Source organism: Vanellus vanellus, assembly GCF_965231255.1.
Source record: "Vanellus vanellus genome assembly, chromosome: 2".
Classification (NCBI taxonomy): Eukaryota; Metazoa; Chordata; class Aves; order Charadriiformes; family Charadriidae; genus Vanellus; species Vanellus vanellus.
In genome coordinates, this window is record NC_138906.1 from 6,817,777 (window position 1) to 6,889,865 (window position 72,089).

General features: G+C 38.7%; 1 protein-coding gene across 1 annotated transcript; it reads left to right on the forward strand.

Annotated features, from left to right (window-relative positions):
* Positions 1 to 14,268: 14,268 nt before the first annotated feature.
* On the forward strand, positions 14,269 to 59,440 carry LOC309669157 (sodium channel protein type 5 subunit alpha-like; the record flags this gene model as incomplete). The annotated part of the gene is made up of 25 exons (XM_082479761.1): positions 14,269 to 14,541; positions 15,964 to 16,083; positions 18,082 to 18,170; positions 19,277 to 19,405; positions 20,924 to 21,015; positions 23,085 to 23,291; positions 23,936 to 24,002; positions 24,631 to 24,775; positions 26,113 to 26,307; positions 28,193 to 28,384; positions 34,117 to 34,219; positions 35,397 to 35,635; positions 35,758 to 35,910; positions 36,390 to 36,743; positions 37,508 to 37,960; positions 41,830 to 41,941; positions 42,564 to 42,718; positions 46,011 to 46,184; positions 47,762 to 47,902; positions 50,947 to 51,201; positions 52,116 to 52,169; positions 53,073 to 53,214; positions 55,237 to 55,337; positions 56,123 to 56,387; positions 58,293 to 59,440. 25 exons carry the CDS (start codon positions 14,269 to 14,271, stop codon positions 59,438 to 59,440), a joined length of 5,358 nt encoding a protein of 1,785 aa, XP_082335887.1.
* Between the last annotated feature and the right edge of the window lie 12,649 nt (positions 59,441 to 72,089).

Sequence of the window (72,089 nt, forward strand, 5' to 3'; positions counted from 1 at the left end):
GCATGTCTGAGCATGTATAGCAACGGCGCTGTGTATGAGCCAAAGGCTGTGCAGGTACGGTAGCAAAACAGGGACTACACATACATTTTTAATGACTGTCATTTCATGTAAGTAGGAGATATGGAACCAGTATGATGGCAACTGGAAGCAAAAGAAGAAACTAAATTTTCAAGCTATTTTGATAAATCAGGTACCCCAGCTAGCTAGAGAGGAGGAACAGACAGAGCTGAAATCCAGGAAGCTTTGGAGAAAGGAAATAAATTATTATTTCAGCATTAACTTTGTTTTAAATTTGTTTTCTTGCATCAATCTAACTCCTAAATACTGTATTTAGTTCACTAGCATATATGGTTTGTTTATTTGTTTTTAATTTGTAAAGTTGTTTGGTATTACATAATTTTTATGAGTTCCATTCTTGACAAGTTGAAGTTTAGACTTTACTCTTACAGGGAGCTACAGTAAAAAATAGGTTTGAAACTAAATGGCTCAATCTTTGCTAGAATCATAGAACCGTTTATGTTGGAAGGGACTTCAACAATCACCTAGTTCCAACTCCCTGCCCTGGGCAGGGACACCTCCCACTAGACCAGGTCGCTCAAAGCCCCACCAAGCCTGGCCTTGAACACCTCCAGGGATGGGGCATCCATCACTAAATGCGCTTGTAAAAAGTCCCTCTCCAGCTTTCTTGTAGGTGCCCTTCAGATATCGAAAGGGGCTATAAGGTTTCCCTGGAGCCTTCTCTTCTCCAGGCTGAACAGCCCCAACTCTCTCAGCCTGTCTTCATAGGAGAAGTGCCGCAGCCCTAGAGGTCTTGCATTTGTCATTTTATGGTTGTGTTTGGAGCCATGCAATAAAAGGTGAGACTACAGGAATAAACTGTGTTAGCAAGATTGCATCAGAAATGCTGGAAAACTTTTGGAGATTGTAGTAGCAATATTTTGCATGCTCTTAGTATCTTACTTTTACAAAATACAAGATGCTTCAAAAATACTAATAATGTTTTTCAGAATACTAAGAAGAAACAGATGGAATAAGTTGAACTTCAGACACTGAGCTAATTTTCAAGCTTATTCAGTGTACATTAGGTCATTAGGCAGAAAGCTACTTTGTGTAACAATGCGTTTAATGTGTACTTACCATAAAAGCTATTTCCTGTTATTCTGTAAAGCCAATTAGCTATTTACCAAATACCATATTTCGTGTCCATGTGATTTCGTTTTTCATTGTGCAGCATGACAAAAAAGAAATGGCCATAATATAAATTACTATCTTGATAAATACATCATGCACTTTACATTGCTAGATGCTTTTCTAAGAGGAATTGGGGTATACCTTTAGTTTATCTCAGAGGTACTTATTAGCCAAAGGCCCTCATTTTTTCTGTGACAGACTCATGCCTTTAGATATTTTGTATAATGTAATAGTTTCTCTCTGTGTGTTGGTTTTGCTTTTATTGTATATGTAATATTTAGTTATTCTGCATAAGAATAGCAAAGAAGTATGTGTATAGCAAAGAAGATCTGTTTCCCAATTACTTTTCATTTTGCCTGCTGTCCCATATTACTCTTGTTCCAGGGATACGATCTTTTGTAAAAGGCATTCCTGGAATTTGATTTAGGTCTTGAAATTAAGGAGAGTCCTGAAGCTTCTGGCCAGCAGATGTATTAATTCAGCCAACGAAAGATGCATTTTAGTTTGCATCGTTATAAATGTGCGTGCATTATTTAGAGATAGTGTGATATGTCAGAGGTTCTGGAATTTCCCAAATTGTGGGCATGGCTCTCCCTGTGTGCCAGTTTAGTTTACAAACAGGAGGGAAGATCACAAATTCTCTGAAGTTGCAGCTGTAATAAACAGAAATCTCTGCAAATAATTTTCATTGCAAGTGTACCCGATGCAAGGGCTTGAATTACCAAGAAGTATGAAATGTTATTGCTGAGCAATGAAGTGCCTCCATTACATAAACTTGTGAGAAATATCATTTATGAGCTGTAAGCATCAGGGTTAATAACTGTTATACTGCTCCAAAGATGAGTTATAAAGAAATATTGTCCCATGAAAATCTCCTATCAGTTCTCAAACTGTATATAGAGCTAGGTTGGGATTAGAAAGTGAAGATCTAATGTAATTAAATACTAATGATTTTGAGTATTTGAGGAGGCCACAAGTGTTCACAAGTTGTTTCAGTACTTAATTGTCCATCCTGTTAAATATGTATGCCCTTTTTTTGGTCCACATTTGACAACTTTCAACTTCAGCTTTTGTTTGTTGGATTGACGAGCCATCCACTATTAAAGCTCTCATTCATTTGTAAGTTCTTATGATGTGATCAGGTCAGGTCTCTGCTTCTTATTTGAATGATTGAGTACGATGGAGACCATCGCTGAATTTGCTGTTTTATCACGTACCACGTTTTTCAAAGATATTTACCTGAAAGACATAACCAAGATGGTTTTGATTAGCTTGTCTGCCTTTTAAGCACGCAGGCTTGTTTCCCCAAAAGGCTCTAAAGATCAATATGCAGAATAGAGAGTTTTTTGTTCTATTTGGCATCAGTGCCTTGTCAAACGCAGTTGCCCGGGGGACCTCATTTGTGCAATTGTGTGTTCGGTGGTGCTGTCATGTGGCTGTCCTGCCAAAGGTCGGCTGAGGAGCCATTGTGCCAAAAGCAGAACAACTTTCCCAGGCACCGATCAGTGATAATTCTGTTTTGAGCAGAGGCAAGGAAACCATGTGGTTCACACTCTGAAAATTTCTATCTAGCATTGTAGCTCCAGGGCAATGTGCAGATTTTAGGGCTTAAGAGAAAATCAGATTCTTAACATAGAAAAACTAGGATTTTCTACTGATTTTTCTATACCGTCATGGTATCCCTTATGCAGGTTTACCAAATTTCAGAAAGTTGCATTAATGAAGAGGATCTGTTTATTTTTAACTCTAAAGTTACTTAGAAAACTTTTTTCATTACATGTGGTAGCGAGGCAAAAATACCAGCTGATTTCTGTTAATATCATCTTTTTGCTATGATTATGATTTGTGTTTATTTTTATTATGCCCAAGAGAGACATGCTCTATTCCTGTGGTGTTGCTGTCTTTAAAGAAACTAAAAATACGCCGTACCTGTGCTTTGTCTGACCTCATTTCCATTCCCTGCTCTCCAGAGATTGAAATTTTGCCTTCAGGAGACCATTTTGATGTCTGTGTTCATACCTATTTGCTGTTATGAGCACAGTTGAGTTTTATGTATTTTGTGGAGTTTTCTGTGTGGAAACAGTGATTTGTGTTTGCTGATTCTAATGGAGGATCATCCGAATCACCCTATGCGTCTCAGACTCACTTGTGTCAACTAATGGGCTGCAAACCATAACCAAAAGGTGCAATAAGCACCGTCATTAGCAGTTGGGATTTGTCTGTGAGACAAATTAAACCAGTCAAAAGATACTTTATATCCAGTTGAATAGAGTTCTTCATCAGTGGATGCCATGGTCTAGTTATGTGTTGTATGATTTTGTTTTGCAGGAGCCACTTCTTGAAAATACCAACTGTCTTTCTCCAGCTCGAGCAATTTTCCTTCCAACTATTATGGCTGAAGTTACCACATGTTTTTAGCGTGTAAGGTGATGTTGATTTTTCCATTGAATTTTTGATAAATGTGTTTGTTCTCTTTCTGCAAAACACTTTTTTACTTGAACTGTCTGTGCCTGGGTGTTGTGTGAATAATAAATAGAGAAGCTATTGAATACGTCAGTATATAAATTTCAGCTTTGGATTTACAGATGTATCAGTTGACAATAGTGACTTGTTTGAAATTTAAGTTCCGTTCCATCTTGTATCCTTCTGGTATCTTGTGTCCATCTTGTCATTTTAGCCAATTATAGTATTTTAAAGGTACAGATGTATCTTAAAGGGGGATGTCATTAAAAGGATTAGGTTTTCAATGGTCTGAATTTCAGACTTCTCACGTATAGTAGGGGGTCCCTGGTCAGTGAGCTATTGAGGGTCCCCATCAGATAGGAAAAGGAAGGAAATCGTGCTGAGCTTAAGTTAGGAACTTAAATAGCTGTCTCATTCCAATAAATGGGAAAAATAGGAAGAGAAACCTTGTATGAACCCTTCTCCTTCTAAGACAGAGGCGTGCATTGTATGTCTGTTATCCCACTGAATACAGGAGATGCAGATTTCTAGGATTATACCACAGAGTATTTCTCAGTAGATAGAAGCTAGCAGATGAGGTGGCTGGATAGAAATTGAGGATAAGAGGGTCATGCAATGTGCATGAACTGTCAGATGCCTTGATATGTTTAACGACCATATTTATCAGATCAGTAATTTAAAGCAGCATCTAGTATTTAGAGTTATGGCACAGTTACAAGATGCATTTTATTATGCAAAATCTGTTTTTTCATCTCTTGACATCTGCACACTTTTAGTCATTAGGCTAATGGTGGTGTGCTAATGCTACCAAGAAAAAATATTTTTCTTGTGCTCTGGCCATAAAAAGGAAAAAGCTATACTTCGCAGTTAATGGAAGGGACAGATCCATGTCAAGAACATGGTGACTAAATTAACAGAGTTAATCATTTTTATAATGAACATTATCTTTTTCTTGTTAAACTTCAGCTTCCCCCCCCCTTTTTTCGTTATATGGAGGAATAGTGAATGAAACTGGGAAGAAAACAGTGTTCTTACTATGAAGCTGGTTTTCTGCTCCCCCTCCCCGCCCACCCGTGGCTTTAAGAAACTGCCTTCCTAATAGGAGAAAGTAAATTTTACATAGTAACACAAGGAAAGTTTCTTGTCTAAATGTTTTGCTCACAGCTGCAAGTCCTAAGGCTTTCTTTTAACAGCTACAGATAAAAATCTTGTTGTTTTCCATGCCTTCCCCTTTTCCAATTATAGATATTACAGCGTGCAAAAAGGGCAGGAGGAGTGCAAATCTTTTCGATCCTCTGAGTTCTGTATTTACTCCCTGTGCCCCGTTTTTCACAGGGACAGATTGATGAAGAAGATACAGCAGAAGAAATACATCCAGGTGAGGATTTTTTTTTTTTATTTAGTGATACGAGCTGGTGCAGCATTATAAATGTGGCTGCTTTTGAGTGTAGCAGACTTAGTGCTACAGAGATATTAGATATTATAGAATGATGCTTTACTTTCTTTAAAATCTGCTCTCTTAATTGAATTTGTCTTGAGGACATACTCTTGCTTTCTGGAAAAATAACTCACATTGAAACTTAAAATGGCTTATTGCTGTTTGCATCACAGAACACTTAGTGTCTTTATTTCTTTAAAACCTTTAGTTGTTTCCTTTGCTGATGATACCTATCAAGCAAAGTGTCTGATAACAATTGTTTTCTGTTTGCATGCATTAGGGCTGCCTGGCTTTTAAGGACAGCGTAGTTCCTTCAGTAGAATTCTTCCAACAAAACCCACAGTAACTCTTTTATCGTCAGGAAAGATGATAGGAAAGATTTAGAATCTACCTAATAAAGAGTAAAAAAATTTTTGGACAGTAATGGGTTCTGTTGATGTAACTGTAAGAGAAATAACTGTAAGTAGCAATAGGGCTTACCATTAATTTATTCCTGTTACTATCCGATACCTGTTGCTAGAAGACTTTATACATAACTTTAATTTAAACAATTATATGCGGTTTCAGATACGAGGACAAATGTTGTGGGTTTTATTTTGCTCAAACAAGGTTCGTATTTTTGAACAGAAGTTATGGAATAATGTGATATTGAATGTATTTTAGGGTCTGATCTTGTATATATGAGAAAGTATATTCGACTGAGATTTTTTCTTTATAACATACAATGAACATGCTTCATAACCTGTGAATAATAAAAAAAACAGAAAATAAGAAATGAAAAACAGTAATACGTAACTCAAATTTCTGGCCAAAAGCTTTTAATGAAGGGCAAAATTTGCGCCAATATTTAATGTATGCTGGAAAGTTCATCTGGTTAAAACCTCAGAATGAAATGTGAAGCAGGAGAGCTTTTGCTTTCCTAGGTTTTAAAGTATATATTTCCAATTGAACAAAAAACCTCTTTGCTTTTAAGAAATGTAACTGATTTCAGCATAAAGAAAAGAATTTATTAACATTTAGGTGATTATTCTTCAAAAGTGTCACCCACGCACTTTTTCCTTTTTTAGTGTTTCCAGTGAGATCACAACATTTCATTTATTGGTGTCAGCAGAGCAACCAAGCTCCTCCCTCCCTTCCTCCCTCCCTCCCCCCTCCCAGGCATCCCAATACAAAAGAAAACTTTCTGCATGGGAGCTAGCTAGGTAGATAGGATGTTCTTTGGAACAGAATGGTGAAGGTGAGCAAATGAAGACTATCTGTCTCTTTGAAGATACAAGCTAGCCTAAATTACCTTAAGAAATCAGTGTGAAGGTTTTATGTTTTGAAAGGGATTTTGTAAGTATTTTGGTTTTGCTAAATATTATGAGAAATTTCAATTGCTAATTTTCTTAATTTAAATCTATGTGTGTTTGATCAAAATATTCAGGGATATATGTATACATGTGTATATATGTATGTAAAAAATATGAGCACACATACCTTTAAGTCTTAGATGTGGTTTTATTTTAGGTACAGCTAGCATGTACGTAAGAAAATGTGCTTTTAAAGTAGAACTACTATATTGCTGTAAACATGCAGCTCTTCCTTTAGTTTACATGTGGCAGTATAACATTTTTATAAACATTAATATATTTCTCATACTAATTACTGACTGGTTTTTGTCTTGTTTTGCTATATTGGCTAATGCACAGTAGTGCTCAAATTCGCTTTAGTACGATGTAATCTGATTTATACCTATCTTGAAGTAGTGGAATTTCTTTACCTACGCAAATCTGGAACGTTTTTCTCACAAAAATGCTGGTGAGTGATTTTTTTTCAGAATGTTTAAGTAATGCACAGTCAAGCCGGTTGCATACATTTCTGATTTTGGAGGTAATGAGTGAATAGATTTTATTATATTATATTGATATTGTGAATAAATTTTTATATTACATCTGTTTAAAAAGAAAAAAGAAAAAGACAAAAAAAGCCAAACCCCCACTGGTAGATATTTATCCAAACACAAAGTTTTTGTTGGGGCGGGAGTGGGAAGTTGAGAGTGGGGGACAAAGTGCTAGGCAGAAGAAATGGCCATGTATTTTAGAAACAGCAGTAGTCCCATAAAATGTCCCAATTTGCTTTTACAAAGGACTAAAATCTGTTACATTTGTTGATAATTATTGGTAGTTCAATAGAAGAAAATGGTGATTAGAGGGCATAAGTATTTTCTCTTTATTGAAACTGAGTAGGTGATAGCAGTAGCTTTCTGCAAGGTATTGTGCAACATAGAAAAGAGAGAATTCCTAGCCTACTTCATAAGGTGTTGCTGTGAGTTGCTTTCTCATTTTTTCTCATTCCAGATGAACAATGGTTCATCTGATTGAAAAATATTTGAACTACATATAAAATAGAGTTTTGATTCTTTTTTTAATCACCTTTTTTATGGAATATAAGTTACTGTTTTTAATAATGGGCATTTATTACAGTATACGTCTAGTGCATCTGTGGTGATGATGAACTTGGAGATGCTTATAATATTCAGGGTTTTCAGACCGGTGTTTCCTGTTTTATGTGGTGAACTGATTGAATGTAAAGTTTGAAATCCGAAATAGCTAATGCAGACCATTGGTTCTGCTGACATCCAGTTCTGCTCTTGTGGGTCATACAGGAAGGTGACTCCAGAGTGTTAGAGGTTTCTTAACAGCAAGGAAAGTTTTGGCAGCTATGGATTGATTCAATGCAAGACTGATACCTATGTTTAGGTGTCTAAATGCAGCTGTCTGTCTGTGATCTCGGTGTTTAGTCTCCCATTACCGTCAGTGGAGATTTAGTTAATGTTGTCACTGGAGTTTTATGTTATTTTAAAGTAGCTGTTTCCCTTTGATCGTTTGAATATCTCTACAGCCTTGACTGACTGTACATACCACTAGGTATCCACTGACTGTAATGGGAGTTAGGATGCCATGTTCACATGCAGGACCTCAATTAAGCTGTCTTTATCTGCAAACTGAATCCAACCGTAACATCTTCAAGTCTCTGTACATTTGGCCTGTGTGTTAATATAAATTTGTATATTTTTAAGGTACTAAGAAGGCTACTGATTTTGTTGATATAGTTGAAAAAGCCATCTTGTTCCATGAACCAAATTTGTCTGTGATGCATGCACTTAAGTGTGGTTAAGTACTCCTTCATGAACTACTTGGAAATATCGGATTCTGGATGTTTTGTTATTATTGTCTGAACTATGTATAAGATTTATTAAAATTTGATTTTGCATCTGCCCACTTAAAATGTGTTTTGACAAATACACAGATTGGTCAAAACAAGCTTTTTCTAAATACTGTGGATAAATACTGAAAAAGAAACAGGGCTCTGACTAGAGCATAGATTTTAATAATTCCAGTCCTATGTTAGTGAATCTCACAGTAAGTACTTCTACATGTTTTAGTCTTTTTTTTATTATTATTATTCATTTTAAGATACTTCTTGACCCATGTTAAGCATATAGTTATTTGATTTTTTGCTTTCAAACAAAATCCTACCACAGGGACACATTTTTATTCTTTAGTCCTGTGTGAAAGAATCTACTAAATGCATACTAAACCCAAACTAAACAGATAGTTTACCCTTTATTTTTTCAGATCCAGGTGCACACCGGGAATATTCAATGGGTGGCTATTGACAAGGGAGTGGATAGAAGTAATTTGACACTCGGAATTGGTTATTATACATGCTAGAACTAGAGTGAAACACAAATGAGGACATTTTGCTATTTATGTTCCTACTAATTTTCCTACCATATACTTGGGAAAATCCTCCTCAAAAAGCGCCCCTTCCTGACTTTGATACTGGTTTGCTGAGCAGTTCTATTATTTTAAATTCCTCTCTTATGTTGAATACCTTATGGTCAATAGTTTGATTGCTCTTATCTTGCTGCATATAAAAGGAACTCTATATGCTTTTAGGGAGCTGAAAAGAGTTCCGAAATTCACATAAATGGAACCAAATTAAGGAGTTGCATGTGGGGCTTGAAGTTGTATTTTGTTTTTCATTCTAAAAGTCTAAATTGGTTAGTTGTCATCTCTAGTGATTAGTCATTAACCCAGTGAGTGTTTTGTAATTTGTGCCTGTGAAACACTGTATTAATAGACTCACTTTTTGGCAGTGCTTTGCTATTCTGGAAAAAATTGTCCTGAAGGATAGCTTTTTCTCTTAAGAAACTTTTATAGGTAATTGTATAATAGTAGTGCCCATGTGTCTATTTCATTTCAAGACTTGTGGTTCATCTCTTTCTAATACTTTGCAGATCATTTGTTCAGTAAATTTCATCTGTATATCTGGAATTCCTTGGGTTTTGACATAAAAAGATTGTGTGTCATTTCCACAGTACTCAGTCAGCCTTAGGCCAGTTACTCTAACCTAAAACTGTGGCTAGCTATGTGCATTGAATTCAGTTTGTCTCAAGATGAGAAAAATAAGTAATTTCTATTTTAATTAAAAAAAAAAGGTGAATTTGAAGACTTTTTGTATCCCTAATCCTGTAGAGGGTGGTCCTTTAATAACGGGAGGTCCCACCAGTGCATTTTTATCTGTTACTGATGGGCCGCACTCTACTATAGGACCAGAAATATGAAAACCTGTTGTAGGATTTGCAATTCTTAATTTAATTTAAATGGAAATTTCGTGCATACCCTGTATTGGAAATTAACAGATAAAGACTCTAGCCTTGTGTTTGCCTTCAGCAGCATGCTTTAGGTAGTGTATTGTTAGGATTTCCTCAGACTAACTTGGATTTACACACCCAAGTTTGTTCTCCCAGGTTCTAGAAGAAATGCCATTCAGTAGTACTTTAGCTTACTTCTGAGACTGCTTGCTCTGTAGCTTCCCTCCCAGAAGTGTTTGCCAGGGAGGTTTTTCTATCCAGTGCTAAGAATGAAGTTATTTCTAACGGTAACACTTGACCTCAGTGGCTCGACTTAAAAATTCACCTAGTTCAGCAGCATATGATGGAGTGGCAGAGTTTAGCTGAGCTTCAGGAATTTTGAGTAGTTACTGTCTTTTAAGAATTTTGTAGTCATCTGTATTGCACAGATTTTTTAGTCACATCTTCTTAGCTTCCTTTTTCCTAACCTAAGTCACATTCTGTGAGTGCTTGGCGGTTGATGAAAGGCTAGAAAGTCTGTTGTTCCATGTGAGCCCAAGTACATTGCTGGTAAAGGTCTTCCGAAGAAATTCTCTCATGTTGTACATGGATGGTTGTTCAATTATGACTTCTAGTCACTGCTGCTGCTGAAGGGAATGTGTAGGGGTTTTTTGCTCTTGATCACTGATTTTGACAGATTCAGCCTTCTTTTTTTTTTTTTTTTTTTTTTTTTTGCAAATTCAGCTTCCAGGTCCTTAATAATAAAACAATCTTTATTTTTATTAAAACCATTTTCTTTGCTTCATTTATTACAGTTGATGTGGTTACCTAAAAGCTCAGTTTCTCTGTTGTCCTTAAAACTGCGTTGAAGATAAAATTAATCTTCTCAGAATTATTAAAAATAAAAAAGAGCATATTGATTTTCATTTTATCTTTTGAGCTTTCCATTGGAATTGGGTCTGTGTGGTTTTGCAAAGTAACAGTTCTTTGATTATATACTTTCAATTTGTTACCATGGTAAATTTTGATGTCCAAGTTGTGGTACCTGCTCAGATCTGAACTTGCTTGTAAAGTCTTGGAGGAGGAATTCCCCCCCGCCAAAATCCCCTAAACCAAAATAAAATCATTGCACAATCATTCTGGCTCCAGGCAGTTGCATATTCTTTTTAAAGAAATATAACTATGCATTTAAAGAAGAGAGCTGTATGTACAAGAGTGTATTGATTCTCTATCATGGTCCACATGTGAGCTCACAAAACTGAAGTAGCAAAGCTGGACTTTGGGCAATCAAAAATGCAGTGTTTTAAGGACTCGTTGGTGACCAAAAGCGTTTATTAGATGGGAGCAATTGGTTTTGACATAAGTCACAAAAGTCGTCCTCTAATGGGTCAAAATTTTCTTCATCTTTTGTGGATGAGAACTGCAGTCATGTAAATTGCTGTTGTCTTCAAGTAAAGTGGTAAATTCAGACAAGAAGTCACTAGTAACTGATTACTGAACAGTGATTTGCCTTGAGTCACTTCAGTGCTTCTCTTTACCTTGACGCCTTTCCTCTTTGCCAGTGATTTAAGCTCGTGCAGAATTATCGAAAATAAATTCTTGAAGGTATTCTGCTAATCCTCAGAAGAATTGCAGTAGTTGTGTATATGCGAGAAGGTGAATTTGCTTTTTCCCAGTCTGGTATGGGAGGCAGAATTGACCTATACCTGTCAGCATGAATAAACAAGTCAATGACTTGGATCAAAATCCAAGTAGTTAACAGTAATTAAATTTCTTTCCTCTGGTGTGTGGGAAAGAGTAGTTATTAAAGAAATACACATAACCAAGATCTCCAGAAACAGCAGATGCTCTGGTGCAGAGCCACAAAGCATTAAGGCACCTGCAAAATTCTAGGAGAAACTATCCTCCTATTGACATGCAGTTGTGAGAAGGTCAATACCAGATTTACTTAATTATTTGGTTTGTAGTAGTCCTTTATGGTGTCTTTAGATTGTTTAAATTCTGCATAACAGTCAGTGGGTGCGGAGCTTTATGAGGGTTAACCAGTGATCAAATCACCTCCTAGTGAGGTTTGTGTGGATGAGGTGCAGGTCCCTGGCTCTTCTAAGCCCACAGAACAGGGGTGGTCACATGCAGAATTAAGCACATTATCCCAGTTCTATCCCTGGTGTTACTGTACTTTTTTGAAAACCATGTACTAAATGATTCTTCATTACCGAGTCTTGGTGAGAAAGTACGTGGGACTCATTGTCAGCAGTGAGTGAAATAGTATCAAGCAGCATGGTACACTTTGCAGTGTGATGCACCATACCTTTTGTACGCTTGTGATAACTCATGTCAAGGTAAATTAATTTCAATAGATGTCTTATAAAAATTCAGGAAATCTGGAGGTATATTTGAAACTCAGACGTTTCCCAGACACTGCATCTTGGTTTCTAAAAGTTTGTCATACGTTTTGTTATTTAATGTCAATGCAAATATTCTTCCATCAAACCATATATGGTAAAGTCTTAGTTGCGGCCACGCTCTCGGTTTACTACTCAACAAAATTAGAGAAAGCCCTCATGAGCAGAGCTTTTCAGCCATAACTAAATGGCACGAGGGAAAGAGTTAAGAGTCTGAAGAAGAGGAAGAGCAAAGCACAAACATGACAAATCAGCAGAATCAGAGGAGAGCAAAACTCAAGACCAGTAAGGTAAGGTAAAACCTGCCATTTCTTGTGTTGTTTTCACTACAAGCCATAAATATCTCCTTGGATGTACTCGAAAGTCAACTGGACAAAGCCTTGAGCCGAAGTTATTGTTGGCCTTGCTTTGAGGAGGTGATGGATCTGATGAGGCTCAGGGTCCTTTCCCGTTAGACTGTTTTGTGATCCCATGTAAGCAGCAGGGGTGGTAGATATGGAACTAACTTCTGTTTATAAGAAGTACAGAGATACAGTAATTAATGTCCAAGGCTGCTGATACTGTAAGCTGCTACAGAGAGAAACAATTAGGTGATTGTCAGAGTTCTGATAGAGATTTGATTCTGTCACTTCCTAGCTGGAAAGGCAAAGGAAAAAAGTGTCTCCTGCAACTGGAATTATACAGGGTAGATCCACAATCAGTTGTTGATCTTTATCGATTTTGTTTTACATTACCCTTTACTCTAAATGAATGTGCTTCTATTTGGTTTTTCTTTATATCCCGGGGTGCATCAAACACCTCATGACCAGCCGGTCAAGAGAGGTGATTATCCCGCTGTATTCAGCCTTGGTGTGGCCTCAGCTGAGGTGCTGTGTGCAGTTCTGGGCCTCACAATTTAAGAAGGATGTGAAGGTCCTTGAACATGTCCTGAGGAGGGCAACAAAGCTGGTGACAGGGCTGGGAAGAATGTCTTGTGAGGAGCAGCTGAGGACTTTGGGCTTGTCTCATTTGGAGAAAAGGAGGCCGAGGGGGGACCTGATTGCTCTCTGCAGCTTCCTGAGGAGGGGACGTGGAGAGGAAGGTGCTGGGCTCTTCTCCCAGGGATTCAGTGGTAGGACACCTGGCAATGGTTCAAAGATGCACCAAGGGGGTTTAGAGTGGACATTGGGAAGCATTTCTATACCGAGAGGGTGGTCAAACACTGGAACAGGCTTCCTGGAGAGGTGGTTGACGCCCCCAGCCTGTCAGTGTTTAAGAGACATTTGGACAGTCCCCTTAATAACACGCTTTAACTTTTGGTCCGCCCTGAATTGGTCAGGCAGTTGGACTAGGTGATCATTGTAGGTTCCTTCCAACTGAAGGGAATGTTCCGTTCCATTCCATTCTGTTCCGTTCCATTCCATTTTCATAGAATCATAGAATGGTTTAGGTTGGAAGGGACCTTAAATATCATCCAGTTCCACCCCCCTGCTATAGGCAGGGGCATCTCCCGCTAGATCAGGTTCCTCAAAGCCCCATCCAACCTGGCCTTGAGCACCTCCAGGGATGGGGCATCCGCAGCTTCTCTGGGCAAACTGGGCCAGTGTCTCACCACCCTGCCAGTAAAGAATTTCTTCTTAATATCTAAATCTAAATCTACCCTCTTCCAGTTTAAAACTGTTACGCCTCGTCCTATCATTCCACTCCCTGATGAAGAGTCTCTCCCCAGCTCCCCTTTAGGCACTGGAAGGCCACAAAAAGATCTCCCCAGAGACTTCTCTTCTCCAGGCTGAACAACCTGTCTTCATAGCAGAGGTGCTCCAGCCCTCTGATGATCTTTGTGGGTCTCCTCTGGACTCACTCCAATGTCTTTCCACTGCTGAAGGCTCCAGAGCTGGATGCAGTACTCCAGGTGGGGGTCTCACCAGGGCAGAGTAGAGGGGCAGAATCGCCTCCCATGACCTTCTGGTCACTCTTCTTTTGATGCAGCCCAGGATGCATACAATATTCATATGGGGTTTCACAGAAGGAAGAAATAATTCATCTAATTTATCTTTAAGTTGTGATTATTTCTTTTTTTGTTGTTGTTGTTGTTTTTTTTTCCCCTAATTGTCAATAGCTTTCTCTTTTAAGTTACTTCTAGCACTGGAAACAAACGTATAGAAGGAAAAATGGATCCCTTGTTTTGGCCATCAGAAACTAACAGCTTTCGACGTTTCACCCCTGAGTCCTTGGCAGCAATTGAGGAAAGAATTGCTCAGAAAAAAAAGCAGCAAGCCGAAGTTAACCAGGAGAATAAAGACCAAGCAGTTGGAGAAGATAGACTTGCTCCACAGCTTGATCTGAAAGCCTGCAAAAAGCTGCCATCTCTGTATGGGGATGTTCCTGTGGATCTCATTGGGGAACCCCTGGAAGATATTGATCCATACTACAGTGATCACAAGGTTAAAACCTTAAAAAAATTTTTTTTTTATTTAATTTTGTCTGCTGAACTCTTAAGAGATAGTAAAGCCTCTATTCAGGAGATGCTGGTTTTTTATTGTTCTGTAGACAGATCTTCTAACATTACTAGCGTTTTTTTAGGGCAGGAGTGCTAAAGTCTGCTCCACATTTGTAATGAAAAGGTATTTTAAGTTCCAGTCAGCAATCAGAATTAATTATGAAAAGATGATACATTTGATAGATGCATCTTGGTAGGAAATAAGTTCTGGGATAACTGATGCTTCGTTTTCCAGAGCAGTTTTCCGTGATGTCTGTGGGGCTGAACTCACTCTTGTAGGAACAGTGCCTGTCCAAACAGTAGATCACGCTGGAATTGCTGACTCACAGCTGCCGACTCACTGCAGATGTTTTTGCTGAATTACAAATATACAAATTAGGGGAAACATAATTGAGATATTTCCAGTGCTCTGTGTAGCAAAAACATATATTTTCATTAGAGTAAATTAATTTTCTGTTATTTTATGTCTCATCAGCTTTGTTTATTGTACCATATTTATATTGCATATACTCTGTGCTATTGCAAAGCGTTTTGTGTTGTTGCCTATAGGAGTGTGTAAAGTAGATGCTCTGGGAACCCCTTCTAAATGAAATGCCTATTGTATGATTGCTTACTATTGTGGAAGTGTTGTCTTGACCTGAAGAGCAGAAGGTTCGATCCAGTCCTATGTTGCTGTCTTTTATGTATACCAACAAATCACTGGAATATAATAATTTAATCAGAGAACGTATAGAAAGCTTTGTTCTCCCAGAGATTTTTATTTCTCAGAGTAATTGAGGTGATATCCTTGATGAAGAAAAACTGAGACTGATTCAGTTGAAGAAATTTAGATGAAAGTGAACCGTGTTTTTGATTTAAGAGATTTTGGTTTTAATTCATGTGGCAAAAGTACTGAGCTGCATAGACCTTAAGGTAGCTTAGAGTGAATTTACAATGTTACTTGATTATTTAGAGATATTTCAAAATTCAAATTTTTGCTTTGGCTGGACTGGATTCCTGCAGTCCTACACAATATATGTATTTTGTAAATGAACTTCTGTAGCCCATAAAACTATCCAAGAGAAAGGTACTTTTGAGTACGATTAACACCATTGTTGCAGTTCCAAAATAGTATCCCTTAATTACCTTGTCCAAGTAAATATGATCACTTGCTCTTCAAATTCATTCCCATCACTACTTCTTCCTCACAGGCAATAATGAACATTTATATAGCTGGTTTCTTTCTTTCAAGAATACAGGGAAGCTTTATTCATTATTGCAGTTTGATATAATTCTAAATGCAGATTTGAAAACCTAAACATTTAATTTTTGGAGAAAATTTTGTTTCATTAAAATATTTCATATACGGTGAATCTTTTTTTTATAGACTTTTATGGTGATAAATAAAAGGAGGACTATTTTCCGATTTACCGCCACGCCTGCCTTGTGTATAGTTGGTCCTTTTAATCCAGTCAGAAGAGCAGCGATTAAAATTCTGACTCATTCATATCCTTTTATTGGTTTCCCTTATTTCAGTTTTAAAGTATACTGTACCATTTAACTGTTAAACAGTTGGATTTGATGATCTTAAATGTCTTTCCACGGAATCACGGAATTTTCAGAGTTGGAAGGGACCTCTAGAGATCATCTAGTCCAACTCCCCTGCCAAAGCAGGATTGCCCAGAGCACATTACTCAGGACTGCATCCAGGCGGGTCTTAAATCTCCAGGGAAGGGGACTCCACAACCTCCCTGGGCAGCCTGTGCCAGTGCTCTGTCACCCTCACCGTAAGGAAGTCCTTCCGTGTATTTGAACGGAACTTCCTGTGTTCTAACTTGTGCCCATTGCCCCTCGTCCTGTCACTGGGAACCACTGAAAAGAGCCTGGCTCCATCCTCCTTCAACCCACCCTTTAGATACTTGTACGCCATAATAAGGTCTCCCCTCAGCCTTCTCTTCTCCAGGCTAAAGAGTCCCAGCGCTCTCAGCCTTTCCTCATAAGGCAGATGCTCCAAGCCCTTAATCATCTTAGTTGCCCTTCGCTGGACTCGCTCCAGCAGTTCCCTGTCCCTCTTGAACTGGGGAGCCCAAAACTGGACACAGTATTCCAGTTGTGGCCTCACCAGTGCAGAGTAGAGGGGGAGAATGACCTCCCTCGACCTACTGGCCACAACCTATGATTCTATTTACTCTCATTCTGTCCCTCTGATCATATTAATGTAATTGTAAGCTCATGTGGCTGTGATAGAGATTTTAAAAAAATTATATTGATTCTTGTTTTACAACTGCTAAGATATTTACATGCTGTTTGTACAAGTAAAAATGTCAAAACCTCATGTTTAAAGTCAGATTTGCAGATACTGTTATGAAACAACATTTAGAGGCTACTGTATGATATTTTAGCCATTTTCCAGAACTTTTTCAAAATCTCTACTGTGGTGACAAGCTTAAATTATAAAAAGAAACAACAACAAAACACAAACCAGTGACTCCCTAGTTATTAAAACATGAAGGATATGATTTACAGCAATGCTTTGCTGAAAGTCTGGTGTTACCCTAAGAAATGTATTTCGTGCTCAAGTTTAGAAAGTTCTGAAAAGCGCCCATCTTTTTATATTTTTGCAAAAATGTAAATGTAGTTTGAAGAATGTAAAAATATGAAGGACAGCAGGTGCAAAACAATAGGCTGAGTATCTGCTCTTTCTGCCAAACATCTGTTTTCATTTGGAATTATTGATTTGCAGAAATAGGTTCTTTTATGGGAACTTATCGCTGGCTTCGAATGTGTATTCATGCTATTAGAAACTACTAAATTTGCTGTTCAGTTTCAAATCAATCCTAAATTTAAGGCCAATGTTTCTTTTAATTAAAACCGCACTTCTATTAGGTGACAAGTGAACTTTCCTGAAAGGATGTTTTTTTTCTTATGTGTGTGTTCATCACCTGCCACATAAGATGAGAAAGTTTTCTGAACTTGTGACAGAGCATAGGTGTCTCTTGTAAGAATGTACACGTGGACTCCCAGTTTCAAAGAACACTGATTATTGCTAATTAAGCTTTTTCATCTGGCTTTCCTAGACTTGAAAACTCTAGTTATTATGGGGTTGTGGCCCATTTTTCTTTATTCCATGCTCCTGCTGGGAAGAAATGGAGGTTTCTAAAGTTTCAAATAAGAGTAGACAGCAGAGGATTCAGAGTTTTTTCTTTTTTTTTTTTATGTACCTCATGTCTTCTGTCAAACATATTATGTCTCTCTAATGTCCTGTCTTCCAAAATTATCTCCACTTGCAGATAGTTCATTGTTATTTTTAAGTCGTGAAGGTTACCATGCTGAGCAGAAGTTTTATCTGACATCATTTTCTTTGGAAAACACATGAAAAGCCCTGAATGTATTCAAACCCAAAGTAATTATTTGAATATCTGTATGGGGTTTTTTGTGTGTGTGTGTAAATCAGCAACTTCATTGTTTTATAATATAGTACTTTTTCCTTAACTTACTATTCACATTATTTGTTGGCTTTATAACGTGTACTGTGATACTCAATTGTGCTTCCATGGCTGTAAATAAGCTTCCAGATGCACTAAACTGGACTGAGTAAGTATCGCAGTGACCATTTGTTCACTCGTTTTCCAAGGATACTAACGTGCTGGACTCAAAAATTTAAATAATGTGGTGATCTAATTCTGCGGCTTGAAATTTCTCAGACAGACCTCTGAGGATGATTTAGGATTGTGCTGGTTTGGCTGGAATAGTGTTGTGGGTTATTATTATTATATCACACAGTCTTCTGTGGAGCTTCAGTGCCTTTTCTTAGAGGCTTACACCATATGCCCTTTTCTCTATATTGGCTAATTTTGCCATCTGGTGTAACATAGAAGGTTCCCCCATTTTTCTTTTTAAGGATTAAGCTTTTTAGAGAGACTGTGCAGCAGAATTCTGCCTTAATATCTCTCATTCTAAAGCAATAACCTGAATGTCTATTATGGACGGCTCATGCAAAAAGGATAAAAGGGTAAATATTCATTCCATTCTCTCTTGCTGTTTCCTGGAGACACCCCTGGTTCAGTTGTTCACATCAGGAAGCTGCCTGTTTATAATGTCTTGTTACCTTTTGTAATTGTGCCGTGTCCATCGTAACTTAGGTAGTGTTCTGGAATTAAATCTTGAAAATGTGCCTGGGGCCTTAAAAGTTCTATAATTTTAATTCCTCTTATTTTGGGATGAGCACGTTGATAATGATATCTTAATTTTATGTGGGGTTTCTTTCAGTTATAGAGTATTTGTCAGAATAAATGTATAAGATGTGCAAACTTTACAGGCTAAAATGAGTCTTTGCTGTTGTTGTTCTGCCAAAATGTTGAGGCTTTGAAATTTTCCAGCCTGCTTTAGAACATAAGCAGCCTTAAAAATTTTTCGCAAGGAAATGTGAGCTGTCCTTCATCCACAAATAGTTTCGTATGCTTATGTGAACATTTGTGATTACAGATCTACATGGAAATCTTACTAAAATTCAGGAAGACATTTTCTTATACCCATGAGGCTCCTGAAAGTAATGTAATCTGTCCTATTTTACTTCACATTTTCTACCTTCATCTCCATCCAGTGACTAAATAATAGAAAAGGTAGAAATATGCCTGAATGTGTCTCACTTTCATTAATATTTTTATTTCTATAACTTTAATATACACTTTCCTTCTCAGAGGTCTTTTCACTGGCATATATACTGGTGAAATATTGATAAAGGTGTTGGCAAGAGGATTTGTTTGGAATGAATTTACCTTTCTTCGAGATCCATGGAACTGCTTGGATCTTGTCGTTATTGTCATAACGTAAGTAAAACTCAGTCGTTCGTTTACACTCAAGGAGCAAACATGCAGATAAAATGCTATTTGATATTGCTGAAGTTCTTTAGAGTGGTTAGCATCCTACCTGCTTAAGAGCTACTGTGGTTGAACCACCCTTTGCATATCTGCAAAAAGAAAAATAGTCATAGACTGTAAAGCAAGACCTAAATGCAAAGCTCATCTTAGAATTGTTTGATTGATCTCAATTTAGTATGTACTTATATTTTTTTTAAGAGGTGATTGCATAGACAACCGGAACCAACCATGCCTCTTGATGTTGTTTTTGTTTCACTCTGGAACAGATGAAACTAATTTGAGAAGGATCCAAAGTGGGTCACAAGGTGTTGAATGACATGGAGATAAATAGCCGATGAAATCCCAAGAATGTACAGTGATGCTCAAGGAAAACCAGACCTAGCTTTACATACACAGTTATGGGCTCCAAAATAGCTTTCCCTTGTTGGGAAGACAATGTTGTAGTTACAATAGACAGTCTTGTGAAAACACCACTCCTGTGTGCAATCATGGTCAGAGAAGGAAATAGAAAATGAGGACATTATGGGTAAGAAATAAAGGAAAAAGCAGAACACGGTTATTTCACTGTGTGGCCTGTGTTTTTCTTCAGGGACTATATACATTTCAAAAGATGACAGAATTAAAAAAGATACAGAGAAGATGTGTATCTTGAGTTCCCCATGATAAGAAACTAAATAGAGTAGAACTCTCATGAAAAAAATACAAAGCCAAAAAATGAATAAATAATTTTCATTTTCTCTTACGATGAGAGCTAAAGACACCAAATGAAGTTGTCAGATGGCAGAATAAAAAAGAAGGGAGTAGTTTTTCACACTTCGTTGGCATATTCCCATAGGAGGTTGTCGATGCAAAAAACTTGGTTGCATTCAGAAGGCTTCTGGACAAAATCCTGGATGAAAACACATTAAGGGTTATTTTTAACACAAAGATACTATGTCTTGTTCAGGAAGTCCCTGAGCTATAAATTTGCTGGAAGAAGTAAATCTGAGAAGCATTGCTGCCTTCATTCTAAACTTCCCTGTGAGCACCTGTTGTGGGTCATTCTTGAAGACAGGGTAATAGGCCAGATGGATCACTGCTGGGGTCAATTCATATCAAAACCAACTAGCTAGGCGGACATATATTTTCATGTGGTCTAAATCAGGTTAGCCTCAGTATCACAGGGTGTGGTTATGACACTGAAGGTTTTATATTTAACATTTTGATGGATAACCACTTCAAAAGTTAACCATCCAAATCCACACTAAGTAAAAACTTACTGTTTCTTTTCAGAGGCACTATTCAAAAGTCACATAATTTTATATCAATACCTGGAAATGGACTTAGATTCCTAACTTTAGACGTTTACCTTAGGACGTATCTGACCTATTTATTTTCTGTAACTTACTCATTACTGTGTGCTCAATATGCATATGCTCTGAAATCTAGACCTCTGTCATTCAGTTATATGGTGGTTTAATTTTATAGGTATATTTCTTTGTGTAGAAGTATGGGCAGGGTTTCAGCTCTTCGAACCTTCAGAGTACTGAGGACTTTGAAAGCTATTTCAGTAATACCAGGTAAGGAACAACATGTCTTACTAATTTTCTCTCTGCTTCAGCAGTATGCTATTTATAATTCCTCTCCTGTTCTGGTAATCGCTTTTCTGGTCACTTTTTGTGGTGGTTAATGTGGTGGTTAATCCCAAGGTGTGACTATTTTGCAGTCTGTAGTAACTCTCAGCCTCATCCTAACAGAAAGTTTTTTAACATCTTTCCTCAAAATTGTTTTGATGCAGGCAAATTTTTGTATTTCCTGCTTTTTCTGTCCCATCACTAATGATCACTTTTACTTAGCCCAGTGCCTTTGTCTTTTTCCTTTTGTCGTTCCTCACCAGCCTGTTCAATACGTTGTCTTAACATAATATGGATATACCACCATATTTCTGGTTTCACATTCTACTTGATTAGTTCAATCTTCTATGGTTTATTTCCCGCAACGGTGACTTCACAATATTTCAGAGTTTCGTTTGTTTACTGATCACAGCCACTATCTGGATTGATCACGATTCCTTCAACAGTATTTTGCGTATGCTGTCCATATATTCAATATTTTTGTGAGTTGTGCTGCTAATTAGCATACCAAACTATGGATTTCAGAAACTACCTGCAAAAATTAATTTGAAAATCTATAAATCCCATTGTCATAATATATGTAAAGTTTACCATTTCTATGTAATTACAAATATATTTTTCATTTTGCTATGGAACTATAACAGGAATTAAACATAGGAAGTGTTTAATTTTTGATGTCAAAACTACTCGTCAATATTTTTCCTTTCATATTCATCATGGAAAACAGAGATTAAATGTAATTTTACTTTTTTATTATTGAAAGACTTGTAGAAAAATCCTGGATGTCACTCTCTGCCTATGTCATATTGCAAATTCAGTTATTCTGCCAGAATATTGGTCTTCAGTTTATATACAACCTATTTGCACAGAATCGCAGAATGGCTGAGGTTGGAAGGGACCTCTGGAGGTCATCTGGTCCAACCCCCCTGCTCAAGCAGGGCCACTGAGACCTGGTTGCCCAGGACCGTTTCCAGACGGCTTTTGAGTATCTCCAAGGATGGAGACTCCACAACCTCCCGGGGCAACCTGTGCCGGTGCTCGGTCACCCTCACAGTAGAAAAGTGTTTCTTGATGTTCAGAGGGAACCTCCTGTGTTTCAGTTGGTGCCCATGGCCTCTTGTCCTGCCACTGGGCACCACTGAAAAGAGCCTGGCTCTCCCTTTTTCGCACTCTCCCTTCAGGTATTTATATACATTGATGAGCTGCCCCCTCCAAACCTTCTCTTCTCCAACAGTCCCAGCTCTCTCAGCCTTTTCTTCATGGGAGAGGTGCTCCAGCCCCTTTATGATCTTTGTGGCCCTTTGCTGGGCTCTCTCCAGTATGTCCATGTGTCTCTTGTACTGGGGAGCCGAGAACTGGAGCCAGTGTTCCAGGTGTGGGCTCACCAGTGCTGAGGAGAGGGGAATGATCACCTCCCTCGAGCTGCTGGCCGTGCTTTGCCTCCTTTGTCACAAGGGAGCGTTACTGGCTTATGTTCATCTTCAAGTCCACCAGAACCCCCAGGTTCTTTCCTGCCAAGCTGCTTTCCTGCTGGGTGGTCCTCAACATATATATATGTTCCCTTCCCAGTGTCATAAAGGTTCTTTTGCTTTTAAACTGGTGACGTCTGTAAGGCATTATCTTCTAAGACAGAATTCCTTGAGGTCAGCAGAAGCTATGCTGTTTTGTAATGTGTAATTGGCAGAATGTGAAGTACTTGTTTAATGTTAATCAAGCACAGAAATCTGTCATTAGTTTGTAAGAGTTTGCTTAGATGCATCTTAATTTAGGATTTTCAAGTTAGCAAAATTTGTGTTAGAAGGAAGTAAAAGCTAAATAAGTTATGATTAGGAAAATTAAGTAAAAATACTTTACTCACTCCTATGCTTTATTTTACCTCATTTAATGCTCTGAAGTTATAAAACCATTTACACTGATTGTTTTTTTACGTACTTGCAACAGTTGTATATTGCTATATGGGAACACTACCGCATTCCTCTTCTCATTTTGCGTATTATTGAATCTTATTTTTCTAGGTCTGAAAGTCATCGTAAATTCCCTTATTGAGTCTGTTAAGAAACTTACTGATGTGTTGATCTTGACTGTTTTTTGCTTGAGTGTATTTGCTCTAATAGGCCTACAGCTCTTTATGGGCAATTTAACAGCCAAATGTGTCCTCAATAATACTGAATTCAATGACATGTTATGTAAGGACGCAAAGATATATTCACCAGACGATGAAGGTAAATTTTATTCTTTTCTCCCTTTACATAACCTGTATATCCTCCTATGTATGTCTTGTTTTTTCACAGAGATGTTAAAATATAGTTGCCTGTATTTCTCACAAGGAGTTATGTCATTCCATTTGCACAAGTAGTTATGTGAAGTCTCTGGGACAACTGAATATGAGATTAGTGAATCTGGGATTTGGAGTAACATTAGCAGTCTGTGGGATAGAAGGAACTGAGTTTTCTATAAGCATTTTCTTCTTTACGTATGCATATTGCACAGGAGTCCTAATTTTAGGGGTTCTGCACAGAGAACTATTTTTTACATTGCTTAAGACACGTTGTTCAGGGATTTTGAATACTTCTTGCAAAGATTCTTACTTTTACTGGAGTAATAATTTAATTTAAGTAAAATCTTACATTTTGAGTTGTGCAGTTAGTACTTTTTTTTTTTTTTTTTAAAAAAAAAAAAAAGCCATAGGGACAGATCTTCTGAGAAACAGCTCTATATGCCTTTTGTTGTGAAAGGAGTCTTTCACAGAGATTTGGTCCATCGGGGTGTTTTTTAATGTGCAGTAGTGTATAGTTTACTGTCAGAGTGCTGTAGGAACTGACAATTTCTGATTTTATGATTCCTTGATTTTTATTTTTTTTTTTAGTAAATATCTGCTACAGAATGAATAAATCTTCTGAAATACTGCTTTGTGGGTTCAGTTCAGAACCTAAGTAAGTGAACAAAACAGTTTTAGTACTTTCTTATTTTTTCCTCCAGATGTACTGTGGTTTTATTTTTGGCCTAAAGGAATGGTTATGATTTTTCAGGAGGGTGGAATATGTGTGTGTGCGCTATTACATTAGAAACCAGATATTTCACATCAGAAAAAGAATGAATTGAAATACTAGGATGCAAGCATTAATACTTGTGCTTTGTTGCTAACCACTGGTAATATAATGGTAATGTAGAATGATATAAAGGAGAAGGGGAACAGATCAGTAGAGTTATGAGATATTAATAAACTTTCCCCATCTTGGGGAATTATTTAAAAGTAAAAATATTTCAATTTTTTTCCTTTCTCTATGTATTTGTTTGCATGTGTCCTACATCAGTGGAGAGTTTCTGTCAAGTCAGAAACTAGACAGAAGCAGAGTTTCTGTACAGTTTTTTTGACCAGACAAATGGCTTTCTAGGATAGTCTGATATAAATCAGCCCTTCTGGCAGAATTATATCAGGGAATAATGAAACAGATTTACAGATAAACTGAACAAATCTATATTTGATGTTGTGTACTGGATGCTTTCAGGTACAATCGAGTACTGCAAGTAAGTATTATCTAACATTTCTTTTGTGGTTAGCAAAGAGTGCCCAGAAAACTATACCTGCAAGAAGGCTGGGAAGAATCCTGACTTTGGTTATACAAGTTTTGATCATTTTGGCTGGGCCTTCCTTTCTTTATTCCGTCTGATGACACAGGATTACTGGGAGCGTCTCTACAGACAAGTAGGTACTTCAGTTACCTGCTAGAATGACTTTAGACACGCGGTTTGGAGCTTTATGTCCACTAGAAAAATCTGCACCTGTTTTAACATTACTGATGGCAGATTTCTTTTAAAATCAACGCCAATATTAAGGAAGTAGCTTCAAGTCACCAAGTTGTAACACCTTATGCGAGTGGCATGGGATGGGAGCAATCCTGCTGTGAATGCTTATCCTCTTGTTGGAGAACGCACCTGAGTCAGTGATTAGTAGTTAAATGTTAATATGTACCTGCCAAAGGACTGGGGTATACAGTAGATCCGGCCAGTGAGCTCACTGCTGCTGCAGGGGATATAAGGACTTGTTACACACTGTATTTCTCTTCCTTTTAAGTCCTGACTCCTCACCAAAGCTTTTGGCTCAACATATGCGCTTACATTTCAGAAAATTTTTGACAACTGGTACTATAAAAATTTGAGCCATTATGTTTTGATTCAGAGAATTGAACGTAACTTTTAAATTCTGTTGGTTTTCTTTTTTTTTTTACAAAAATGATACAAAAATTGCATGTAGAGAACTCTCTGCATCCCTTACATCTATGCAGTGCCTTTGCCAGAAGGGGATTATCCTCACCCTTGTTCTATAGCCTTTTTATGGTCCACTTTAACTTTTTTCCAGCAACCTTTATTAACTGAGATTTTTTTTTTAAATGGATACATCCTCTTTTTGCCATTTGGATGTCACATGGTTTTTAGTTTTTAATGTCTCAGAGCTTGATTTTGAGCCTTCTCCTCTGCTTCCATTAAAAAAACCCAATCAGTCTAAATATTGCCCCTGATTCACTAATTATAGCATCTTTCATGATTGTTTAGATAATCCTAGCTTTCATCCTTATTACTGAGTTTTATTAATTTCTTCTGTAGTCACCTCTTTACAGCTGAAGAGGTGTCTTCTCATAACCTAAACTCTGATGATCATTTGCCCAATTTGCTGGGAGATATTTAATTTAGTTTTAAGAATGGATTTTGTTAATTCTTCTCTGCAGTGCATGGCATCATTATGAATGTTTGACGGTCTGTTACATAAAAAGGAAACATTGTGTGATCACAGGGAAGTTTTTAAGAGCTGAAATTTATTTACTTGAAGGCCAGGGGAACTCCTGACCTCCTGACTAGATGTATTTCTAGACCTTCTGCGTAATTTAGACCAAAGGTAGATCCTACTGTTATTTAAAGAAAACAGTGCAGTATGTTGACCTTTTGTATCATATAGGAAAATAAATTGTTTAAAGTCAGTTTGAAAATCTGTTGTAAATGTTATTTTGTTAAGAATTTATTACAACCTTTACCTTTTCTTCACAGACTATCCGCACATCTGGAAAGAACTACATTTTATTTTTTATGGGGGTCATCTTTTTATGCTCATTTTACCTCTTCAATCTGATCTTGGCTGTAGTAACTATGGCATATGAAGAGCAAAATAGGGCTACTCTTGCTGAAACAGCGGCGAAGGAAAAATTACTTCAGAATGCCCAACAAATTCTAGAGAAAGAAAAGGTTTGTAAATTGCTATATACAATACATATGTGGTTCCTTTTGTTTTCTTCTGTCTGTGAATTAGAGGAATAAGGTTTTTAGTTAAGCTGTGCTTCTTACAATACTTTCTCACACTTCAAGTATGAGTGGATAAATTTGCATCCAGAAGAGTAGTTGTCATTTCTACACTTCCCTGTGATTGGAAGTTCTGATGCTGATAGATTTTGGGATTGATTAAAAATTCAAGCTTGCTGAGAGCCACTGTGCTCAGCTATTTAAGGGGCATCATGCCTCTTTTTGAGTGATTGCTTGCAGAAGGTCTACCAGTTGACAATAGCAGGAATAGTCTTTGGCCAGGCTAATGCCATTGGTTCCATATTAACGTAGAAAGAAATCCAGAGACTATATTACTTTCTTTCTGTTGGTTTGGAGGGCTAATAGACACACATCAGATTTCTACAGTAGTGCCTAGATTCATTCATTCCTTCGCTTGTGGGGGACCAGGGATCACTTTGTTGTCTTTATGTGAAGTGAAGCTCTGAGCTGAGGCAACAAGATAGATTGAAAATTATTGTAAGGCATATTTACCTTCTAACTTTTTATAAAAGATACCTCTGATTTCAGTGCTAACAATCAGAAAAGACAGACTTGTAAAAGGACATACGAATATTCTGTAGCAACTATCCAATTTCATCGTTAAATGACAGGCACTACTGGTTTACCAAATTCCTCCTCTACAGCTGTTGACAGGCCTGTAATGTTTCTCTGTCTGAAATTCCAGCTTGCAAAGCTTTACTTAGGCTTTTCTTCCTTATATTTTTCTTTCAACAGGATTACTAGTTAGGAAAGGTTTAACATTTTAGGATTTAGTTTGAGCCCTTAGTCTTCTGTTGTCTTTGGGCTCAAAGTCCTTTCCAAAGCAAGAAAAAGAGAGTAAAAAGATACACCATATTATTCTGTAATTCAGATACAAAATACAATATCTAAAGTGGCAAGGGCAAACTTGAATTACGGTAGCTGATAAGTAACTCTGCTTTATCTTTCAGTATTGTGAATGGCATTTTGTACTCCTGTCTTTTGATAATAGTTTAATATTTGAAAGGTAAGTATTGTTAGTGCAAAGTATTCGGATAGCATAATAATTAAACTGTATATGATCCTAGTCATAGAATCACAGAATGGTTTAGGTTGGAAAGGACCTTGAAGATCATCGAGTTCCAACCTCCCGCTAGACCAGGTTGCCCAAGGCCACGTCCAGCCTGGCCTTGAACACCTCCAGGGATGGGGCCTCAACAACCTCTCTGGGCAACCTGGGCCAGTGCCTCACCACCCTCACAGTGACAAATTTCTTCCTAATGTTCAATCTGAACCTGCCCTCTTCCAGTTTAAAGCCATTCCCCCTTGGCCTATCACTACATGCTCTAGTAAAAAGTCCTTCCCCAGCTCTCCTGTAGGCCCCCTTTAGGGACTGGAAGGCCGAAATAAGATCTCCCCAGAGCCTTCTCTTCTCCAGGCTGAACAGCCCCAACTCTTTCAGCCTCTCCTCATAGGAGAGGTGCTCCAGCCCTCAGATCATCCTCGTGGCTCTCCTCTGGACACACTCCAGCAGGTCCATGTCCTTCTTATGTTGGGGACTCCAGAGCTGGATGCGGTACTCCAGGTGGGGTCTCACGAGAGTGGAGCAGAGGGGCAGAATCCCCTCCTTTGACCTGCTGGACATACTTCTGATGCAGCCCAGGATACGGTTGGCCTTCTGGGCTGCGATCGCACATTGCTGGCTCATGTTGAGCTTCTCGTCAATCAGCACCCCCAGCTCCTTCTCCTCAGGGCTACTCTCCAGCCATTCCCCGCTGAGCCTGTATTTGCCTTTTATTAATAGACTGACTTTTTGCTGTTTCTTTTACAGATGTTGGCTGCTGGAGAGGGTAATAAGGCCTTACATGTCAGATCTGAAATGCCAGTTGCTGACTTGGAAAATTCAAAAGAAAAAGAGATGAAGACAGAAACACCTATTTTAAGACAAAACTTAATTTTAGGTGATCATGGCAAAGAGGAGCATATATTTAATTCACAGCCTGGTCACTGCCACAAAAAGCTTGTAAGTATTTGAAATAGAAGATATGGTCATGTGACTTGCACATGACATGACAATTTGATGAGCAGAAAAGATTTCTTTATTTGTAATTTTTTTCCCTCTTCCCCTCCCTCCCCCTGGCTTTTTGCATGCATTGGATTAACCTGTTTTTTAAAGCAATCTGAAAGTTAGATTGGGACCAGACGGAGACAGCACTATAAGGACTTGAAAGGAAAGTTCAAAGTGGCCATCAGTAGCATACCTATGACACATTATAGCCCTTTGTGCTTACAACTGTGGTAAGATCTGTCAGCATCTCTCTGTTGTGATGCATAAACGAACATATAAAATCCTGTAAGTTTTAGAATTTTCCTAATGACCTAACCGTTCTCTTTTTTGTACACAGCTACTTCTCTGGCTTAAATATTTAGGCTTGGATTCAGTTCAGTATGAAGACTTCTAATGTTAGGGCTGTGATTCACTTGTCTTAACTGTAAGCATCTAGTGCCATTTTTGATGTTCTTGGACAGGTTGACTATCCTGGATATCTTTGGTGTTTGTGGCACATCTTCTAGCACTGAGCGGATATCTCAAATACATTAAGGAATCTCAAATGTTACTAAATTCCTAGATTTAGGCAACTTGATTTTGCTCCAGATTTTTATTTGCAGGCGTTTACATGTGATTTAGGTTCTAAATTCCCAGAGTTGGATGGAGATTTAATTTTTGGGGTCACAAATTGATACCAGTGACATGAGAGGATTTCTAGAGTGTCTTACCGGGCCTCCACCTACTCTACAGAAGGGTACAGACATTATGTGTCGTGTCTCATTAGTCTGAGACTGTGGATGTCTCAGATACCAAATTTCTCAATAGACCACCTCAAATGGCATTAGACACTTATAAGTCAATCAAACTTCTAATAAAAATATGTGTCGATCATAATGGGATTTTAGATGCATTGTGCACATGGACAAATTAAATGCAGATGTCTGAATATTAGGCTGAATCCCACACATGCTATTTCACATCTTGATTGCAGCAGTGACTTCTGGCTTTGGAAAAGATCCCTCTGCTCATCACTCCTTTCTAAATCCATTGAGAAACTGCTATTAAGACTTGTAATTCTTACTTTGCTTAATCTTGGGGTTTTTTTCACAGTACCTTTGACACTGGCAAATACCATTTATCTCACGGACAGTCCTTACTATCATCCATGTAAAGTATAGATTTATTACCTATTCAATGCTTAGTCCATGTGTGTATCTTCACTTGGCATGAGGAGTGCACGTGTGACTGCTCCTGGGGTATTATGTCAAGTTTTTGAGCTCTGTAGTGGAAGGTTTACTTTGAGATATCACACCAAGCCAGTGAAGGCCTCCAAGATGATTAAGGGACTGTAGCACATGATGTGTGAGGAGGGGTGGAGAGGTTGAATCTGTTCAGCCTGAAGGAGAAAAGGGAAAGGGAAGAATCTGATTACTGCTGTCTACTAATATCTAATGGGGGTGTATAAAGAGGAAGGAGCCAAGATCGGCTTACAATTGCACAATGGAAAGTCAAGGGGAACAAGTTGCAACAAGGGAAATTCCAATGAGCTATTAAGGGGCGGGGAGGGGGGAATCACTGTGACAGAGGATAAAAGTTAGAACAGGTCATCCGGAGAAAATTTTGGATCTTACTTTTTGCAGGTATTCAAAACATAGCTGGAAAAGGCCCTACAGTTGAAGTTTGCCCTGCTTTGAGCGACGGAGTGGGAGGGCTTCCAGAGGACCTTACCAACTTTAGTTTATTTCTGGCTCTATGTAGACATCCACATTTAGGTGCCTATATTTAGGTATTTTAATCTTGAGCTGAATCTTCTGAAATAATTCTCAGGCAATTATCCATATTACTGAGTTATTTTCAACAATATCTAAAAAGAAAGCTTTTACCAGCTTATACTGATTCAGCAATAGCCATTCTCCAGTACAGGCTTATGACTCAGACCAGACAGGGTCCACTGGAAAAACAGATCTTTGTGTCCAAAAGTAGATCTTTGTGTCCAAATAACACCTGGACTGAAATGCTGGTTCCCAGCCACACCTTTGATAAAGCAGGCTGGAATTTCAAGCCAGTCTTCATTCACCCTCTCAGATGTGTTTCTTCCTTCCATTTCTTTGGTGATCATTTACCATGACTGAACAGGGTCTCTAGATGTGGAGAGCTGGAAATCATCACCAAAACATAGACTGTTCATTTTGATATTATCCCTCACCCTTCTGTCTCCCAACATATTTTCTATGACCCCTCTATGATAGTCTGTTCCATCTCATGGCAGATTCTCTCTTTCTTCTGGGAGAACATTAGAATTGTTCCCACCCATCTCATAAAAAATGGAAATTTTCCAGTAGCAGAGCTAAGGGAGTAATGGCCCAACTTCCTTCCTTTTGAAAAGTGTCCTTGTAGGGGATTTTTTATCAGACATGTCATCCTAGCTAAAATGGATTAGGTTTTCTTTCTGGCAGTCAGCGTGGTCAAAATTTCTTCTAAATTCCATAATCCTAGCTATATTAAATTATGTATCTGATCTGAAGGAGTCAAAATCATCCACTTGGCAGCAACTGCTATCTGGCATCTCCTTTAGTATAGTATTTGCTTCTTATGGAGTGTCATTAATGTTTCCCCTGCCATGTTAAGAATATTATACCATTTTGTGACCCAATTTGGTTCTGCTGTACTTAAACGGAACACTATCACAGTCCATGTTGGTGTATTATTATGCCTATTGAGGAAAAAAAAGGCTTTCCATAACAGGTGTCATATCTTCTGTAAGCATAAAAATCACCTCTTATGGCTGATTATCCCTATGTAATTTTTTCTTCTAAGTATTTGACTGTGTTGCAGGAGATCACCGAGCCAGGAGATAAATTTGGTTTAGTTCCTAGACCTTAATTCTCCAAAGCTGCAAAATCTGCACAGGTTAGATGCCAAAAGCAATCTGTATTTTTACATTTCAGAAATAACATTTTCAGACCCTTCCCAAGGTCCCTTCCCATCTATACGTGCAGAGAATGGCAAAGTTATGAATATCTCCATATAGGAACTTTTGGAAACAGATAATAGGTTGCATTAGAAGCTTGTATAAGAAATGTTAAGTGGAAGCCACTTTTCAGGAGTGTATTCCACAGAGTTTAAACTACATTGCTGTGCTTGCTAAGAGATGCTTCTACACTATCTGCATGAAGAATCCCAAGACGCAGCTCCAGGTAATTTTGACTGTGTGAGATCCTGGCTGTAGTCTTATGCTGTATTACACATACTTACAGATGATCATTTGACAGCAGAAGCTATTTATCAATCATGAAGGTTCTCCAAGATGTGTAGTCCACCCGTACACTCACTTCCTCTCACTCCTCTACATCACAGTTCTCACTTTGTCCTACAAATGTTGGTATTTCATATTTAAGAAAAAATAGAAAAAAAGGAAGGCCTAGACCACGATCCAAGCAGTGTGAGCTGTTCCAATGTAGAGTTCTACCATTAGTCAAATAAATAGAATCTGCACAAAACATGGCAGTTTGTTTCATGTTATGGCAACTACTGTTAGTACTAGCTCTGCTGCAACTGGGGACTCTTCAGGCAACCTACTTGATCTACTTTAATCACAAAAAGAGACTCAAGATGCTAAGAGAAAAAAGCATATTGTGTAGAAACTTTTTGGCGGGACATAATCAGTTCTATAAAAACTTGAACTATTTCTCTTAGTGTGTATCCCTATTTTAAATCCCAATTTCAAAGAATCATAGAATGGTTTAGGTTGGAAGGGACCTTAAAAATCATATAGTTCCAACCCCCCTGCCATAGGCAGGGACACCTCCCACTAGACCAGGTTGCTCAAAGCCCCATCCAGCCTGGCCTTGAACACCTCCAGGGATGGGGTCTCCACAAATTCCCTGAGCAATTTGTTACAGGGCCTCAACACCCTCATAGCGAAAAAATTTCTTCTTAATATCTAGTGTAAATCTCCCCTCTTCCAGTGTGTAGCCATTACACCTCGTCCTATCACTACATGCCCTTGTAAAAGGTCCCCCTCCAGCTTTCTTATAGGCACCCTTCAGATACTGGAAAGCTGCCATAAGGTCTCCCTGGAGTCTTCTCTTCTCCAGGCTGAACAACCCCTACTCTCTCAGCCTCTCCTCATAGCAGAGGTGCTCTGATCATCTTTGTGGCCCTCCTCTGGACTCACTCCAACAGGTCCATGTCCTTCCTGTGCTGAAGGCTCTGCAGCTGGACACAATATTCCAGATGTGGTCTCATGAGAGTGGAGTCAGAGGACTTCTCATCACCAATTATTTATTTCAGCTAAAGATAGATGAGCAGCAGTAACCAGTTCAGTGTTGATGAATGCTCTTAACCTTTCTAAAAACACTAACTCTGAATGCTTCTGAACAGACGTGAATTTCAACAAGACGACTGAGGACTAGTCAGGCACACGGATTTTTCTAGGTTTCTCTCCTCTGTGACACCAAACATTACAGAAAGGAATGAAAGGACAAGTTGCACTGGTAACTGGATTGTGATTAGAATAGTCTAATTGAGTAATTTAGACTCTAAAAAAATACAGATAGAAAAATGAACATTTTAGCACTGTATTAAATTAATTTTCTGTGTCTGTTCTATGACAGTTCCATCAGCTAAGTTTTGCTTAGCTTTTCCAGTCATTAAAATACCAAAGAGACAAAAAGAAATAATTATTATTAAACCCCTGAGGCCAAGGATATCAGTTGCATGCCCTGAATAAGTTTTATAGAATATGTTCATGAAAATCATATTATCCTAAAAGTTTGACGTAATTTTATGACATATGGTTACTTGTATAACCTCTCCACAAAGAGAAAATTAAACAAACGGAGTTGGGCTGAAAGGCAACACTAAGGTACTGTGCGTTATGATGTGGTGAGTCAGTAGCTCCCTGTCATCTGGTAGTTCTAATTATGTCCTCCCTGATGCTGGAATCTTCTTTCTATTTTCCTTTACCTCTTTGAGTCTCACCTGTTCTTTGCAGCCCGTGTTTTACAGTTGTCTACTTGGTCTTTAAAAAGTGTGTGCGCGCGGTATTAATGTGTCATGAACTGGATCTTTGGTATTAATTCAGTGTGTCCCATAAGATACAGGTGTTGGCCTGTCTGATGTCAGCGTACATCAGGAACACTGATTTTAGGATTCTGTAACTTCTAATGAAAACAAAAGTAGTCCCATTCCTAGTTTTAGGCAGTTCAATATTAGTACAGCTCTTGATAGGCTTAGTAGGACTAGGAAAACTAATAATTTTGATTCACTGAATAACTACTCTTGATGTTAATAAAGAATTATTATTTATTAATAATCAATAATTCATAGTTAAATCACCGATAATTTATTCAAACAGATCATCAGTGTTCTTTTTCTATGTTCTTTTTATCAGTCGCCGGAAAGATGGAATGACTTTTTTCCTTTGGTCCCCTGTTAATGATTCTATGCTTCTTATATAAGGGCATTGTTAAATATTTTCAGAAGAAAACAATATTACTGGTTTTGATGAAATGTCCTTTGCCCTCAAAGGCAAACACATGGTATTGTTGTGTTGTTTTGTTTTACAGTCTTTCAGCAAGGTAAGGGTTCATTATGATATGTACATAAAAAGGCATATTTATCTTAAGCTGGACATAATTTTTATATTGCCTTTTATTCATATTCCCTTGTTTTCTTATCTTCTGTTGTCTTTCTAACCAAAGAGGCAGATACTGCTGTCCTATGAATTGTCCGTGGACTCTATTAACGATCCTTTTCGAAGACAGAGGTTAATGAGTGCAGCCACTGTTATTACAGATAATTTGCGTAAGTCGTTCTTTAATGTTTTTTCCGATGGTGATTGTGTAACTGTACCGAAGAGATCAAAATGTCACCAACAGTCAGCGTTATTTTAAAAGTCACTAGGGGAAATTATGCAGCAATCAAAGGTAAATTTCAGTAAAACAAATATTCTCGTATCTCAGGTGACTGCAGCTGTAACTTGCAGTTTCCAAGGGTAAATCATGCCTGATCTGTACAATAAAATGACTGTGTTTGTGGATGGTTTTTACCTCGACTTTAGCAAGGCTTTCAACACTGTCTTCCACAGTGTTTTTTCACCCGACTGTTAGGGTCTGCATGAGCGGACAACCAGCTGGACAAAAACATGGTTGGATGTTTGGGCTTCAAGTATCTGGTGAGCAGGTTGTATTCTACCTGGATGCGGGCAACAAGTCGAGTACCACAGGGTGTATCCTAGGACGCGTTTTGTCCTAAGTGGCCTGGAGGAGGCAACAGAGGTCTTGCTCTTAAGTTTTGCAGATGACATCAAACTGGGGGTGGAGGGGGGAACCACTCGATAGGCTCGAGGCAAGGGCTGCCATCTAGAGGGATTTAGACGGGTCGGAGGAATGGGCCAGCAGGAACCTTATGAAACTTCAACCAGAACAAATGTCAAATTCTGCATATCTGCAAGAACCTCTTGCAGCAGTAGAGGCTGGGAGCGGGCGGGCTGGGAAGCAGCTCTGCAGGAAAGGCCCTGTGGGTCCTCGTGGGCAGTGAGCTGAGCGTGAGCCAGTGACACTCCCTTGCAGCAGCAATGGCTAACGGTGTCCTGGGCTATATTAAAAGGAGCACAGCCAGGAGAAAAGTGATTATCACACTCTATTAAGCACTTGCTAGATCACATACTATGCCCAGTTTGCCCCCCCAACTCCTACAGTACGAGTAATACCTTAGAGTTCAGTAGAGGGCCACCCTATGTTCATAATAAATGCATGAAGAGGTGGGTAATATGTAATTATGAGATTTGTTGATGGTGACCTTTAAATAGCCTGTGATTAGGTTGTGTGGAATGAGTGAAAAACTTTTTTTCAGTTATGCCATTCTGCTCACATGAGGTTGATTTTTCTTTTCAATCTTTTCCATGTCTGACTGGGTTTTTCTTCATACTATGAAATTTCACATGGGTATTCATATGTCACTTTCCTTCTTTGTCATTTAGAACTGCAAGAGTCAAAACTGAAATGCCCTTTATTGTGGAAACGTTTTGCTCAAAAGTATCTAATTTGGAATTGTTGTCCGTTCTGGAGAGCAGTCAAAGAGAAGGTGAAATTGGTAATTTTGGATCCATTTGTTGATCTCTTAATCATGGTTTGCATTATCGTGAATACCTTATTCATGGCTCTGGAGTACCCGCAAATGCCAGAAAATTACTGGAAAATGATTTTTATAAGTGACAAGGTAAGTTAGGTCTATGTTAGAGCAAATATAGAGTTATAAACCCATATTTACACTGGGAGAGTCCCTTAAGGAGATGTACTTTTTCAGTGACTTTTTGCTGCATTTCTTTTTCCCCTTTCCAGGTCTTCACCCTGATTTTTACTGCAGAAATGATCTTGAAAATCATCGCTCTAGACCCTTACAACTATTTTCAACAAAAATGGAATATTTTTGATAGCATAGTTGTTATGATTGGCCTAATAAGCTTTGAAGAAAATCTGTCGTCTCTCAGGCTGGTAATTATTTCTTTTTTAAAAGTACATGTGTTGTGCAGATTTGTAAAATGTTACAGTGAAATACCCTGAAATTCTTTTACTGATGAATCCGTTAAATCAGTTCTTTGTTAGTAAATAGTATGCCAATATGAATGTTTAATTAGAGTGAATATTAAAGTACCTATAAGCCACTTGATTTTTATTACTATTATTGATATTGCTATTAATACTAATAGACTTATACGTGCTTGTATCTAACTTAGCACGAACAATTTGAAAGCTTCCTTTGGCAGTTCTCTGTTCTCAGTAACATTAACCATCTGAACTTAAGCACAGCGCTTTTGGATCGGAATAATTAGAAACCTGTCTTTGGGGGAAAAATTTTGGTGGTGTTACTGAAGTAAAGACAGCACGATAAATGCAGGGTCTGGTTTTGATGTGCGCTGTGCTATCTATGCTGTGTTCGCCACTCACATTGTTCTCTTATGTTTTACTTACAGCTCAGGATCTTCAAATTGGCAAAGTCCTGGCCAGCCTTAAATACTCTTATGAAAATAATTCTGAACTCAGTTGGTGCTCTGGGTAACCTCACTCTGGTTTTGATTATCACTGTATTTATTTTTGCTGTAGTAGGAAAGCAGGTTTTGGGCAAATATTATGAGACTTATTTCTATAAAATAAACACCGATGAGTGTTTACGCTGGCATATGAAGGATTTTTGTCATTCATTCCTGATTATATTTCGAATATTATGTGGCGAATGGATTGAAACCATGTGGGAATGTATGGAAGTGGCTGGAAAAGGGCTGTGTCTTCCCATTTTCTTGCTAGTCCTGGTCATAGGAAACCTGGTGGTGAGTTTCAAGCTATTTTTCAGTCCTAACTGAATGCATTCAGTTACACTGGCATCTTTTTTCCAAGGCAAACTTTATCATTTGAAGAGTATTCATACTATTCTCTTTTCTGGATGTTACTTAATATATATTTTTCTTCTCTCTTTTTTTTTTTTTTTTCCTTTTCCTCATCTTCCTCTTTCTCATACAAGAGGTAGTTGCTAAGCAAAATACACAAAATTATTCCTTCTACCCAGAGTACAGAAGTGCAGTGCTTTTGATTTTGTCTGATTTCTTAATCTTTTGTGTTGCTTGGATCAAATAACCAAACTGTTCAGTGCTTTTAGTGCTTACCAACTTATCCATATATTATCAAAAGTTTACAGTACCCAGATTTTTCTGGTTTGTGTGACATATACTAAATCTAATGTATATATACTGGAAGACAAAGTCTTTTTAATCTGCTTGGTTTTTTGATCCTTTTTTTATGGTGGTGTTATTAAAAGTTATCTTTGCCTGCTGTTTTTCAACATATTTTCAACATGTCCTCATACTTTACAGACATCAGAGCATGTGAAAAAATGTTTGATATGCCCAAACCCTCACTTCCTTCCTTTTTGCCTTTCCTTCCAGAAGGAGCCATAACATACTATATTAATATTCCAGGATGATAGTAAATAATTTCATTGCAGTGGTTGATGAAGTGAGACTGAGTTTTTTTTTTTATCTAAGGAGGGTATTTTCTGTTAATAGTAGTGTCTCCAACTTACTTTAACTATTTTAAGGTGCTCAACCTATTCATTGCCTTGCTGCTGAGTTCGTTCAGTACTGACTCTTCAACGGGACAAGAGGACACTGGACAAATGACTAAATGTCAGATTGCCATTGCACGGATTCGCAAGGGCCTGCAGTCTGTGAAAGGCAGAGTTTGGGATCGTTGTGGCAAAATAATGAAACGAAACCTCAAAACAACAGCCAAAAGGAAGACTTTGGTGAAAATGTCTATCGAGGACATAGAGGAAAATAACTATGCCATGACGGATGTCAGAAAGGATATAGACAACGACTGCTTTGACATTGGGTATCACAACACTGAAGAGAGTTCCTCAATAACAAGGAAATATGAAGAATTTTTAACCAGTCGTAGTACCTGTGTTCCCATTGCAGAAGCAGAGTCTTACACCAATGAAGGTGATGACGAGCACAGTGTATGCACAGAAATAGAATACAGAAAACAGGTAAGGAAGATAATTGTTTGAGAAATCATTGTAACTTGCATCTGTAAATATAATCTCGAAGACTCAACAGTAGATGTTATCCCTTGTGTCATTTCTGCATTTTACTCTTTGTTCTCCCAGTACCTTCAAAATGCAAAAGCTACCAAATAGTCTTAGTTATTCAATAAGAGAGGTTGAATATCCACTTTTTCATCATACTCCTCATTGATAGCCATAATTCTGCTTCTGTCTGTTTTGTTTCCATTTATTGCTGTGAATTGTTAAATGAAGTTTGATCAAGAGAGACATTCTTTCTTTTTGCCTCCTTTGCCTTACAGATAGGACCTGGAAGTTTTTGGAAGGAAGGCCTCTTGTGTTGCTTATATATTGCTTCTCAATTGCATGGAATCCAAAAGGGATGCAAATAAAAGCTTAACTTTAACAAAATAATTCTTAATGTTTCTTTAATTCTCTATTCATGTCTTGGATACTTTGGACTCCCCTTTGTATCTCTCTGTTTTGTTGTGTTGGGCAGGATTAAGCTCAAGTCTTAGGCACCTAAGTGTAGATACCTAAATACAGATTTCTGCATGTGAGTGAAGCATTTATACTGCCGTGATAGTCAATAACGGTGCAATTCAATTGCCTATACATAGGCATTTAGGAATATTTGACATATGTCAGGTGTCTGTCACATCCACATGTAACTGACAAATAAAACACAGGAGCTATAGGAACTCTTTTTGGCATCTAGAGGACAGGACTATGTAGAAACATCTCAGACGATGCTAGGTATCAGCCACAATTAGATTACTTCATTTAGATGCCTGGATCTCAAGATTCCACATATGTTATGCCACGATAGAAATATCAAAAGCAGGTGCTATTTTTGGATAGATTATCATACGGTCAGTGTCTAGGTGGACTGGTAGGGTCAATTTTCTGGTTTTGGTCTCAAGAGGAGACATCTTTGGACAAGTTCTCAAAGAAGCAGAAATTGCTGATTACTTTAGAATCATCTGCCGCTATTTGAAATACGTTGTCCATAAGCATTTGATGCCAGAAATTCTTTCCCCGCTGCAGTGGGATCTGGTATTGCTTCAAATTTGTAGTTGCAAAAGGATGGAGAGTTGATTGGGATCACTTAGCTCTTCTGCCTGCAACTATAAGCATGAGGCTGTTGGGGTCCAGCCGCAAAGGTTGCTACTGTATCAGTTCATAGGAGTTTAGTGAATTGGATGCAGGAATCCATCAGTGGGCTAAACGCAGATCTTGAGGAATGGTACATTTCCACAGTATAACCACAAGAATTTGAAATCGAGGAAGAAACCATTTACATGCCTTTTAGGGATATAATTTAATTATCTGTAAAAGACAAACATGCTAAATTTTGTGGATGCTTTAGATTCTGTCAAAGAATTTTGACTTTTAGGAATGACTGTCAGGAAGAAAAATGTGGAAAATCAACTGTTTTGTATTATTTCATGCAGGGAAGCAGATTAAGACATAGAGAGCAGTGCCGGAGTTCAAGCGGCTTCAGTCAGATTTCTGGGACTTCAGAAACTATGAGTGGTTTTTCAGAAACACAGCAAAAGAAAGAGCAAAAAGAGGTAATTATAAGTTTTATCATCTTGTGGAATATGCTAGAGGTGATAATTGTCACATTCATAAATGACAGGACAAGCAAGTATAATCCCAGTGAAGATGATACATCTTTCTAGAGGTAACAATAGTTTAAAGCATGGTTTCATACAATAGAATCATAGGATAGTTTGGATTGGAAGGGACCTTTAAGGCCATCTCATCCAAATCTCCCTGCCATAAGTAGGGACATCTTCAACTAGATCAGGTTGCTCAGAGCCTGGTCCAACCTGACCTTGAATGATTCCTTTGAGGTATTTCGCTGGTGTTTCCCTGTTGGCTCCCATTACCTCAGGAGCTCCTTGCTTCTCTCTGTTAAGACTTCAAGTGTGTTGCAGTGTAGCCAGCGCATCTCAGGGTAACAGGCAGCAGGCCCTTGCTAGCACCCCATCCCTCTAACCTTGGCGTGTTATCCCACAGCTTGTCATGGGCAAGCCTGATACTGCCCCCCTCAAGCCTAGTTTCAAGCTCTGTCAATGGTCCCTGCTAGCTTGTGAGCAAACATCCTCTTCCCCGTTTCAGAAAGGTGAATCCCACATGATGCCAGCAAGCCTGGTGCCGTGTAGGCCACCCCATTATCGAAAACCCCAAAATTGTGTTGGTGACATCAGCCACAGAGCCACGTATTAATAAAGTGAGCTCATCTAGTTTTTCCAATGTCCCTTCCCACAACTGGAAGGAGAGAGGAAAAAATAACCTGTGCTCCAGATTCCCTTGCTGACCGTCCCAAGGCCCTGAAGTCTCTTTTGATCCCCCTTAGACTACACATTGAGACTTCATCTCTACCTGCATGGAAAAACAGCAATGGGTAATAGTCTGAGGGCTGTATCAGGATAGGGAGTTTCGTAGTGCTGTCCTTACCCTGGGCCCCAGGGAGGCAGCAGACTTCCCTAAGAGGAGGGTCTGGCCGGCATACTGGAACTCTATTCCCCTCAGAAGGGAATCGCCTACAACTGTAACCAACTTTTCTTCCTTGTGGAGGTGGTCGAGATACAGGGGGTAGGTCTTTCTGACCTTGGCAGCACCTCTGTTGAAGATGGACCGTCATCCACATCATCATCCATTGACTGACCTTGTAGATCCAGAGCCTCATACCTGTTGTACAGAGGCACCCGGGAAGGCGGGGTGGGCAAAGAGGGGGTTCACCTGCTGCCTCCAGCGTAGACTTGTGTCCATCCACTCCTCTCCTTTAAGCTGCTGCTTTCAGTTTGTCGCTCATAAACAGCCGTGGCTAACAGTGTAAATGAATATACTATTTTGTACAAAATAAGTAAACAAATTCATCAAGATACTTTAAACATATCTGATACATACTATTCATTTTTATAGATAATTCTGTTTGCTGTCATCCTTGATGCAAAAATTTGTTGCCTAGAAACGGTGCCCAAAACAACCATACTTTTTCTTGTCTAGAGACAGCTTATTCTAATACAGTACAGTTCCATATCAAAAAACAGTGAAGAATCATGGCTTGGCTCCAGCCACCCAGAAAACTAAAGGGAAGTTCAGCAACTTTCTGGATTACTTCCTCCAAAAGACAAATCACTTCAGCGTTTTCTGGTCTTAGATAAAGTTGCCAGAAGTTTTGTTCGTTATACATTATTTAATTATACTCATATTAAAAAAGTATTAAAAATATTAAAATGCCCGTTAACTTAAATCATTGCATTTTTGTCTGTGTTGAAGATTCCCTAGGACCTTAAATTAGTGTAGAGCAGCATGGCTGTCAACAGAGGCAGTTGTCCCTTCTTCTGGCTTCTCATTCTTATCCCTGTCCTCTTGCCTTCTCTTCCCATGTCATACAGGGCACTGACACTTTATGGCTGAGAGATTGCTTTATTACTTTTTCTTTATGCTTGTTTTCCTTATTGTCTTTAGTTTTAAGGGTGTGTAGGTTACCTACCAATAACTACATACGTACATTTCTTTCCTGCTAGGCTCCCATCTTCAAGCCTTTTGAGATCTCTTCTAAACATTTTCCTTCCTGCAAGTCCAATGCAGACAACTAGAATAAACCAAGAAACTTATTAAATTAAAGCCATGGAAACAAAGAGTAGGGATTAGCCTTTCCTTTCCTATTATTTGTAATTTCTTTTTGGTAGTTCGGCCACATGAAGATAATTTATACCCTGCATATTTTTTAGGGGGAGGAGGGTGAGAGGGGGATGATAAGTTTAATTTATTTTAAACCTGGTAACCTTATTAATGAAAAGCAAATAAATTCTTTTCTTTGCCCTTCTCCTGTGCAGAAATGTGATCTTAGTAGCTATTCTGAAGCCAGTACTGTGGATCCAGTTATTCTTCTGGAGACGTTTTCCCAGCCTGAAAAGTCACACCTGCCTAAGGACTGTTTCGCAGAAAGTAAGAATCTTTTATGTATTGTGGTGACACCAAGCGAACGAGTATTCAAATATACCTGTTTGGAAAGTTTCCAAATTGGCAGAAATTGTTCGCCTCAGACACTTGTTTATAAATGTAAAAAGTCAAACAAATATACCTGAAGCCAGCACAGAACTGGAGTGGGGATGGGATGCCTGAACACAGGCACTTAGTGCCGTATGAGATGCCTGAGAGTACGCAAGACAACTGCATGAAGCTGGCAGAACTGTCACAGAAGCTGTAGGATATCCAAAGAGGCTTAAAATGGTCCTAAACCCCTGTGTTTAGGTAGGAAAATGCCATCTTTGGAGTGTGATTCAGTCTTATATTGAGGCATCAGACTGTAGAGCACATCAGACTTTTGTGGACACAAAAGCTCCTCTGCTTTTCCCACGTATGAGTTACTCTATTAAAAGAGATTTTGGCCTACAAATTGTGTCTTTTCTTCAGCTTTAGATCATTTCAGCCACAGCATCACCTCATATATAAAAGAGCACATTGTTTTTATAGTCTGTAGAAGCTCATTTTAAGATGTCTTACACTTTTTAGATTCCACGTCTCCACATTTTCCACAGAGCTAATATGCTGTTCTTTCTCTTTTCAGGTTGTATTGAATGTTTCCCATGTTGCGCAGGGGATATCACTAAGTTTCCAGGCAGTACTTGGTGGAAATTTAGAAAAACCTGCTACAGAATTGTTAAACATAGCTGGTTTGAAAATTTTATAATTTTTATTATAATATTGAGCAGCGCAGCACTGGTAAATTTAATTTATTTTCTCAAATTTTGAATTGATTGTTGTCAGTAAAGGAAAAGAATCATATTATTGTATTGAATTAAATTCTTCTAGTCTCACATTCCTCTCCCCAGGGAGAGACAAGAGTGTAACAAACATATCCCTTGGAAGTTACAAGGCTTTTCCCCACTTGGATAAGATATTTAAATATATGGAATCGTAGTCTTCTTCGTAGTTCTTCATGGAACAAACTTCTTCACACACTTGTGTGCTTAATTAGGGGGCTAAATGAGAGTCTGAAATTACTTAGAAAAGCTTAAAAAAATAAAAGTACTTCTAAATTTGTAAAGCAGACTAAGTGCTCAGTAAAAAAATAGATTTAAAACCATCCAGACATTAAGATGACCAGAATCTAAAAAATAAGATGACTGTAAACTGGTAGGTGACTTAATGTCTCATTGCTACTCCGATTATATCCATTTCTACATATTCACTAAGTCTCCGGAAAGCAATTTGTTAAATAAAACTTTATATAATGCAGAAGGAACATAACCAACTAGTGTGAAAGTGATCTACAAACCATTCTATGATATGATAAATGGTAGATGTCAGAATTTTCCAGATGAAATCTGTTCTGTGTGTATTAAGTTTAGGTTGTACACTGAACCATAGATTTGAACTGTCTGCTTTGAAATGTCCGTGGCAAAATCTCCATGGGAACTCCCTGGGATTCCCGTGAGGGCTCCTCTGTACTCACATGGAGTCAACCTGAAGTAAGGAAGGAAACGGAGTTATTATTTAATGTACTGTAAGATCTGGCTAAGTTGAGCACAAAACTAGTTGCTATCCAGATGCAAAATAACAAAACGATAATGATTTCTTTTTATCAAAGATGTATTGTGGTGTTAAGGACTTCCACATTTCCAAGATACTGTTGGTCTCTTGCAAAAAGGGACTTGTCCATTTTCTGTGTGTTTATAAAGTCGGTTGCAGATATAGAAGTTCCTGAACCAGCTAGAATGAAGGGATACCATACCATCAGGCATGTCCATGGCTTGAAAGTAAACTAAGTGAGATGGTGAGCATAGAAAGAATGCATAGAAAACTACGCGGTGAGTGCTCAGTGCTCAGAGCAAAGGATGAGTTAGTAATTAGAAGTTTGGAAGAGCACTGATGCTAAGGAATGGGCGATTTGACTAACGGATGCAAATCAAGGTAGCCAAGGTTAAACAGTGAAAAAGACAACGCTAATTATCGAACTTGCTCAGAAAAAAAGGTAGGAAATGGTAAATAGGTTTATGTACATGAATGCCAGGAGTTCTAAATTACCCACACTCAAATTACTAGTCCTGTGGACGCAGTGACAGCTCCGCTCTGTAGACATTTATCCTAATTGTAGCACAGTTGAAAAGCCACTGCTTCGAAGACTGTTTAGCTCCAGGAGCAGTATTACTGTTTTCTTACACTGCACAGGAATGCATAAATTTTACTATATATAGAAGCATCTCTGCCCCGTGTTTTTTCAGCGGGAATATAAAACGGAAACACAGCAATGGTTTTACATGAGTTTACTGTTTCAGGTCTCACTTGATCTAAACACCTGGCTATGCTCCTGCCCCCCCTTTTAGATTGGGTTTAGCATGTCATAAATACAGGGGAGCGAATCAGGTCTGCTATAATATGTAAATAATTATCTTCTCCCAGAGCACTGGAGATACATAGCAGAGGCACTCAGGTGTTTCTGCAAGGAACATTTAATGCTGTAATGTGACTGGTGATAACCTGTAACTGTTAATTCCCGTTGTAGCTGAGCTAACCCTTGCAAAACCATTGAGGTGTCTTTGCTACCCCTGAACCAAAGGTGTGTGGACCATCTGGGTCTGTCTCCCCTGTAACAGAGCCTGGTATTTCCTTAGAGGGTGTTGACTGTTAATGAACTTATTAAAAAATAATAGCAGAGTAAGAGATTTAACAGTCAGGTAAGGAGCTGCTAAGTGAAGTGCTGACAGAGATTGAAACTGGATGTGGGTTAAAGCTTTGACACCCTCTGTTTGGTTCCTCACCTTTGTCGCAGACTACAGCCCTGTGACTGTGGGGAAACGAACTGATCTCTCTACACTTCATTTGCTCCTCTATAAAATAAAGGCGTTGTGTTACGACATCCCCAGGATGTGAGATGGTGTATTCCTCTTGAGACTGCACTCTCTTAAACTTCACATTTCAACTTCTCATGGCAAGAAATAAGCCAGAAAGTTAGCAGCTGCAGAGGCAATGTCAGAGAAGGAAACACAGATTTGAATGAGGAGAAGAGAAGAAGTTGTTAAGTGCTCTGATGTGCTCTGAGACACACGGAGCTCTTGAGACAGAGTTAAAGAGAAGGAGAGAAGAGGAGACTGAGTAATTTATATCTCGGAATGTAAGGCGTGGGAAAGAGTGTGGTACAGGGTGGCTTCTGATATATCTACATAAGTAAGAAAAATTTTAAGTAAAAGTAATGACAGACATGGATTTGTAAGGGGAAAATAGTGGTGGCAAAAGTGGATGGATAGATCATTAGAAACGTTGGCAGCAAAAGAGAGATGAAGTGGAGATGGAGCTCTAAGGTAGGTGAGAAATGAATGAAAGGAAGAATAGAGACAGTGCCAGAGGGTTGGTGAGGAAATAATACAGATGTTGAAAGGAATTGGGAGTAGATTTTTCAAAACCTGACAATAAATTAGCAAGGCAGCAAATATATTGAACACAAGTGAACAATGACGTAAACCACAGCGATCAATACAACATTGTCCTAAAACTTTACTGACATTAAAGTAATGTCAGGGTTTAGGCAAAAAAATGCGAAACTCCAGGAACGAACAGTTCCAGATAAGGCATTTGTCACTTTTTTTTTCATATCTGTGTTACAGCTCTGCAGGCTGACTAAAGGTGACTCCTTTGGAAGGTCTAGGTCATAATGACAGCGATTAATGTATTTAATTCAAGCTTTATTAAGAAAAATTTTAGACCGACACCTTCAAAATTATCCACTACCTTGGATAGCCAAGGTTTTTGCTAACCATAATCGATCCTCATCAGATATTTTTTGAAGAACTGTTGAACGTAAACAACTGAAAGTATGGGATTTTCCAACCAACCTGAAAATAAGACTGTACTTATTTTACAATTTAGGTTTTTACTTCCAAGTATAAAACTAAGTGGTGGTTGCTCGTAATTTAATATGAAATATAATAAGCAAAACTGGTGTACCTTGTGCAATTTTAAAATAATTTTCCATAAAACTACTGAACTGTTTTAAAACTGAATTCTGAAATTCCAGGCATTTGAAGATATTCACCTGAACGAGAGAAAAAATGTGAAAATGCTCCTAGAGTATGCCGATAAAATATTTACCTACATCTTTTTTATGGAGATGATTCTGAAATGGGTAGCTTATGGTTTGCACAGTTATTTCACAAATGCCTGGTGTTGGCTTGACTTCATCATTGTATGTGTAAGTATTATATTCAGCTTGTCTTAGATATTAAATTTTGTTATTTTCAATGTAGAGAATTACATGTAAAATCTGATAATGAATAAACACAAGTGTAAAAGACAGTTTCCAAAACCTGAAAAGAATCGCAATGAAAAGGGACAATTTAAAATGGAAATTGTAGGTAAAAATCAGAAGTTGCTTAAGAAAATGTTACTAAGTATCGCTGTCATCGAGGACCATGTTGGTTATAAAAACCTTTTTGAGTGTAGAGAGAGAGTGTAATCAGCAATCAGAAATAAAACTAAAATAAATTAATTAGGATGATAGAAAAATGTGAAGCTGCTGACCGCTCCAGCATTTAGAAATGGAAAAAAGTGGAGTTGCTTCCTTAAAGGAGGAGAAATTTAGTTGGTAAAGGGAGTTGAAAAGGATTGTTGGAAAAATCATTTACCAGAGTTAAAGACATAGGAAAATAGTTTTGCACTGCAACCAAAGATATCCTATCAGTCCTTTACATAGCTATAAAGAGAAATGACGAAATCATAGAATCATAGAATGGTTTGGGTTGGAAATGACCTTTAAAGATCACCTCGTCCAACCCTCCAGCAACGAGCAGGGACATCTTCAACTAGACCAGGTTGCTCAGAGCCCTGTCCAAATCATCAGTAGTGAGATGGAGGAGGTGCAGTGTTCAATATATACATATTTATTCTGAATTCAAACAAAGTTAAATAATATAATCTTGCACAGAGGAATGAAATATTTTTGCTTGTCACCAATACACTGGGATGATACTGAAATCTTTTAAAATAAGGACATCTAAACATTTGGCTTCCAGTAACGGCAAAGTAGCTCTTTGGTAGCCTCTGAACTGTTAGCATTGAAAATTGTGAAGTATTAGGAAATTTCAACAGAAAAATCTAATATTATGACTATTTACAAAGAATGTATAGCATAACTTTAGCAATTACAGTTCTGTAATACTAATAGCACTGCTGTCCAAAACAGAGGAAAAACATTAAAATCTCCAATGGCTAGACAGTGAGACAACAAATTCAAATGACAAGGAAGAGGCAAATCATGAACAGTGGTAGAAAACACAGTTATTGAAATAATTTTCTGATGTTTTCAGTTCATTTTCTCTCTTACAAAAATTGAAAGTGAAGACTGGATTTTTAAAAATAATTTTTGTTTCCACATCACTGTCTTAAGTTATGATTAGAAATTAGTGTATACACTTCTGAGTATAACTGTGCAGAGAATGGGAATAATTTGTTTGAATAATCCTTTCTGGTCTTGTAGTGTGTGAAATTGCCATAGTTACGAATTCAGTTGTTATACAAGCATTATAAAATATTATGTCAACTTTTTTGGGGGGGCGGAGAAGAAAAAAAGTGTTTCAAATTAGGAGGAAAGAATTCCATTATTTGAACAACAGTAGGAAAGAGTGAAGTGGAATTATATTACGATAAATTTGAATGTATGTTTTCTGCATTTTACTTACTGTAACATTCAGTCTATGATTGTCTACTGACACAAATAAAATACATTTTTGTATACCATTTAGTAATCTCAGTTTCAATTAATGAACACAGCTGTCATTTGTTTCCTGGGGACTAAATCCTGTTTCTGAAGCCACATCATCACTTTGTTCCTCTGGGAGTGCCCTGAAATCTCTCAGGACTCTTAGAGCGCTGAGGCCTCTGCGAGCTTTGTCGCGATTTGAAGGGATAAAGGTAAGGGTGTTGGGGGTGCCTGTGCATATTTTGTAATAGCTGCATTTGAAATTTTTTCTGAAAATTACAACTTGAATCTCTGTTTTGGTACTAGATGGCATTAAAATGGTTCAGATTGCGTGCTTACATCTCATGGTTGCTGTTTTGAAATCGTACCTAACATTTTCACAGAAATTTATAAATACAAATGAAATAAGGAGACTGAATGATAATGTGCTACCACAAGGAATTATTGCGTATGGTAATGTGAACACTGGAACATGTTTCCATGTTCAGTGCAGTTTGAAGAACAAACTAAACAAGAATTTTTTTTTGACTTGTACTTTTCTGAAACCCATTCTTTGGTTTATCTTAGACACGGAAAAAATTCATCTAGTGTATTTGGCAAATTCTTCTGAAAAAGAATGAATACGCTTGGGATAAATAGGAACCATTTTTAATTACTTGTCAAGAGAAAAGAAGATATATATATAGTTAATATGGAAAGCAAACTGTAAAGTGAGGAAGAACTCTGTGCTGTGGAAGTTGTAGTTTATCAATCTCCATGGTGTAACAAGTGTAATGACCACAGTTTCTTTCTTAATTTTTTTCTTATTGCCTGAGGCAAGAAATTGGGACCTGAAAAACAGATTCATTAATTCATTGCTTCAGTGGAAACTATTCACTTTTTGTAACTCCTTTTCATAATTCTCGTCCTTTAGACTGCGGTGCGTATATCAGCTCATCTTGGCAGTTATCTAGACAGACTCACGTGCCACATTTCGGATTCTCCAGCGTTGATCTGAAAGATAACAATCCTTTCAAACTTAAATAGGGTGGGGTTTTCTTGAGAGGAGAGGAGTTCCTTCTAACTCAATTTTAAAAACTGCTCTGAGTGAACTATCTGTAATCTTTAAAGGGGGGAAATAAGAAGTTGTATAATGCAAATCATCTGACCTGTGTTAGATAACAGAATGTGATGAGACACTAACTTCAGGCCCAGGATTGGGTATGAACCAAATCCTTCTGGAAGCCGTGAAGGACAAGAAGGAATCAGTTAGAAACAGCCAGCGTGAATTTAGGAAGGGCAATTTTTGCCTGTCAAACCTGATTGCCTTCTATGATGAGATGGCTAAGAGAGGGATGAGCCATCTGTGGTCTGGTTAGGTAAGCTATAAGCTAGGCAGAAACTTGGTTGAACTGCCAGGTTCAATGTGCAGAGGTCATCAGCATGAAGTTCAACCGGCAGCTGGTTACTGGTGGCTCAGAGGTCAGTCCAGGGACCAATACTGCTTAATGACTTAATTAACAACCTGGAGAACGTGGTAGAAATTGTCCTCAGCAAGTTCACAGATGATACAAAACTGGGGAAGAACAGTTAATACACTGGTGGCAAAACTGCTCTGCAACGAGAGCTTGACAGACTGGGGGTATGGGCTGCAGAAACCTCAGAAGGTTCAGCAAAAGCAAATACTAACTCTTGCACCTAAGCCCAAATAACCACATGTTAACTGTGGCACACTGAGAAATGAGCAGCTTTGCAGAAAAGGACGTGGGGTGGACAGTGTGTTAAACATGAGTCAGCAGAGCGACAAAGAAGATCTACCACATTTTGGGCCATATTAGCATGAGTCTGGTCAGCGCATTGAGGCAATTCACTCTTCTGGTTTTGGTACCTGTGAGACTGAATCTGGAGTGTTGTGTCCAGTTTGGGGCTCCCCAGTGTAAGAAAGACATTAACATACTGGAGAGCACCCGGCAAAGTGCCAACAAGATGGTCAGGAGACTGGAGAGGAGAGATTGAGAGAATGGAGCTTGTTCTGTCTGGAGAAGAGAAGGTTAAAGGGAGAATTTGATTGGGATGTAATTAGTTAAGGGATCCAATTGTTGTCTTTACTTAATGGGAGGTTATGCAAGAAATGGAACTACTGTTTTCTGGTAGGCCCACAGTGAGAAAATGAGAGAGAATGAGTTGGCTGTGAGGGATGTTGCAATTAGATACCTGGGAAAAAAGATGACAGTGTGGGTGTATAGCATTGAAATAGATTGTCCCGAGAAGTTGTTGAATCTCCACCTTTGGAAAAATTCAGAACTCGACTGCACAAGATGCCAACCAACTTGGTCTATGTTGGAACAGCTGATCAGGGAAGAGCAGGTCCCTTCCAACGTGCTTTATTCTGTGTGTTTCTAGCACATGGATGTTATCCAAGGCCAGGATAAAAGGCTCAGAATTTTCTCATAATAATAGCAATGAAACATTTCCAGAAAGATTTTGCTATGCCCTACCAGAGAGTGGCAAAAAGTGGTGAAAAGAAATAGATAATAGTCCTCAAATTCCCACTGGTGACAAGCGTGGTCCTGCCTGCCAGCATCAACGTGCTGGATTTGTGAATCCAATTCTCATCACTGGTTGTGTCAGGTCCCCTGAGGTCGCCAGCGCAGACACCAAAAGCTGGAATCCCATTTTCCTGGTACCGTTTCTGGAAGAGGCTTACTGCTTATCAAGGGTTGACATTCACCTTGTCCTCAGGCATGCCTAAATGAAGGGACATTGCTGACCACAACAAGTCAGTCTTCTGGAAGTCAAACTTCTCTACTTTACGTTCTGTGTGCAGTCAGTTGCCGGTGGTTATTGGGTGAGGTTCGTTTTGTTATGGAGAACAAGCTGATGTTCTCTTACAAATCCCCTCCAAGATAAAAGGGAGGGATATTTATGATATTGTAGTAAAGGCAGATCATAAAACCCGTACCTCATACCTGAGTTTTAGATCCCATAGAGACTACAGATTCATAATCTTATTTTCTGTATTTCTTTCACCCAAGGATAGTTCTGGTTGCCGTCTTTTACTTCCTTCCTCAAAAAGCCAAGATAGATAACCACCGAATTACATGTTAACACAAGCTTGAATTGAGCTGAAAGCTGCCTTTAAATTTGTCACCTACTAGTTTTTATCTGTTTGGGAATCTGCAATAGATACAGAAGAAGGAAAAATAAGTGGTTTTCTGGGAAGGTGTTCTATTGAATGTGAATAATTCATTCTTTCCATTCATTTTATTTATTTAAGGTTGTTGTAAATGCACTCTTGGGAGCAATCCCCTCAATCTTGAACGTTTTGCTCGTCTGCATTGTCTTCTGGCTCCTATTTAACATTGTAGGAGTAAAATTACTTGGAAAAAAATTTTGGAAATGCAAACTCGATAAAGGAAATACCAGTCGAATTAATAACATAACTGATTGCACTTTCTATAATGGAACGTGGACAAATAGCGATGTAAACTTTGACAATGTTGGGATGGGATACTTGGCTCTTCTCCAAGTGGTAAGTTCTATGAAAACATGGTCAGTTTTGCTTTCTGTGAGGAAATGTGTTGAGCAGCCCAACCATGGGACAGCACTATGCTTCTGTTTATCTCACTGAAATTGGGGATATTTTAGCTTCCATAGATATTTTTCTTATCTATAAGCTGTTCAGTTCCTCGTCAAGAACATTTTAACATATGAAACCTTGTGTTAAAAACAAGCACTGTGTTTCGTGGATTTTCAATTTTGTTTTAATTTTAACATACTAAGCCTGAAAGAGTATGCGTGTTACTGGATTTAAAGTTATTCTCATATTCTTTAATAAAAATTAGTTCAGAATGGATGAAGAAGAAAAAGCGTGATGCAGTTTATTTATATTTCCATGTTTTCTTTTATCATATAAGCCATGAAATATTGGGACACTGATTTATTGACCTCTCTAATACCACAACAAAGGAGAGAAAGGCATTTTTAAATGTGGCTGTTACTCCTGTATCTTTTCTAGATGAAGTTCTTTGACCTGTATCCTCCAAAGCGTTCTATAATTCTGCAGAGTTGCTAAAAATTGCAGGAAGGAATCGTCTGCTGTTTTCTTAGAATTTGTTTTTATTGTTTTAGAAGATATTTGCTAGTTAAGCTGAAACCTCTCCTGCTTTTTCAAAAAGCAGTGAATTTACAAAAATTGCAATTAAATGAGTTAACATTAAAATGCATTTCATAGGATTCGTGGTAATTTTTTTTTTCTTTTCAGGAAATACTTTTTATTTTCTCTTTACTAAACTCCAGTGAATCATACTTCCAAGGAGATCTTTGGAAGTGATACACATTTTTTATAGCACACTGCTCACTTTTCCACAACTCTTAACACATTTATATTGGTTCTACCTATTTTTTTTATAGTGGTAATAACCTCAACAATGCATTTTTTTTCAGGCAACTTTTAAAGGTTGGATGGATATTATGTATGCAGCAGTGGATTCACGTAAGGTACGTCACTAAATGAAATTTTTGTTCTTTTCCCTTTCCTTCTTTCCTTTTCTATTCCTACGATTAACTTTTCAGCATTGTTCGCAATATCAAGTCAGAAGTACAAGCGGATGAATGCTTCAAGCTATGCAGTCAAACAATAGTCCTTGAAGTGCCAAATACCTGGAACTTAGACAACAGAAAACTGATCAAAATAAAGTGACACCACACAAAAACCTACTGTATCAAGAACGCAAAGGCAAGATGTTGCAAGTTTTGGACAAGTCTGTTTTGGGAACAGAGTTCAGAAGGTCTTGGAGGGACTGTGCCTCTGAAGCAAATCTCCTTTTTTAAATGTGTACAGTAGCGTTAAAGCAGCATGCATCTTTAGCAGTTATTTCTGGAGGTTTTCTTCAATATATTTGACATCCTTACTATTTCTTCCCCATTTCCATATGTTGTTTTTCACTCTCTCGCTAGTACTGTGTGTTTCAACTTTTCTATGTTTAATTTAACTTGCATTTTTCTTATTCATTCAGGCGCTGTACTCTTGAATGTAGGGAAAGAGCTGCTAATTAAATAGATTATTCCTTGTAGGGCTGTTCATGGTGAGCTGGGTTTTTAAAACTGCTTCTTGTCTGGGATAGCATTCACAGTAGCACTTCTGATTGGAACTGATTATCTATTACTTAAGAACTTGCTAGAGCTGGATTTGGCTATAGATCTTTATAATTATCTTTACAAACAGTAACAAGACAAAAACAGTTGTTCTACTTGTACATCTAAATAAAGGCTTAAATATGTAGAAATAATTTATCCCTCCCGACAATAAAAAAGACTTGTTATTATAAATTGGAAATTATAAAGCTGCAATTATCTGCCTTTTACCAATATTGTCTTTCTGTTTTGATTTTTTTTCAACAGATAGATGAACAGCCAAAGTTTGAAGCATTCTTAGCCATGTATACGTATTTTGTGATTTTCATTATTTTTGGATCTTTCTTCATGCTGAACCTTTTCATTGGAGTGGTTATCAGCAATTTTAACCAACAAAGAAAAAAGATAAGTACTACATGAGCTAATTCAGGGTCTCTTGTAATCCGAATTTGATTAAGTGAATGCTAGTTTGGCAGCTAGAGGCCTAAAATTTTCAGATAACTATTTGACTGGAGAAATTTAAAATAATATTTAGATGCCAAGTTTTGAAAACAGGAGCCCCTTTTTCCTCAAAGCTTTTAGTAATTTACCTGTAAATTCTCTTTTCGTGCCAAGTCCTTAATTTGTTCTAAGTAGGAGGATGAGGAGGAAAGCGTGGGTAGTTGTCACAGTCCACTCCTCGGTGGACGCATGATGGTTCGTTTCAGCTGCGATCCCGAAGTGCAAAAAAAAATGGCATCAATCCCGGGGAGTTACGCTTTCAACACACAATTACTTTACTGATTCTGCCCGTAAAGCATCGTGCGATAGAAAGGAAGAATAATAGGAAAGATGAGGTAAAAAAGGGGGGGAAAGAGGATAATAGCTACCACCGCGGGTCCATAGGTGTCCCTGTGGTCCTGAATCCAGAAGGCGTTCCGCTGCTTCTTCTTCGATCGTCGTGATGTCTCCGTGGGGAAGATCTTCAAAATTCAGTTACTAAGGAACCATCTTTTATGCTAGGCAGCACACCTTGCTCCTCCTTGGACACACCTCCACTCCACCTCTGTCCCGTGGAATTGTACCAGTCTCCGCCTGTCTGCAGTAAGGCTTCCACGCGTGCCCAGAGAGGAGTTTCTGAGGTGTAGTCAGCTTTGGAGGAGGGTAACTTCTTACCAGGAGGTGTGTTTTTATATTAAAATGATATTATAACGAGGAAAGTTTGACAGGTTCAAGATTTCTTCATCAATGCTGGCACAGCAAGCGCGATCCATCTTCCTCGACAGCAGTTATGCGGTTTTCTTCGCTTTGCCGCTTCAGTAAAATAAACTCATACCAGGTAACGACACTGTTCGTACCTCAGTTCCTTCTCCAAGGTTTCCACGTCTGATAACAGCCAGCTCAGGCTCAGCGAGCCACTGCAAACTCATGTCAGGACCTCAGTCCAGGTGTTGGGGTCTAGTCACTGATGACGATTCTGAGACAATACTGGTCTTCTGATTGACTCTTACAGTAGTTTTAGAAAAGAGAAGCCAAAAAAAATTATGTAGACTTTGCTACAGGAGAGTGGAATTCTTTTGTTCTGCTTTGGAGATTTCCTTGATTTCCTTGTATAAAAAAGTCCCAGTTACAATAATCACAACAAACAGAAACAACGCCAGTTAAGTAGCTTATGAGCCTGAACACTTCCTAGAAGTTCATGTGGACGTAACACTTTTTTCTTTTTTCAGTACATGCTCTAAGTGTGCATTTTTTTCTTTTTAATTACTTTGCTGCTTCTTGTGGATTTTCATTGAGGTTACATATAGTGAAGTTAAGCTGAAGTTTCAGAGGTCTTGCAAGAGTGATTCAAAGTGCAGATGCCCTACTGAACATTGTTACGTGTTTGTTTTACAAAATGCTAATCATTCGGTGCTTTTGTGATGATTGGCTTCTTGTGTATACTCGGTTTGAAGTGATTGCCAAGTAATACAGGTGGTGTAGGTGATACTAAGATGAGTACCAGAAATTCAGTATCAGGAATCTCCCATATAACTTGGTCCCAAAGTGCTTCTTCATAATCCTTCATTGACTTGGGATATACTTCTGTTCAAACCTTTCCCCAAAATGTAAATGCAAAGTGTATTGCTTGTTGATGAGTCTTATGTCATTTTAAAAATACAAAATAGATTTGTAAAACTTCAGAAAGTCTCTCGCAGTTGAGGAAACTGACTCAGGAACAATGCCTAGACCAGACTTGCACGATCAAACCCTGATCAGCTTTTTGCAGTACATCTTTTCAAAGAACAAGGGGAAAAGGAAAAAAGGTGAAGACACATTTTGTCTCTGTGCTCTCTTAGATCCTGAGTCACGACAGCTGTAACACTTTTTTTTTTTTAACAAACTTGCTGGGGTTTATTTAGATAACTGCCTAAACTTCAGCTGAAAAACGGTATCCTTTCCCTTTACTTAGGTGGAAAAGATCTCTTTTTGACTGAGGAACAGAAAAAGTACTATAATGCTCTAAAAAAACTTGGATCCAAGAAACCTCAAAAACCCATCCCAAGACCATTGGTGAGACCATCTTAAGTAGAATATGATAGAAGATCATAAAAGATGTAGCCAGGCATCTGGAAATAACCTTTACGTTATAGCCCATCGTCTTCTTCATTCAATGTAGTATTTCTGTTTTGCTCTCTTTTTCTTAATTCTATCTAACGCAGTCTTTCTTCATGGGTATTAATTAAGGAAATTTATAGCCTATTATCACCTATTCAAAGGTACAACCTATTTATAAAGGTTCATATTAAGTATTTGCTATTCATAACACGATCGTGGTTACTTAAATTGCATGATATTTCTTCTGCAACTAGATTGGGTTATTGCAGGTGAGAATGAATAGTGAGTAGTACATGCCCTATGGCTGTTATTTACTTTTAAATAATCTTCTGCTTTATTTCTTATAGTTTCTTAAATTGGATTCCAGGTCTGGCTTCACACAGTAACTATTCAGAGTTTCTCTTGCTTATGATATTTTAACTAGAATTGGTTATCCTAACACATCTGCTTCAATAAGTGTTTCTATTAAAAAAGCAATCAAAATGTACTCTCAATGTTTTCCTGCTGTATGTTTTTTTTTCTAAGAAAATGTGGTTGGATTATAACCTGAAAACACACAGCCAACAACTGAGTGTTTTCTTTGAAGGTCTAAAGAAATCCCATAAATATGCTTCTCCTAGCTTATCGTTAGATTTATATTCTCTTAAATTCTCTTTCTAAGCACAAACTACTAATTAATATTTGAATGTAGCCTTGGTCTTAGAAGTAGTATCAAGCAGTTCTTCTCGTTCTCTCCACAGAATATGTTCCAAGGGTTACTGTTTGATATAGTATCACACAAAGCATTTGACATCACCGTTGTGACTTTCATCTGTCTCAATATGGTCATTATGATGGCAGAAAGTAACCAGGACAACATCAAGGAAGTTCTAAATAAAATCAACTATTTTTTTGTGGCTGTATTTACTGGGGAATGTGTCATAAAAATACTAGCCCTAAGACATTACTTCTTCACCAGTGGCTGGAACATTTTTGATTTATCTGTTGTGGTCCTTTCACTAGTTAGTAAGTATCAATTATTATTAGATCAGGTAAAGTGTCTTACCAATACTAAGCCAAATTTCAGTTTGAAGTAACCACTTACATATATCTGATAAAAAAAAATCCCAATCCATTGCACTTTTTCAAACTATATGCTAAGTGATCCCTTCTAAAAGGATATATTTTTGTTTTTCCTTATATTTTTTCAGAGTACTAAGAGGTAAGTTATAAGGTTTTTTTTAAAGTATGAGTTTTATTGAGTAATTAACAATGTGGTAACATCTCTCCTAAGTTATTGTACTTGAACTGTTGTCTTTAATATTTTTATGCTTTTGATTTACATGTAATCACATTAACTGCTGTTTTAACAGTAAAAGTAAATTTAGGTGAAAAATACATTTGCATGAAAAATGGGAAAGATTTATCTCATTTTCCAGGACTTCCTTTTAAGAAGGCAGATCCTGAGGGTTGATTTAGAAAGCTCACTAAAGTTTAATTGCTCGGCACCATGCTAAATCTGGGCCATTATTTGTGACTGTGAAAAGTCTTATTAAAACTGGCTTGGTTTTGTTTTGCTTTCCACTCAGGCTTGGGTTATGTCATAGAATAAAGGACAGGAAAGAAAAACTGATCTTAGTTCTCTGCTTCATCCCTAAGCACAGTACCCCTTTGCTCTCCCATGCAACCCAGAAAAATGCTGACTTGTTCAGTCTTCTGTTTGTAATCGTTTACATTACTGATGTATTGCTGAAGGTACTTGTTATGCTGATAACAGGATCATAGAACGAGGTGCGATGAAGGACGAATAGTGAAAGACAGTTTTCCTATATTTTTTCTTGCCCTTCCCTGACCTCATTCCAGTACCAAGCATTAATGATAGTCCCATGTTTAGCACAATGTGCCCTTGTTGCCAAAAAGGCCAATGGAATCCTGGGCTGCATAGGGAAGAGTGTGGCCAGTAGGTCGAAGGAGGTCATTCTCCCCCTCTACTCTGCACCTGGTGAGGCCACAACTGGAATACTGTGTCCAGTTTTGGGCTCCCCAGTTCAAGAGGGACAGGGAACTGCTGGAGCGAGTCCAGCGAAGAGCAACTAAGATGATTAAGGGCTTGGAGCATCTGCCTTATGAGGAAAGGCTGAGAGAGCTGGGACTCTTTAGCCTGGAGAAGAGAAGGCTGAGGGGAGATCTTATTATGGCGCACAAGTATCTAAAGGGTGGGTTGAAGGAGGATGGAGCCAGGCTCTTTTCAGTGGTTCCCAGTGACAGGACGAGGGTCAATGGGCACAGGTTGGAACATAGGAAGTTCCGTTCAAATACACGGAAGGACTTCTTTATGGTGAGGGTGACAGAGCACTGGCACAGGCTGCCCAGGGAGGTGGTGGAGTCCCCTTCTCTGGAGATTTTCAAGACCCGCCTGGATGCAGTCCTGGGTGATGTGCTCTGGGCAATCCTGCTTTGGCAGGGGAGTTGGACTAGATGATCTCTAGAGGTCCCTTCCAACTCTGAAACTCCGCGATTCCATGATTCCGTGGCTTAGGCCTGTAGATGAAGTGGGAATCAGACAGCAGCTATGCGACAAGGCCCATAGCTTCCAGCGCAGGAGCTGAATGGATTTAGAAGGATTTTTTAAGTCATGGAGAAATGCGTAATTTCATCCCCTGAATTAGTGAAATCTGAGAGAATGCAGTTTACCAATTATCCATAATCTTGATAAATCTTTATTATGTAAAGGTATTACAATTTCTCTTTCTTTTCTCCAGCTCTTTTGTAAGCAGATGCATTATTGATGATAATATTTTTGTTGAAAATGATGTAATGTGTTTAATGTTACTTTTAATACCTGAAGCATAGAGTGTAACAAAATAGACATAAATAGGGAATTTCACTGATACGGCTTGACAACATTTTGTGCTCTTTTTCATTTCAAAGGTATTGGACTTTCTGAAGGCTTTCGAACTTTTTTGTCTCCTACACTTCTGAGAATTTTTCGGTTGGCACGAATTGGCCGAATCCTGAGGTTAATTCGAAAAGCTAGAGGAATTCGAACTCTTCTTTTTGCATTACTGATGTCTCTTCCTGCACTGTTCAACATCGGTCTTCTGCTTTTTCTGGTTATGTTCATTTATGCCATTGTGGGCATGACAAACTTTGCCTGTCTTGGCTGGGAAGGTGGGATAGATAACCTTTTCAACTTTCAAACCTTTGATAGTAGCATGCTCTGTCTGTTCCAAATTACAACATCGGCTGGCTGGGATGGTCTTTTGGTCCCTCTGTTAAAAGCACCTGGTTCATGTGCTCCCAACTTAAATTTAACAAGTGAACAGAAAAAAAATTGCACAAATAAGGAGGTTGGTATTTTATTTTTTGTAAGCTATGTCATTGTATCGTTTCTCATTGTTGTAAATATGTACATAGCTGTCATTTTAGAGAACTTCAGTGTTGCCACTGAAGAAAGCACAGATCCTCTTTGTGAGGATGACTTTGATATGTTTTATGAGACCTGGGGAAAATTTGATCCTCAGGCAACACAGTTTATTGAATATTCTGCTCTTTCAGATTTTGCAGATGCTCTGGCAGAACCCTTACGAATTCCAAAGCCTAATAAAATTCAGCTCATATCCATGGACCTCCCTATAGTTAGTGGAGATAAGATCCACTGCTTGGATATCTTGCTTGCTTTCACTAAAAGGGTCTTGGGCGAATATGGAAATTTGGATGGTCTTGAATTACAAATGGAAGAAAAATTTATGGCTGCCAATCCATCTAAAGTTTCTTACAATCCAATCACTACTACCCTTAAAAGAAAACAAGAGGAGGTATCAGCTCTCGTTATTCAAAGGGCCTTCAGGAGGTATTTGATACAGCGTTCTTTTAAAAATAAATCTTTCTTATACCGTCATAAACATTCTAACAGTGCTATCTTTGAGGAAACACATGAGAAGGAAAGTCTTATTGCATCAATGCTTAATGAAAATAATGGTAGGAAGCTAGATAAATCACGGACTACGTCTTCCATATCTCTCCCTTTATTTTATGATGGTATTGCTGAAACAGACAGCGATAATGTGGACACATAAAGTTGCCCCAGGCTGCAGCATTTTTGATTAAACCGATATCAGTTATTTCCAGATGGAGAAAATATTTTGATCCTGGAGCATAATACTCTAAGTTTAGAATAAGGACAAAAGTCTTTCAGTATTGTGATAGTTCAATTTTTTGCCAATGCTCTTTAAACAATTAATATTTGAACAACTGTGTCATAAATATTAGAGCAAAATCAAACCATGGATTTTTTTTTTCCTCAGCTTCTGGAGTAGTCGAGTTAATTTTTACAACTGTAGTTTTTGTATTACTTCATATTTCTGTGTTTACAGAAGAAATCTGTAAAAGATCAGCTGTAGCTGCAATATGATCTATAAGCACAAAAGGCTGTACAACAATGTAGATCTCTTTAGAGATAAAGCCGGGTTGGAAAAATTGGTTATTGTAGCAAAATTAAATAATAACTGCATTTTCTGTAAAAGACCTCACTCAAGACACTTGAGTATAATCAGCCGCTAATTTCTATGTTGTTTGGATCCACGTTCTTCCTAGTGCCTTCGGATGGATTTGTTTATGCTGAAGAATTTTTGAGGTGTCTTTACACGTGCAACGAAATGGATTTCACATGGCATCTTCAGGTGTCTGTGCTTGAAAGCTGTATATAATTTGTTCTTTGTATTCTTCAGTGTGTTGAAATTGTGATAATAATGGTTAACAAAATCAAAGGATGTTATGCAAGAGGTATTGTTTCCAGAAAATCTTAAGAATTATTGTACATAAAATTTCATCATTGTAATTCATCAAAATGTCATAGAAAGTATTACTTAGTAACTTGAAAATGAGTTTGTGGTATATTGTATGAGACAACATTTATTAAAGTTAGAGGAAGTATTTATTTCATTGGCTCTGAAAAAAACCAAACACGTGAACAATGTGTACTAATATTGCTTTTACTGGTTTCTTGCAATTTATGTTGGTCAGGTGAGGTGTCACAGTGGCCTCAGAACTACTAATGAAATAGGGCTATTTTAGATTCTTCAATAAAGGGTTCAGATGCTTAACGCATTTTTGTCTGTTTTGGGGGAGGCATCTTTGGTTTCAGTTTATTACGGGACATAATTTGGTATTAGAGGGACAGAACTACAGTAATATAATTTCCTCAAAGACAGTAATATAATTTCCTCAAAGTAGATACCTATTAACACAAGAAACCTGAAAATGTTTTACTTTTAACAGGGAATTAGAAAAGATTTAGCATTTTCAGGCCAAGAATAGCAGGAACAATAAAGTAATTACTCAATTTTTACTGTAATTTCCTTTGTTAAGTACTCTTAAAATATGACAGATACAGCCAAATCTAAGCTATTGGTAGGACAAATAAAGGCACATGAACGCCGAGAGTCAAAGAGTTCAGATACGGTATGGTTTGAACTGGCTTTATGAATTCCAGAACCAGCTTCTGTCCAGAAAAAAAAGTTGACAAAGAAGGTCCGCAGACCTCTTAGGGTAACTCAGAAATTTGCTCTCCATCAGCAGCGCGGGGCAGCGGGATGCAGAGAGACTCGGTGGGTCTGCCTGAGACCTACTCCTGCCCAGCGTGGATTGCTTTTGTGCCTGCGGTGCGTAGTGACGCTTCTGGGGTGAAACTATTTAGTCTGTTTGGTGTGAGCTGGAATGACGTGGTGCTGAGGGACATGCTTGTCCTGGTTTAGTGGTGGTTTTGGCAGTGTTAGGTTGATGGTTGGACTTGATGGTCTTAAAGGTCCCTTCCAACCTAGACAATTCTATGATTCTATGAGCTGACAGCTTTTCTTCATCCATCAGATACCATTAGATGGCAGCATTGACTACATTTTAGAATATAGCCAGTCTTGAGTGAAACTCCTACGCTTCAACATGGAGGTATTAAATTGATTGTAAATAACTATAGAAAATAATGTCATAATTCTCCTTTTCCTGTCCTGGGCTCTCAAGCCAGCTGCAGTTCTCAGTGAGCGTTTGCTGACTGTTCTGGTTTTTACATATGACAGACTGACAGACCTTAACGGTTGTGAAGTACTACCTCCTGGAAAATACCCACCGTTCTCCTGTGTTCTTGGATCGTCCAGGGGGTGGTTTCAAACATATCTCCATAGCTCTCTAGCAAGAAATGTTTGTTAGTGTCATGATTTGACCCCAGCCGGCAACTAAACACCACACAGCCACTCTCTCCCTGAAGTTGGGATGGGGGAGAGAATCGGAAGAGCAAAAGTGAGAAAACTCGTGGGTTGAGATAAAAACAGTTTAATAATTAAAGCGAAAGCCACACACACAAGCAAAGCGAAACAAGGGATTCATTCACTCCTTCCTGTCGGCAGGCAGGTGTTCAGCCGCCTCCAGGAAAGCAGGGCTCCATCACGCCTAACAGTGACCTGGGAAGACAAACGCCATCACTCCGAACGCTCCCCCACTTCCTTCTTCTTCCCCCAGCTTGATATGCTGAGCCAAGACACCATATGGTGTGGGATGTCCCTTTGGTCAGTTGGGCTCAGCTGTCCCGGCTGTATCCCCTCCCAACTTCTTGCCCACCCCCAGCGCACCTGCTGATGGGGTGGTGTGAGAAGCAGAAAAGGCCCTGACTGCGTGTACGCACAGCTCAGCAGTGACTGGAACATCCCTGTGTTACCAACACTGTTTTCAGCACAAGTCCGAAATATGGCCCCGTACTAGCTGCTATGAAGAAAATTAACTCTATGCCAGCCACTAGGTTTGGATAACTCTTTTCTCTTTTAGTAGCTTAACAGTTGCCAAATTCACAAATTCATAGGTATTAATATTTTTTAGTAGCATTATAAAAATGTCATTGCCCACCTTGCATTTCCTCAACAGCAAGAATGATACAGAAATATAGCAGGAAATTAATAACGGGGTATCAGTAACCCCATGAGACAATTCACTTATCACAGTGTCTCATCACAGATGCAGGAGAAAGGTAAGAAAACGCCGTAGATTGTGATGAGTAACCCAGTAACAACATAAGGATGATTCCCCTTTGGTGTCCCTAAGTGTCATCAATTGCCGGCAAGAGGGGGATAGCCTGAAACGAGAGATTAGAAGAACAAGAAATGGTACAACTAAAAGGTCCGGTTGGTTGTTTGGAAGCAGCTGGTACAAATGAAACCTTGAACAGAAGATAGTAGTTTAGGAAAAGAGAATGTAAATGGGTGGGGAGAAGAGTTGAACTTTGGATAAGAAACGACTCTCTGGTATGTTGAATACCCACTGCAGGAACCCCTGGCAATCACATACTGCCTGCTAAATCTAGGAAGGCTGAAAACAGCACCCATTATGCTTTCCCTGTCCATATAACAAACAGAAGATTTTAGTTCCAGAAGTGAAAACTATATGATAAGAAAAGACCCCGCTACTATCTTAGAAGTTTATATTCCTAAGAAATCCGTAAGCAGTTCCCAGCAAACGGTTTGATTCAATCTACCCTGGAAGGCAAAATGTCCAATATTTCTGATACTTTGAACAGAAGGAGCATTCCTACTTTATCCTCAATCTGGCAACAAAATAGTAGAAGTTTTGGTTTAAACAGGCACATAGTGTCACAATTTATCTGAGGTTTTAGTAATTCAACCACAGCTTTCCAGAGCTCTACTACTAAGTGATAGTCATAAATGATTAAGAATCAAATTCCACGTCTGTTGCAAATTAATGCAACTGGAGTATCGTCTGGTTTTGGGCTCCTCAAAACAGTAAACACGTTGGACCAAGTCTGGTGGAGGGCAACCAAAATGTTGGAGCACGTGACATACGAGAAAAAGATGAAAGACTGGTTTGTTCAGTTTTTAGAAGAAAAGGTGAAAGTGTGGATCTTACTTTTGACTTCAACTACTCAATGGGTGGTTGTAGAGAAGTGAGAACCAAAACAGATAGGAGTCAACAGACACAGGTTCCAACAAGGGAAATTCTGATCAGGCATTAGGAAAAAAAATCCACAGTGAAGGTGGACAAACTTTGGAACAAATCACGAAGAGATGTTGTGGCATTCCTGTCCTTGGAGAAATTCAGAACTTGACTGGACAAGACACTGACCAGCCTGATCTAGCTTCAAAGTTGAACCTACCTTTGAAGGTGGATCTGCCTTGAGATGGGTTAGTTGAACTTCAGAGGTCCAATCCAATCTAAATTACTCTATGATGCTGTGGCAGTAACCACACGATTTTCAAACTTAAATATTATGGCTAAACAGGACTTACCCACATTAATCAACAGCCGTTATCTCCCATATTATCTGGGAGTCTGACTCTATACCAGTGAGTATTATTTTGGGTACGAACTTCTGGTTTCTCTGTACAATAGAGTGACAAATTAGTGCAAATTAACAAATCATTTCTTATCCACCCCTGGGCAAAAAATGATGAGTGCTCTGTAACTTCTACAACGTCATGTCAGATTTCTTTCTGAGAGTTTCTTCAGTACTCCCATCCATTAGAAATATTTGGATAAAGGTATTGAGTGGTTTCAGAGCTGAATGTGGTGGCACAACTTTAGGCTCTTTGCTTTGCCAGTTCCAGAGAAAATATGTGAAGGCATCAACTCAGTAAGTGGTTTTATTGATCTACAGAGACTTTTGAAAAAGCCATAGAGGTGTTTTGGCAACTTCTCAGGAAAATATAGCTGTTTGGGCAAATCCATTGCAGTGATCTACTGGGTGGTTCCATGGAGCTAAGGCAAGACAGGCCAAGCTGATTTTGATAATAGACATTACCTTAATGCAGAGCTGCTAGGTTCTGGGCAGATTGAGGGCAACGCAGTTTCCTCTTCTCTGCAGGTTCCAGGGAAGATGGGCTTACGCAGGAGCATTCAGAGTTAGAGATTCACAGGTTAGACTTAACACAGCAGCCACCCCACCTCGCTGCCTGAACGCTGGGTAGAATTTGTCCCTAAAGGTAAGTTAAAATAGTCACTAGAAAGATCAACTCTTCAGTAAATTTTCTTTTATATATTCATACCCTTCTTGAAATGAAGAGTAGAACTGGAGACAGTATTTCAATAGTGGTTCTCCTATGTTACCACTGTTAGTATTCTCTGCAGGATTCATCAGCAAAGATGTCATACCACGATTTCAGTTGTCTATTTTTCTGTGTGGCTATGGCTGGAGTAATAACACACACATAGTGAGGCAAACAGAAAGTCATCCTTCTGTTGTTCACTTGATTTTGCTGCTGCTACTAGTGAAGCTTGTAACTGCTGCAGCCAAAAATTTGTGTTTGTGTAACAGGTCCTTCAATGTCTGCACACAGAAATTCACCAAAATGCTTCAACTGCTGCTTCCCCCGGCTTCTGAACAATATCCCTAGAAATTTTCTCCCCCTTTTAAAAAGGGCAGACCCACCCCCCCCATTTTTAAAATGGGTGAAAAAGAAGACCCGGGGAACTACAGGCCAGTCAGCCTCACCTCTGTGCCCAGCAAGATGGTAGAGCAGATCCTCCTGGAAACTCTGCTAAGGCACATGGAAAATAAGGAGGTGATTGGTGACAGTCAACATGGCTTCACTAAGGGCAAATCATGTCTGACAAATTTGGTGGCCTTCTACAATGGCGGTACAGCATTGGTGGATAAGGGGAGAGCAACAGACATCCTCTATCTGGACTTGTGCAAAGCATTTGACACTGCATGATATCCTGGTCTCTAAATTGAAGAGACACAGATTTGATGGATGGACCGCTTGGTGGATAAGAAACTGGCTGGTTGGTTGCACTCAAAGAGTTGCAATCAACGGCTCTACGTCCAAGTGGCAAGCAGTGGCAAGTGGCGTTTCTCAGGGGTCAGTACCGGGACCGGTGCTGTTTAACATCTTTGTTGGTGACATGAATGTTGGGATGGAGTGCATTCTCAGCAAGTTTGCCAACAACACCAAGCTGTGTGGAGCAGTCAACACACTGGAGGGGAGGGATGCCATCCAGAGGGACAGGCTGGAGAGGTAGGCCTGTGCAAAACTCATGAAGTTCAACAAGGCCAAGTGCAAGGTCCTGCACCTGGGTTGGGGCAATCCCATGCATAAATGCAGGCTGGGCGGAGAATGGATTGAAAGCAGCCAAGAGGAGGAGGACGACTTGGGGTTGTTGGTTGATGAGAAGCTCAAAATGAACTGGCAGTGTGCTTGCAGCCCAGAAAGCCAACCGTATCCTGGGCTGCATCAAAAGCAGTGCAGGCAGCAGGTCACGGGAGGTGATTCTGCCCCTCTACTCTGCTCTGGTGAGACCAGACCTGGAATATTGCTTCCAGCTCTGGTACCCTCAACATAAGAAGAACATGGACCTGTTGGAGCAGGTCCAGAGGAGGGCCACAAAGATGATCTGAGGGATGGAGCACCTCTACTAGGAAGACAGGCTGAGAGAGCTGGGGTTGTTTAGCCTGGAGAAGATTCTGGAGAGACCTTATAGTGGCCTTCAAGCATGTGAAGGGGGTCTACAAGAAGGCTAGAGAGGGACTTTTTACAAGGGCATTTAGTGATAGGACAAGGGGTAATAGCTTCAAACTGGAAGATGGGACATTCAGATTAGATATTAAGAAGAAATTTTTCACTATGAGGGTGGTGGAGGCACTGGCACAGGCTGCCCAGAGAAGCTGTGGATGCCCCATCCCTGGAAGTGTTCAAGGCCAGGCTGGATGGGGCTTTGAGCAACCTGGTCTGGTGGGAGGTGTCCCTGCCCATGGCAAGAGGGTTGGAACTAGATGATCTTCAAGGTCCCTTCCAACCCAAAATATTCTATGATTCTTTTCAATGAAACACCAGTGAGTTTTAAAACAAATAGCAACAGCAAGGCCTCACCACATCACCTTCAATCATTGTCACTTGGTTCCTCCCTACACATAAGTAGCTCCCATCACTCATTTCTCAGGTTCTCTGACATCCCATTCAATATAAAACTTGTGCTTACGCCCATGAAGTCCACCCTACTTATCTTCAGCTTCTTTCTATAAATTGTTTTGTCTGCCAGCTGTGCAAAAGGACAGAATATCTGATGGCTGTGAGAACATCAAATATAATGGGTAACAGTTGAGATCTCTTACTTTCCCCTGAGTAGGGGGCTCATCCCTTAACAAACAGCCAATAATCCAGATGGCAAACACCCAAAAAATATAGACAGGAAAGACAGAGTATTAATGTACAAGGATGGATAAAGTCAGTGTAAACTGCACTTTCTTATACACCTGGGAATCCACCAACAAAATACAAAGCCATAGGAAAAAAACAGCATTTTGTTAATTCTGCTGCTCATGTGACTAGTTGGTATTTATTTGAGAGTGCTATATCTAAAAGTATTTTTGCATTATATATTCTCATCAGTTTACAGCATGGAGTTTCAGCCTGAAACATGCTTAAACTGTTACATGCTTAACATGCTTTAACTGATTTTCTACTTCAGCTGAATACCATCTCTAATAAAATAGAAATTGTTTTTGAAAATCAAAACTTATCTCGGTGTTATTTTGTTTTGCTAGTCATGTTGTTTCATTGTACATGATGACATGCACAGATACACCTGGCTGCCAAAAAAGAATCTTGTTGCATCTTGAACTGAGATCGCTCAACTCAATTTTCTACATTTACTCCATTTTTAGTCCGGGGAAAAGGCATTTTCTTCCCATGTGACTGCCCAAGAAAGCCCTACAATGGAGGAAGGCTCAAAGGAGATGGGCAAGGGCAATGTGCCCCAGAAGCTCAGGGAATAAGGTGCGACTGACCAACAGTTGTTGCAAAGAAAACCAACTTATCTCCACACAAAGGGGACTGGAAGGTGCCCTTTGTCTTAGGTAAACAGCTATCAACAGTTGAGTGGATCAGCTGGTGGTGTCCATGTTTCTCCCTGCTCATTAAAAGGGAATGTCTCCCTGAGAGAGTGGGAAGAAGTGGCGGGAGGGTGTATGTGGTTCAGCCCAACAGGGAGTGTAAAAACTGAACAGCTAACACGACAATTTCAAAGAGGGCAACGGGCTTGAGCTGCTTTGATCCACGTACTTCTTCCCAGTGACTGGGGACACCCAGCGCTGTGATGGTGAACATATTACATTAAGTGTAACTTTACATTTGTGTTGTGATTACAACATATTGTGTATCGCTCTGCTAAATCAAAAATCCCGGGTAACATCAAATATCTTCAAATACGTAAATTTGACACTAAACATCACACCCTCCATGCGTGGAATATCCAAAAGTATCTGGTCGGAGAGTATTGGACTCTGTCAAACAGGCATGGCTGTTCTGCTTTCTGCAATTTATCCAGAGTCAGGAATATAAATGAGCAAACATTTAGAGAAAGGTTTTTCTACTTGTTAAAGATGGGGCATGGTAAAAGAAAAAATTATGACTTTAGAACCTATTTGTTCATCTTAATGATTATAGAGACTGTGACAACAGCCATCTTCATTTAAGGTTATAAATTTTGTATGTTTATCTATGTATACAGAAACAGGTATTTTAATTGCAGTGCAATTAAATTAACTTCATAATGTTTCATAGCATGCCATGAATAATATATAAGAAGTAAAATAAAATCTACCTCCGTATTTCCTGGTTTGATGATGCTGATTAGTGGATTTGAATACTACATCCAGCTGTAGTAAAGGAGAAAACAATGGGCTTGACTGGCAGTGGCTTTCATTTCCAAGTGCCACATCATCACCCTACTCGTGTCATCACAGTGCACACTGTCCAACAAGTAATTTCTCACCGGAAAATGCAGTGGTTCAAATCTGGCTTAAACAGTGCCCGTATTTCACAGATTTAAGCAGAGGATCACTGTAAATGTCTGTGGAGTAAGAAGCCGTTTCGTCACAAGACGCTTCTGTGTTTCTGAGGGTGATTCAGCAAACCTGCTTCTGTACATAACCAGGTGTTATTGCATCCTTCTTGTAAGGCTTTTGCCTTATTCCATCTTTCTATGGTGTTTAAAAGCATAAAGATACTGAGTTTATAATTGTAGAATCATAGAATGGTTTAGGTTGGAATGGACCTTAAAGATCATCCATTTCCAACCCTCCTGCCATGGGCAGGGACACCTTTCACTAAACCAGGTTGCTCAAAACCCTATCCAGCCTGGCCTTGGAACACCTTCAGTGGTGGGGCACACACAACTTCTCTGGGCAACCTGTGCCAGTGTTTCACCACCCTCACAGGAAAGAATTTCATCCTAATATCTAATCTAAATCTGCCCTCTTCTAGTTTAAAACCATTACCCTTCATCCTATCACTACACTCTCAGATAAAGAGTCCCTCTCCAGCTTTTCTGTAGCCCCTTTAGGTAGTGAAAGGCCTCTATAAGTTCTCCCTGGAGCCTTCTCTTCTCCAGGCTGAACAGCCCCGGTCTTTCAGCCTGTCCTCATAGGAGATGTGCTTCAGCCATCTGATCATCTTCGTGGCCTCCTCTGGACTTGCTCCAACAGGTCCATGTCCTTCTTGTGTTGGGGGCTCCAGAGCTGGACACAGTACTCCAGGTGGGGTCTCACAAGAGCAGAATAGAGGGCCAGAATCACCTCCCGTGACCTGCTGGCCATGATGTCGGTCAACTGCTTGGGAGGCAGCTGTGCTGAAGAAGAAATGTTTCCAAGGCACATTGCTATGACACAAAGCGTAAGTATGTGCAACAGACTAGGGGAAAAAACCCAACATTACTTAAAATAAAAACTTCAACTCTGCTTTAACTATGAAGCTACATCCAGCTCCTTCATTAATTATATTCCATAACACTCAGTTTTGTCAGACATTTTTGCTGAATCTTAACCATAAAGTCATTGGAAGCGGTGACCCTTAACTTAGAAAGGATACCCAGTGACAGAGCTGATTAGGAACACTGAATACTGTTTGGTTACTGAAAATTACTCTCTTATTATGATGATAACAACATATTTCTGGCCATAAAATGTCCCTACTCTTTACAACACGTATTGACAGATACAGCCAAATACAGATACAGAGGAACCTCTGGATGTGTACATGGATATTACTAAACTGGGTTTGCCGCCAGAGCACTCACAAAATTTCCACTGTCACGCATCTATGAAATAGGTGCATCCTGCAGACTGGAACCTCTTGTGACCGTTTGGCTTTTGGGTCATACACCTGCTTGCTTTATAAGTCCACTGCTAAAATTACCTATACAGCCAAATGATAGGAAATGGGGAAAAGGCTTGAGGGCCAATAAATAGAAGAGAATAAAAAGGAACAAGGTTTTTAACTTTTTAGTTAAACTTAGTTTTTTAGTTAAACTTAGATTTTAGTTAAACTTAGTTAAACGTTAGGTTTTTTAACTAAAAAGTTAAAATCTTCATCCTCTGTAGTCAAAGCCACCAATTTCAGTAGGGTTTCACTATACCCTTTCTTAAAAAGAAAGTTTCAAGCAGCATGCCAACATGTTACTCCATAACTCCTTTCATTTTTAAATTGCAGTTAAAAGCCTGCTGGGCTTTTGCTGGTACCAGCCCTACGAAATGCAAAGCTGAGTTCCCAAGTCTTTTACCACAGTGGAGAGAAAAGTCTCTGTCTGGCCTCAGGCTCCAGCAAAAGAAGTAAATCCCCAGAAAACTTATAAGAAGGTCTGCCCTTCCCAAATGCTTAGCAATCGGATGAGATGTGGTATACGTATCGCAATTAATAAACAACAGCAGTCCTACAGTTGCCCCGTGTTGTAAGTGAAGAGTGGGAGCACGCCTGCATGTTCCGTTAAATCCCAATAGCTTTGAGATTTTTGGATGTAATCAAATCCAGCTATTAACACTACCCTTTTAGCTTTTTCTTGAATTTTAAGCCGAAAAGTGTTTATGGGCCAAACACCTCACAAATAAAAGCTTTTAATGTACCAAAGCAACGGTTGCTACAAAGCCTTCTTTTGGTGTGAAAAAGGTCGGATTTTGCTGCCTTAAAGAGTAATGTCTACCCGATGCACCAATTCTGGTATTATGAACTGCTGACTCTGTTTGCAAAGGAGGAGATCCTCTATGTCAAAAGGCAACTCCCCCCCGAAAACAGAAAATGAATCCAGTTTCAGTAACTGGATAAGACGCTGTATGAAACAGGTAGATAAATACCAGCACCTGAAATACAAGCACTTCCTTCCTTTTCCCTCTCACCTTTTCTCTTCCCGTCTTTTCTCCTTTTTGACTTTAATTTCTTTATATTTGGTGTGTTGCAAGAAATCGCATGATAAAAATGTTATGGTTAAGATGTGAGAATTCATCCAGCCTCTCAAAATCTCGTGCTGTGTGTGTTTCATGTCTGGTACCTAGAAAACCTTTGTATTCTTGTTAAGTGAATATGAGTGAAAGTGCTTATAACATAACGTAGAAGTGCAGCCCCAGCTACAGGACATTTTATTTACTTGGGGAAAAATCAAAATGTGTGTATCTATATGTGCAAATATGCTTGTGTGTTTACAATGTGTTACAACAAGTGCCAACTGCAGTAGACAGATTGCTTGAATTTTCTCTTTTGGAGGATAACGAAGCTCACGTGTCACAAGAAATGTTAGAATGACTAACACAGGTGAGACACTGATGTTATTTCAGATTATTACTTCCTCTGGCCTTTATATTATTTTGACACAAAAATACTTGTGGCTGACAAAGCGCGGATGCTTAGAACATAACACATTTCAACAGCAGGAGAAGATCACCTTGACCTTCCAGTTGCGTGTGCCTGTTTCCACAAAATCAAAGCTCTAGTTTCAGCTTTAAAAGACAAGGGTGAGATGAGTGATGAAACAAATCCGAGATTTTTTTTTTCCCATTCTGTTTGTTGAATTTGATAGACTTTTAAAGCATGTCTTCTGAGAGGCAATTTCAGACACTTCTCTTAGCATCGTCCAATTATGCATTGGCTGCAGCTCACTGTATCTATCAAAGTGTCACAGATGCTTTCATGTAGGCAATATATTGCTTTTTCAGACCCAAGAGAGGGGAAAAATCAGGCACCCCAGCATCTTCTCTTTAAGTAGGTGTTGAGAAAATTAGCCCCGTTTCAATTCAGCCTGCATTAGTCCATTAAAGAGCTGGAGGAAAACTCCTTTGTGTAAATGACCAAATGGTTTCACTGTATATTTGTATTAGTCATTTCCTGTTGTTCTTTAAAGAAAGTTCTTGATACCTCCTATTTAAAAGTTCTTAATTTCCACATGAGCATAACTTAAAAAAATGATTTAATGAAAGAAAGCATTCCCATATATTTTAAAAGGTAATTAATTATTTTTCAAGATCATCAAATTAAATTACTTTTTGGCTCAAAGAACACAACAATTTCTCAATTTGCAATTACCCATCTAGTTACTCTACGATTAATGCGTCTCCTCGTATACAAAACTTCTCTTCTGTCCCCGAATCCTTTCTGCTTGCTGACCGTGCAAAAGAGGGCCCTTGAGCAGCGGATTTAGGCACCCCCACCTGGAGCAAACATGCTCAGATCAGCAGGATTAGGGGTCTTCAGCTGTCTTGAGATGTTGGGTGGGAAAGCGTTATAGTGGTGAGCTGATCCCTTGGCTGTGAAGTTCGCCTCTTCTCACACTCTCACTTTAAACATGAGAAGTTTAAAGATCAACTGAAAATGTACAAAAATTGGAAAAAAGAAATTACTACACGCTCAGTTCTCTTCCACCACAGACTACAAAAGCCAACGAGGCCATTGTCAGGCAGGAAACCCC